Source organism: Hyaena hyaena, unplaced genomic scaffold (assembly GCF_003009895.1).
Source record: "Hyaena hyaena isolate Hyena2069 unplaced genomic scaffold, ASM300989v1 scaffold_29, whole genome shotgun sequence".
NCBI classification, from domain to species: Eukaryota; Metazoa; Chordata; class Mammalia; order Carnivora; family Hyaenidae; genus Hyaena; species Hyaena hyaena.
In genome coordinates this window covers 4,136,033-4,204,395 of record NW_024080661.1, presented here as the reverse complement: position 1 = coordinate 4,204,395, position 68,363 = coordinate 4,136,033, and the positions used below count along the sequence as shown (strand labels likewise).

Genomic DNA, 68,363 nt, shown 5'->3' with positions numbered 1-68,363 from the left:
TAATTCAAATTTTAATAAAGTTTTTAAATGTTTATTTTTAAGAAGGAGAGAGGCAGAATATGAGCAGGGGAGAGGCCAGGAGAGGGAGATCCAAAATCCAAAGCAGGCTCTAGGCTCTGAGATGTCAGCACCAAGCAGGATGTGGAACTTGAACCTATAAACCATGAGATCATGACCTGAGCCAAAATCAGACATTCAACCGACTGAGTCACCCAGGTACCCCCAGACAATTCAATTTTTTTAAATAGAAAAAAGACAACATACTTTTCATAGAAGAAGGTATACACAGAGCTAATAAATATATGAAAAAGCATTCAACAGTTACCAGAGAAATGCAAGTTAATACCACAATGAAATACCACTACACATTCACCAGAATGACTAAAATTTAAAAGACTGACAGTAAAAAGTAGTGACAAGGATGTGGCCACTGGAACTCTCACCTTGCTGGGAGAAGTGTAAATCTGTACGACCACTTAACAAAAATTCTGCCAATAACTACTAAAGCTGAACATCTGCATTCATTATAATTCAACAGTTCTACTCTCAAGTACATATCCAATAGAAGTGCACGTATATATGCACCAAAATGGTATTGCAAGTTTGTTATTAGCCATATTACTCACATTAGAAAGAATCCAAATAGCTGTTGGTAATGGCATGGGTAGATAAATAGTGGTATATTCATTCAATGGAATACCATACAGCAATGCCAAAGCACAATTTACTACCATGTGCAAAAACATGAGCACATCTTATAAACATAGTGTTGCATAGATAAAGTCAGCCGCAAACAAAAGAATATACATGTGTTTCCATTTATGTAAAGTTTAAAAATAAACAAAATTATTCCATAGTAAAAGAAGTTAGTTATTGCCCAATTATTTAGGGCAATAATTGGATGGTGTATGAGGGAGTCTTCTAAGGTGCTGGTAATGTCTACTTTGTAAAGCTTATGAAGCTCTTAAGATTTGCGCACTTTTTTTAAAAAAAAGTTTTTATTTCTTTTGAGAGAGAGAGAGAAAGTGCGAACAGGTGAGGGGCAGAGAGAGATGAGAGAGCGAGAATCCCAAGCAGGCTCTGCAATGTCATCACAGAGCCTGACACGGGGCTCGAACTCAGGAACCATGAGATCATGATCTGAGCTGAAGTCAGACGCTTAACCGACTGAACCACCCAGACACTCAAAGATTTGTGCACTTTAAAGTAAGTAAACCTCAAATTTAAAAATTCCTCTTCCTGTCTCTTTCCCCTTCCATCTTTCCTTTCTTTTCCTTTCCTTTTCTTCCTTTGCTTTCCCTTCTCTTTCCTTTTTTAGTTGAGCAATTCAACCGTAAAGCCATTATGTAGGCCAAACCAAGGTAGGTGCCTGTGATGATGGTGGTGGAAGCCACAGTGGTCCAGAGAAAGGGATCAGAGTGAGAGTAAGGCAATGGGGGCATCCACCCTGGGAAGAGGGTGGAGGTCCATGCATTGGAATGGACCCAGCCAGTTTATTAGAGCCTGACTGAGGAGGGCATCCCTGTGTGGGCACTACCTGGCATGGGAAGCCACAACGGCAGTATGTTTAAGAAGGATTCCGTGCATATGGGGTGGCCAGGTGTGGGGTGTCAGACTGGAAAAGCAAGGAGGGCATCCATGGGGTGTGGTGGGGTTGACCGAGTGTGAAGAGTTAGCCTGGGTGGCATAGAAAGGGCGTCTATGCAGAGAGGTGGCCTGGAATGGGATAAAAGAGCCCAGGCAGAGAGAAGCTGGAATTCACATGAGAAGAAGGTGGCAGCAGAGATGGAGACTGGTTATGAACAGGGGAGTGGATCAAATAAGGATTTACATTAAAGAAAACGGAAACCAAGTTTCTTATTGTTGGAGAAGGACTTTACAGGTAGGAAAAAGGAGAAAATTAGAATGAACCCTGAGGTTTGAGATTAGAATTGGAAATTTCTGTATCATGTTATAGTTTTCAACGTATACCAATAAATGGAGAAAGAGCGCCTGGGTGGCTCAGTCAGGTAAGCGTCTGACTACTGCTCAGGTTGATCTTGTGGTTTGTGAGTTCGAGCCCCATGTCAGGCTCTATACTGACAGCTCAGAGCCTGGAGCCTGCTTCAGATTCTGTGTCTCCCCCTCTCTCTGCCCCTCCCATTCTCATGCTGTCTTTCTCTGTATCTTAATAATAAATAAAAATGTTAAAAAATTAAAAAAAAAAACAAATAAACAGAGAAATAAATGTAGATGTGAATATATGTAGTTCCATGTATTCCCTAGTTCTGTCCTTTGAGAAGCCTTGGGGGCAGTGACATTCCAACAGCAATGAGCACTTAGCATCTGCATCTTGGTTTCTAAGTACCACTTTCCACTAAAAGGAGCCAGAACTCTTCGGAGAGATGGCTGGCACCAGGGCTGGGGCAGGGAAAGTACAAATGAGCCTGGAATATCTTATGCCACAAAGTAAGGAACCGCTGAAAGAATGATAGGAACTATATTAGTTTGCTAGAGCTTCCATAACAAAATACCACAAATTAGGTGGTGTAAACAACAGAAATGTATTTTCTCACAGTTCTGGAGGCTAGAAGTCCAAGATCAAGGTGTTCGTAGGTTTGGTCCCCCCTGAAGCCTTTCTCCTTGGTTTGTAGATGTCAGCTATCTGACTATATCTACACATGGCCTTTCCCGTGGCCCCCTGGTGTCTCTTCCTCCTTTTATATGGACACCCATCCTATTGGATTAGGGTCCCGCCCTTATGACTGCATTTAACCTTAAGTATCTCTTTAAAGGCCTCATCTCCAAATACAGTCATGCTGAAAGCTAGGGCTTCAACAAGAACTCCGTGGGACCATAATTCAGTCCACAACAGGGACAGATCAAAAAGACACAGGTGCCAGCTTGAAGAGGCTCCCACTGGCAGAATCTAGACCACTTGAACCTCAAAATAAATAATATTAATACTGATATAAATAAATCAAGAAAAGATGAAGCTTTTCCATTGAGAACAACAGAAGTGTTGGTGGAGCCACAGTCACCATTTGGCAGCTCTCATAATAACAATATTTCAGCCAAGAGACAGCAGTGGATACTAAAATTAATGTGTCCAAGTTGGATGATGAGTGGGAATTTACAGAGCACTTTACGAAGTACCTCCCCACAAAAACACTTATTAATGAAACTAGGGAAAGGGCTAGCTTTACAATAGATATACCTGGCAGACAACATCTTAAAACATTCAAAGTGAACATCAACAGTGATGGGAGAAATTGAAATCGTGCACCACCCAATAAGTCGCAGTGAGAACACAGCATCACTTCCAGGCTGTTCCTGTCCCAGATGCATCACTGGAATCTAATCACGAAGAAACATCAGACAAACCCAAAGTGGATTTTCTACAAAGCCACCGGGCCAATAATCTTCAAAGTGTACAAAGTCACCATCACCAAGGAAAACACTGAGGAGCCTTTCTGCCTTAAAAGAGACTAAAGGAGGGGTGCCTGGGTGGCTTAATCGGTTAAGCGTCCAACTTCGGCTCAGGTCATGATCTCGCAGTTTGTGAGTTCAAGCCCCGCATCGCATCAGGCTCTGAGCCTGGAGCCTGCTTCGGATTCTGTGTCTCCCTCTTTCTCTGCTCCTCCCCTACTCACACTCTGTCTCTCTCTCAAAAATAAAAATAAACATTTAAAAAAATGTTTTAAAGAGACTAAAGGAGCTTGGCACCTAAATGCCATTCATGATCCCGGATTGGATCTTTTTGCTACAAAGAACATTATGGGGACAATGGGAGAAATATGAATAAATTACAATAATGGATCTATAATTTCTGTGGTTGCCTCGTGGTTATTTAGGAGAGCGTCACTGTTTGTAAGATTTACACTCTTCGGGGGTGATGGGACATCGTGTTGAAAACGTATTCTCAGATGCTTTAGGAAAAAGACATATCTTTGTGCTATTCTTGGAACTTCTCTGTAAATTTGAAATTATTTCCAAACAAGAAGAAAAAAAAATGGTGACAAAAATGCTTAGGAAAGTTACTTGTATGGAAAAAGTATGTGTGTGTATATACGCTACCCAGCCAAAGGGCAGAATGTTTTAAACATCTATTGCTTCTGTCTTCCCTTGCATTCATTCCTCCTTCTTCCAGAAATGGCATCCAGATTTTATGTGGAGGAACTTCCCCTCCCCCACAACTGGTTCATGTGTTGTTGGTGTGGGCAAGTGCCCAGGTCAGCTAGCATATTTAGTTCTCCTGGCCACCGTCATCGGTCTAGGGAAGAGCTCAAGTCAGCCCAATATAGGTCAACGCTGGGATTTTTTTTTCTGACTCTATTGTGAAAGAGGCTCTGTTTTTCTCCTGGAGTTGCTTAACTTTTAGAAAATAAACCTGTAATTGCTTGAGGCCTCTACGTGGAGGTAGACTGTTTCAAGGGTTTGGGTGGGTGGGTGGAGGCATTTCGGAGACAAAGGAAAAGAAGAGATAGAGAAACTGAGTCTTCTTGCTATCATTGTAACCCATAGATCCAGCTGTACTTAAGCTTCTGGGTTAACTAAGCCAAGTATGTTTAATTTTCTGCTTAAGCCACTTTGAGTTAGGCTCTTGGCACTTAGCACTAAAAGAATCATGACTAACGTTAGGAATTCCAGCTGGGCTGGAGTTCAGGGGGAGGAAGGGGGAGAGCTGGAGCTGCCAGCCGGACATGACTGGGCCCCTGGACATCAGGACTCAGTGGGAGTGGGGTCCTCAGGCACACTTGAAGGTAATTTTGGAGAAGTGGTGAGCAGGTGGCAGGGAAACGATGGCCAAGCAGAAGTCCTTGAGTGACTCTGGACAAAGCTTAGGGGCTTAAGACTTTATCCCCAGTCAACCCCAACTCATTAGAGCTTTCTGCCTAACCCACAGCCCGGTGGCCACACCCTTGGCATAGCCCTGACCAGAGCCACTTGCCGATTTGGTTCTGCTTCCCACTTCCAACGCCACGGTAACTGTGGCTTATATTTCTCCGCACTGCCTCCATTTACAAAGCATCCTTTCTCTGGTTTGTACAATTGAGCATCAGGATAACCCTGTAAGGGTGCCAGGGCTGGGATGAGTTCCATTTTACAGGTGTGGAAAGTAAGGCTCAGTGAGAGGAAGCAACCTGCCCAAAGTCACATAGACATTCAGTGGCAGGGCCAGGACCAGGGGACACGGCTCACCTCTCTAAGTCCACAGCTCTTTCTAGAGCTCTTCGAACTTTGGAATTTCAGAACTGGGGCTGAGGGATGGCTCCTTTACCCTGGAATGGGGCATGTGATTGCAGATAGAAGCTCTCCCATTGGATTCTGGGAATGCCCTTGATTGAGTGGGGATGGGGTCAGGCTTTCGTGGGCACATGCGCCTTCAGGAGAGTGCCATGAAGTGGGAATACTCTCAGGGATTGGGATGCTGATTGGAGCAGACCAGGGAGGCTTCCCAGAAACCTCAATTCCAGGGGCAGGACCCAAGAGGTAGCTCTATGCCAGGCATTGGGCAGGGCCCTGACGAGTCAGGAATTGAGAAAGGATTAGGTTGGACCCCACACAAAGAAGCCTGCTGTTTGGTAGGAGAGACACATATAAGAAAAAGCCAACTAACAACACAACTAAGGTTAATAATAATTACATATTTCCTAGTGGATGACACATGCTTACTCATACTAGGTACTGTCTAAGTGCTCCACTTAGCCACTCCCTAGCAAGACAGCTGATGGCCCATTTCTTAACCTCTCTGAGCCTCAGTTTCTTCATCTGGGAAGTGGAGATAATGATCGGTTTATCTCAAAGACTGGGGCAACACAAGCAAAGGGCCTGGCACTCAGTAAGTCCTAAGTAAATCGTAGCCATCGTTAGTCTATAGTTTAGGTTGTTTTGCAGGAAACAGCCTTCTGGGGGGCATGAAAAGTCTCAGGCTGTTGTCCTTGCTTCTCCCCCACAAGCGGGGTGGCTTTGCAGGGGCAGCTCCCTGGGGCTTCTGGGTCCTCTTCTGTAAAATGTAATACCGCCCACACTGGACCCAGAGGGGCCGTTGTGTGAGCGGGAGCTGGTGACCCACCAAGAGGGACTATGAGAGGGTCAGTCCAGCTGGCACGTGGGCCTGCACAGGACAAGCGGGGCCGCCAGGTCTTAGGGGCCTCCCCGGATTCACTGCAGGGATTTCTCTATCTGCGGTGGAATGTGCTGGCCATCGGGGAAGAATGTTTCTCACACTCTGACATCAGCACTGAGTGCACACCCCAGCCACCGAGCTGAAGCGAATTTTAAGAGAAACTTGCATTTCTAAAATAATAAAAATGCCACTCTGTGAAAGTGGGTACCACAGATAATTGTTTTGGATCATGAGAGAGATGATACCTTCTGAACGTTTGCACCGGTGTAGGTCTGCCCAGGGACCATAAGAAGCCATGAGGGTTTTCACATCCTGTCCGTTTCTTTTCTTACTCCTTACTTGTACTCAAGTAGAAAATCCTAAACTACAATACAGGTCATTAGAAATGGCGGCAAATGTTTGGTGGCTGTCAGAGGGTTGTGGATTCAGACCAAAGAAGAATCCAGCAATCACAGAGCTGTCTCTCCCTGTAGACTATTTTCTACTTTTCTGGACCCTAGGTGAACAGGTACAAAGCTTCCAAAATTTAGAAGATTGACTATTTCACCTCGAGAGAAAGTGTGTGTGTGTGGCAAACGAAGTCTTTAATCCTCTCTTTGGTTGAATTTGACTCTGAAGGGAATTCTTTAAGTTCTGAGGTAATATTTGGATGTGGGTTTACATTAATCTTAATAATATGTCATTGATTCCGTTCTCCTGCTCAGAAACGAAAATCGCCAAGTGTTAAGAAAGAGTCAAACTCTCACAATGGAGCAGCCACACTGAGATTTGGTTTTAATTAGCTAAGTTGATACTCAGCAGCAAACATCATGTGACGTTCAGTGACATCTGGGCAATAACAGATAGTGAACATATCTGTTCAATCTGAACGGGACACTTAAGATCTTGGAAGTGGTCTAACGTGGCATTATCAATGACCAAAAAATGGTGTTCTCTCATTGTTCTTTTTCAAAACTTCTTGTGGGAACCTTTTTTTCTCCAAAGCTAGACTACTTCAAGGTGGAAGAGTAGAGTCTTAAACTTGCTGCCCTGATTTTTGCATAGGATGCTGAAAACAGGTACGGTCAGTGCATGAGATTGGACCATGGTCACAAGTTTGACTATTTCCTTCAACTCCTTATTGGAGGACGTTTAGGTTTGGCCATTCATTATGGAGATCCAAAATAGCAATTTCTCTTCCAGATGATAGTCTGGGGATTGAGAGGGTAGAGAGGTGGTTCTGCCCCGTTAGTATGTCCAGGGATTAATATTCTGTTATTGTTCTGCTACCCTTGGGTCTTGCCCTCATTGGCGTGCTCCAACATGGCTCACCATGACATGAGATTCCAAGCAGGAGTTGAAGGAAAGTGGAATGGAAAGGCAGGCCCACTCCCTACAAAGACCTGAAAGTCATACTTCAGCTCACATCCCATTGGCCAGAACACTGTCACATGACCATACCTTGCTGAAAGGGGAGATGGGAAATGTAGTTTTTGTTCTGAGTGGTCATGTAGCCTGCTAAAAATTGAGAGAAGGGGACAAAGAATATTGGAGAGGCCATAGCTGCCATGGCCAAAATATGAAGGAAAGAACAGGAAGCAGGTAGGAATTGGCTTTCAGGCACAGCCTCTTTCTTCCTTGGAGGGGTGCCCTTCCTGATGCTACCCTCAGCAGTGATTGCCACACCACCTTTTCAAGTCATGTCATGGTTCACGAAATAATCACTAGAGCAAAGAATCGTTTATCATGAAGCATGGATTTTTAGTGATAAGACTAAAAGTTATCACATGCTTTTCTCAGATATGTGAACCACACATATGCTAAGTGTGGTTGATTTTATGTTATTAAGTTTATTTGTTTGAGAGGAGGGGAGGGGCAAAGAGAGAGGGAGAGAGAATCCCAAGCAAGCTCTGTGTTGTCAGCATAGAGCCCTATGTGGGGCTCAAACTCATGAACCGTGAGATCATGGCCTGATCGGAGGTCAGAGGCTTAGCCAGCTGAGTCAATAACCCCACATTATTGATTTTAAATGATTTGTATTTGTTTAAGTAATCTCTCCACCCAATGTGGGGCTTGAGCTCATGACCCTGAGATCAAGATCTCCCCACTCTTCTGGCTGAGCCAGCCGAGAGCCCCTGTGCATCATTGATTTAAAGTGACTTCATTGGGGGGGGGGGGTGCCTGGGTGGCTTAGTCAGGTAAGGAACTGACTCTTTTTTTAATATATATATTTATGTATTTATTTATTTTGAGAGAGACAGAGACAAAATGAGCTGGGAAGGGGCAGAAACAGATGGAGAGAGAGAATCCCAAGCAGGGTCTGGGATTCAGCACCAAGCTGGAATGGGGGCCCCAACTCACGAAATCATGAGCTCATGACCTGAGCTGAAACCCAGAGTCAGACGTTTCACCAGCTGAGCCACCCAGGCGCCCAAGGGACCAACTCTTGATTTCAGCTCAGGTCATGATCTCAGTGTTGGTGAGATTGAGCCCCGAGCTGGGCTCTGACAGCGTGGAGCCTTCTTGGGATTCTCTTTCTCTTTCTCTCTGCCCCTCCCCTGCTTGTGCTTGGTCTCTCTAAATAAATAAATAAACATTTTTTTAAAAATGTACACCAATTTCACACACATGGGCCCACGTGAAAAGAGAGATGAGATAAAACTATCTCTTTAAATCACTGATTATGCCGCTTGAGACTAGTTCTAAGATCTTTTGTTTTAATTTTAGAGAAAGAGATTGAACAGGAAAGAGGGACAAAGAAAGAGAGACAGAGAGAGAGAATCTTTTTTTTTTTCTTTCTTTTTTTTTTAGTGTTTATCTATTCTTGAGACAGAGAGACAGAACAAGAGCAGGGGAGGGGCAGAGAGAGAGGGAGACACAGAATCTGAAACAGGCTCCAGACTCTGTGCTGCCGGCACAGAGCCTGACGCGGGGCTTGAACTCATGAACCACGAGATCACGACCTGAGCTGAAATTGGATGCTTAACCAACTGAGCCACCCAGGTGCCCCAAAAGAGAGAGAATCTTAAGCAGGCTCCAAGCCTGCTGTAAAGATCGATTCCACGACTCTGGGATCATGACTTGAGCTGAAATCAAGAGTTGGACACTCAGCCTACTGAGCCACCTAGGTGCCCAAGACCGGTTCCCGATTCTAAGACCTTAAACAGCTTGTTCAGATGATGATAGGCTCCCTTGTGATAGTCCAAACCTAATCTTAAAGCACCAAAAGTGTCTAATTTTGAATGAGGAGCTTAAGATGACTGAATTTATCAAAACCAAATTATTTTCTCATAATGTATGCCTCTGGTACGATGTGATGTCCAACACTGTCTTTCCGTAAAGGAAATTTGCCAAAAGCCAGTTCTGCATTCTCTCAGAGAAAAATGTGTGTCATGAATAAACTGTTCTTTTACAAGCTTCTCAGACAGTAATACTGGTATCTCTGTTTGACTAAGAGGCGTGCAATTTCAAATGCTGCCTGTGTAGTTTTGTTTTTCTTCTTGCCTTTGGTGGGGGAAATCCATCCATTTTGTCCTGGAAAGCTTATTTTACTCTTGTTCTGGAAAAAAAAAAAAAAAGGGCTCTAATGGTTTACCAGAAAGGTCACTGTACTTTGTTTGAAAATGATGTTAAAGTCTTGATGGCTTTATGCCACTATTTGACAAAGTTTCGTAACACACACCACTCTAGGGATTAAGATGGGATGGTTAGCAAGTCTAGTGAGGTCCAGTGTTGGATATTCAATATCATGCTCACTATTTACACTTTTCTTTCTCAGCTGCCTGTGTGAAAGCATCACACGTGTCCCAGTTCTTAGAGATTTACATTTTTTAAAACTAGATTCTTGTTCGCGATTTACTTTTATAACACTGTTCTCTGCCGTAGTATTTGGATTACTATTTTCATCGCTCCTTCTCGAGCTTTAATGAGCCACTTTTGAACCATTGACTTACTTGAGTTAAGGATATTACACATCACAAAACTAATAACCAAAACCCATAAATGACATGAAAATATATCGCCTGAGACCAGCTGCCAAAATGGATCAACCAAATCCAAACCGGGTAGCCCGTGCACGATGTTGAATAATGTGACAGTTGTAAAGGACATAATGGGATTGCTGTGAAAATCTTAAATCAGTTTTGCATTTGCATGTGATGAGTAAGATAATTCCATCCTTTTTTCCTTGGAAATTTCTAACACCTGCACTTGAGGGAACCGCAATGGTCCATGGACCACACTTTAGGAAAATTTCTAGAGCCCACAAGCCTACCTACCGTCTGAGTCATGAGATGAAGGATGAGGGTCTCCTGTTATATTGGTGTCTGGCCACCTCTAACTGGAAGTGAGTGTTTTTGGCTGAGTGACATGTTATGTGGGAGGAACACTGATAGACACATAAGCAGACACCCAAAAGAGATCTAGGACAATGTCATGACCAGAAACCTGGGCAGCTCAGTTTGAAGGAGACTTGTGGAAACATGAAGGGTCTGTCAGAGCCCAGCTCGTCATGGGCAACGTCAGCTGTATGGTCACCTGGTGTCCTTGCTTAGGGACTCTGCCTCAACCAGGGCCCTCTATAGAGCACACAAGAAACTGTTTTTCAAAGAGAGTACAATTCTCCAATGCAGATGGTCTTTCCAGAACCCTAGAGGTCTACATTGTGCTTCTCCAAATGGGGTGTTGAAACTCTTTCTGATGCCCCAGATATGGTACCAGAATACCACAGGGTCTGCGGGTCTTATGGTACAAGTGGCTACACCTAGAACCATTACAGAGCTCTTTCCTGCTCTGGGTCTCACTCAAGACCCTTTCATGCCACCTGTAAATGGGTCAGAGCCATCTTCCCAAGTGTAGAATATGTTTTCGCCAGCACTAGGAAAGTCCTACCAAATGTACTTACTTGTGGTGAGAAGTTCAAGACGTAATCATTTCTCCTTTTCTTTGGAAGGATGTCCACGCATGCCCCAGACCTCTAAACCCCTCAGGACTTCCCTGATGTTATGAGCTTCTACACGTTTGCAGAGTTGTTTTTTTTTTCTTCCCATTCCCTGGAATGCATGTGTCTTCCCAAAGCGCCCACCACGTCTTGCTCTTCTGGTCCACTTAACATGATGTGAATTGTAGATCGTCAAAAACAGTAGGATCAAGCTGATATTCTGTAGAATGTCCTGATGACCCAGGACCCCTCAGGCTATGTTATGACAGAGAGTGGGAGTGAAATATACCCTGAGGCAAGACCTTAGACGTGTACTGCAATCCATCCCAAGTGAACGTGAATTGTTTCTGCTCCTCCTAATAGGGAGGGAAAAGAATGCATTTGCTGGACCAGTGGCCACATACCATGCACCCGCGCTGTGTTCATCTGCTTTAGTAAAGCTATCCCACGTGGCCCGGAAGCTGTAACAGGACTAGTACTTGGTGGCATCCATTGTTGCCATCCAACAGCAACTACCTGGTGACTTTCTGGTTTTACATGACCTATCCATCTTAGCATGCCCACCTCTCTGCGCCTCTTGATCTCTTCTGCCCACTATGACAATTCTAGCATTTTTACTGAACTTAGTGTGAAGTCAGCCCACATGTGATCCAGGTCCCAAATCCTGTTACAAAGTCTGTTTCCCAAGGTGCCTGTAGGGCATGTGACTCTTGATCGCGGGGTTGTGAGTTCGAGCCCCACACTGAGTTTAGAGATTACTTAAAACAATAAGGTCTGCTTCCTTGGACTAGTCCTGGCATCAACTGCCTTAGGACGAGTCCCTGGGAAACAGACTCTGAAATGGAGACTTGGGTGCAGGAATTTGTTGGGCAGTGACTCAATCATGACTCAGCAGAGGGAGACCCTTAACTGCAATGTATTCATCACGGACGCCTCAGCCAACCCCACGAAGAGTTCTGGAGCTCAGATGGCCCTTCAGAGTTGTCCCCTTGGAGACAAGGATTTGGGGGCTTTTGTGCCCAGTCATAGGATGAGTGCCTCCGAGGAGGAAGGTGATCTCTGGCAGAGTAAAGCCCTTTGGTGGCCAGCGATCCTTGGAGAGGGCTGGGGAGCCAGCAGCTCCCACACTGCCAGCAGCTGGGGAAATGGGTATCTCAGTCCTCCAGTGGGTCCCTGGGTGCACATCCCAGGTGTGCGGAAGGGCAGATTTCAAAGGCCTCTCCAGCCATCAGAGTTTCTTTGAAAAAAAAAAAAGTGACAGCCCTGTCACCGGAAGTATGTGAGCCCTAGCGTATAATTACCTGTCCTGGGTTTTACAGAACAAAAGCTTGGCGGGGTGCCTGGGTGGCTCAGTCGGTTAAGCATCCAACTTCGGCTCAGGTCATGATCTCGCGGTTTGTGGGTTCGATCCCCGCGTCCGGCTCTGTGCTGACAGCTAGCTCAGAGCCTGGAGCCTGTCTTCGGATTCGGTATCTCCCTCTCTTTCTGACCCTTCCCTGCTTGCGCTGCCTCTCTCTGACTCTCAAAAATAAATTAAAAACATTAAAAAACAACAACAACCTATAAGAAAGAACAAAACCTTGGACCGAACAGAGCTTGGGCTCAATTAACCTTTTTCAAGGGCACCTGGGCGGCTCAGTCGGGTAAACGTCCAACTCTTGGTTTCAGCTCAGGTCGTGATCTCATGGGTTGGTGAGTTCAAGCCCCACATTGGGCTCTGCGCTGACAGGGCAGAGCCTGCTTGGGATCCTCTCTCTCTTCCTCTGTCTCTGCCCCTCCCCTGTTTGTGAGTGCACACTCTCCAAATAAATAAATAAACTTAAAAAAGACCCAGCTTTCAAACTGGGTTCCATGGCACCTTGAGGGTTTTAAGTTCTCCACATGGGAGATTCAGATTCAGGGTCATTTTGGACCCCTTGCCTTCACTGCTGTGACCAAAACACCTGTGTTTTTATCTGCTTATATACTAGGGTTCTCTGCACCAAGTTCAGTTTGTGGGAAGTCTTTTGCTGTTGAAACATAACTCTAGGAAATTTTGCAGCATACCTAACCAGGACTCCTCAAAACATCAAGGTGATGAAAAGTAAGGAAATACTGAGTAACCATCATAAACCAGTGAAGACAACCAAATACAATGTGACATCTCTGAAGGGACCCTGGAGCAGAAGAGGGACACTAGCAGAAAAACTAGTGAAATCCGGATGAAGTCTAGAGCTTAATTCCTAGAAATGTACCAATGTTGGCTTCTTCGCTCTGGCCAATGTACCGCAGTGACGTAGGCTGTGAACATTAGGAGGAATTGGGTGAGGGATACATGGGAATTTTCTGTTTCCTTAGCAACTTTTCGGTAAATCTAAAATGGTTCCAGAATAAATAGGTTCTTTTTTAAAAATTGCACTCGGAGCCCATCGGACAGATGAGTTCTAAATATTTCCAGAAACGAGAAGACTGATGGGCTTTGCTGATCCAGGAAGGCTTCCAGGAGGAGACCACGCTTGGGTCTTAGGTGGGATTGGGATATCAGGATTGGGTAAGATTCCTGCCCTCGGAATTCTCTGTGGAATGTTGGATATTTATTTTCCTGTCTTTCCTTACCTCCCGCTTCTCCAGGAAAGTAAGGACCCATCTGGAAAAGAGGGAACTGAAGTTGAGCTCACTGGGGTGGACAGAACTATTGAAACAATAAAGTTCTAATGGACTTTGAAGGGAGAGCGAGAGGCTGGTTTGTGCTTCAGTCCCTTCATCCTAAATACTTTCCAAAACAGGGGCCATGCTAAGCCCAGGAGAAGCCAGAGGAAGGAGACACAGGCCCTGCCCCCAGTCTGATGGAAGAAGCCAGATCAAGGAACCCCAGTGTGATGGCAGCAACACAGTCCCTGCTCTCAGAGTTCTCGGTCTAAATGAGGAGACGTAGTTTCTACCTTTGGGAGCCTCCTGTCTGATGGCAGGGACACAGTCTAGGCTGTATCTAGGCTGACTTGCAGATATTGGTATTCAGGGACAGGGAGAGCCTGGGAGGAAGCCTTGCAGAGGACAGAGCTGTGGCTCTTGTGGAAAGAAACCGGTAGGAAGGGTTCTGGGACAGAGCAGATGGGTCCCCTGGAAGTGGGCCCTGCTCAGATATGGATGATCACTGTGATGATGGGGGTCACCAGGCCTCTGATCCATTGTCCTCACAAGGACCGAGAGCAGCTGAGAAGCAGGGAAGAGACAGAGAGGGACAGGTGATGGATGGAAACACACAGAGAGACAGATTGGAGAGACTCAGCTGGAGATGCCCACCAAAGGCCTGAGATGGAGAGATACAGAACAGATGTGAGCATAAGACCCAACACAGGGGGCAGTGGCAGAGAGCCCGTGTCCCCGTCCCTGTCCCTGTCCCCTGTCCAGGGTTCAGCCTCCCGCTGACCCAGCCACGGCCCCCCAGCCAGCCTACCCCATTTGCATCTCCCTGCCTCTGGGCTCTCTCGGGCTCTGGCACTGCTCCCTAGGTGTCAAAAGCAAGCTAGAGCCAAAATCCACATGTCCTAGCTGGCTGGGGTGGAGGCTCCCCGGGGAGGGAGGAGAGTGAGTGTGGGCACAGCCCCGATCCGCTGTGCTGTGCTGGGCAGAGGCAGGTGGAGGAGGCAGCGGGGCCCTGGGCCTTGCTCACCTGGGTGCGCTCAGGGCCTGGCACAGTATGGGGCACGACAGAGCGGTCAGCGCTGGCTCCCGACTGGCAGGATTAGTGCCCGACCATATCAACGAACAGGCTACGGCATGGTGGTGAGAGCCAGGGCTCCAATCTCAGCTTCCCCGGATCTATGGCCTTGCGCATGTTACTGAACCTCTCTGAGCCTCGGTTTCCTCAAGGATAAGGATGTTAACAAAGCCTCTGTGATAGGATCATTGTGGCTGTTCAGTGAGCTCGCCCATCTGTGGCCCTTAGGTCAGTGCCTGGCATAGAGAGAACACCACATACCCCAGCCTGTATCGTGTAGCTGCATCCTGGGTATGGTTTCCCTGCATGTGTCACATGCATATGTGTTCGGTGTGGAGGTGGCGTGCGCAAGGGTGCTTGTGGGCTGGATTGCAGTGAGGGCTGGCGGTGGGGTGGTATGGTGGGAAGAACGCTCGCTCTGTGGCCAGGCCAGGCAGGCATGGGATCTAGTCACAGATTTGCCACTTCCTGGCTGGAGGCAGGGGGTCCCCAGCAAGGGGCTTCTCTCTTCCCCTACAGAAGGGGTATAAGACCTTCCTCCGAGGAGGAGCCGAGCGCCACTTGAGGCCCGGCTGAGGGCTGTAATCCTTCCCACATTGGACGAGGTCTCTTGTACGCGGCCACACGTGTCTGGTGGTTGTCTGGATTTGCAAACGGGGGAGACGTGAGGCAATGGAAAGAAGCCAGAGCCAGCCGTCGGGGCACCTGGGTTCCCTCTCAGCTCTAGGAAGAGCGTGCCAGGGCAATGCCTTGATCCTTCCGGGTCTCGGGCTCTCCATCTGCACAAGAGAGGTGTTAAGACTGACCTCCCAGAGCTGTCGTGAGGATTAGATGAGATGATGTGTGACGTGCCGTCAGCTAACGGCACTTCTCAAGAGCTTTCCGGCTGTCACGGTGCCTGTGGTTAGTTTCGGGCCACACCTGACGCTGTGATCCTTCCCATACGTGCGCACAAATGGAGTGTGCGTGTCTGCGCAAAGAGCCGCTTCCTTAGAAAAGGGAGGAGGCTATCCCTTGGCCTCCATCCTGGGTCTCTTGGACCCGTCCAGTAGCGCTTAAGCCCATGGGCTCTGGAGTCAGGCTGCCTGGGTTTGAATCCCAGCTCGGCCACTTCCTAGCTTTGTGACTCCAGGCAACTGACTTCGCCTCTCTGTGCTTCTCTTTCCTCGTCTGAAAGTGGAGACAATAATAGCACCCTCCCCCACCCCCCAGGAGTACGCAGTTCAAACGTGTAAAGTGCTTACGGCACAGCCTGGTACAGATGTTTGTGGTTATTCCTGAGCCGGACTGGGTCTGTGGGGTGCTCTCTGCCGCCCAATTCCCACATCTTTCCTGGCCAACAGATAGCTCATTCCCTGGAACAGTCCTTTCTGAGCTCTGACCAGTTTCTCTGAGGCAGAAGTTCCTAGAAGGGTGCAGCCTGAGGCAGAGCAGCCAGCACAGGCTGCTAAACTCATCACCCTTAAGGAGGCCCAGGATGTCGGTGGGACAGACACTTTGGAAAGTGAACGTTAGTGAGTTTCACGAAAGAGAAGCGAGGGACTTGCTTCTGAGGTCCCCAGCCGGGTGGACTAGAGCAAGCTCTTCTGTGCTCTACCCGCCCCCTCCCCAGGCCCCTTCCCACCCAGAACCTCACGAAGGCAAGTGACCCGAGGGGGTGGCGGGTGGGGATCGTCTTTGGCAGGGACTGAGGTCTCCCCCTCTGAGGGTCAGATCTCCCTTCCCACTGTTCCTCTCGGTCCTTGCCCTGCCCATGACCTCAGGAGGAGGAGAGCCTGGAGTGGGAAAATGGAAAGGGGTGGGGGTGGGGGGTGAGAGGGATGAGAGAAGAAATGAGGGGCTGCTGGAGGGAGGGGTATAGGATATGCGAGGGGCTGTTGTTCCGAAGCAGGGAGAGGGTCATGCGCACATGTATGCGCGGGAGAGCGTTTGCCAGAGTGGGGAAGTGGATGTGTGTGAGGCGGTGCCTGTGTATGTGCCCAGTGTGTCTGTCTGTCTGTCTGTCTGACCAGTAAGGGACAGAACCATAGACCCACACCACCAGCAGGGACATTTTCTGACCAGACTCCTAGTCTGCAGATGGGCAAACAGGCTGAGGAATGAAACGCCCAGTCACTGGGTAAATCGGGTACTAGACCTTTGATGTCTCCACAGCTAATCTGGGGCTGGGGGGGGGGGGGGATGAGGAGGAAGGGGGCTTCAGGGTGGGGAAGAGGATTGGGAACTCTTCCTAACTCCTGCCCTTGCCCTCTGTCTCCCCTCCAGCCCCCAGTCCTCAGGCTGGAGGAGGGGGAGGAGACCCCCCCAGGGCTCTCCCAGAAGACAGTAGAGGAGGAGGGGCGGGAGGCAGCCTTGCAGGGTGCAGGGCCCGCATGGGAAGGGGCCAGGCCTCCAGCCTCCCACTTTCCTGCAGACGTGGACTCCCCACCCCCGCAGGGACGTGTCATCCTTGGAGCCTGTGACAGCAGCTACAGCCTCTCTCCAGCCCTCCTTCCAGACCCGGCCTCGAACGCACGCGGGGAGGGCTCTTCACAAAGAGCGCTGGGCACGTTCCCAGCCTGGCAAAGCTGAGCCCTAAAGTGGAGGGGGGGAAGGAGCCTGAGCTCGCCAAAGTGCTGGCCCTCCCCTACCTGTCCCTCCTCTGTTTCCCCACCTGGGGAATGGGAGAAAAGGACAGAAAGCTCTAGCCGCCAGGGGCGAGAGGGGCGAAATGGAATCTCCACGTAGGGCCTCCCCCCCAGTCTTGCATATGGCTTCCCTGCTCCTCCTCCTCCTCCTGAGCCCCCTGCCTGGGAGGAGCACCCTCGGCCCTTAGATTGGGGGAGGAGGGGAGAGAGGGTCCACGGGGCGGAGGAGGGGAGCAGCAACCAGAGTAGACATTCCCTTCCTGATGACTCACGGGCCCGGAACGCCTGGTGAGGCGGCTGAACAGCCTCTGTTCAGTGGGGGCAGCCTGAGAAGACCCAGGCCCCAGCCGGGGGTGGGGGGGTGGGGGGGTGGGGGGGTGGGGGGGTGGGAGGGGAGGGAGGGGGCCTGGTGGCCTGGTCCTGGAGAAGACCCACGCCCCAGCAAGGGGTGGGGGAAGACCCACGCCCCAGCAAGGGGTGGGGGTGGGAAGCAAGGGGAAGGCGGAAGCTAGAGAAGCAGAACCCTGCAGAGGCTCAGGGACGGTCGCTGAGAGGTGCCCTTAGGGAAGAGGGGACAATGTGTCTCTCAGCTGCTCCCTCCTCGCCACAAATTGCTCTCCTGGGGCAGCGGGAACAAGGAAGGCTGGGTGCCACAGAAGACACCCGTCCCTGACTTCCCGGGAACGCCCTTTCTGGAGAATGGTTTGAGAAGAGGAAAATGGTCTGCCCCTACCCCTTCCTGGGACTGAAAATCACACCCTCCTGCCCTAAGGAGCCAGGGGGGTGGCTTTGATGGCCTCCGCAGAGCCCCCACTTAGTTCTTACCCACCCCAACTTCCTTCACTGCCATGCCCCACCAGTGACCCCAGCCCCCTCCAAATGCTGGGACTCATCTTTGAGGAGGGGAAACTGAGGCCCAGAGTGGTCTAGCGGGTACGGGGACCACAACTGCTCCCTCCCAGGTCTGCCTGACCTGGCAGAGCTCTGGGCTCAGGGTGCCTGTGTCCGGTTCCTCCTCCCCCCACCCCACCCCCGGCAGAAGAGGCAGTAAAGCCGTCGGTCTATGGGTCTACGTGGCAGGCAGAGGGGGGCCTGCGAGGGAGGGGAGCTGGGAATGAGGTCAGCGGGTTGGATGGGCCAGGCTGTGGCTGTGAAGGCATCTGGGCTGCAGCAGTCTGGAAGGTAGGGGCCTCCGGGCCGGCCACTCCCAGCCCCAACCCGCCATCCACCCGCCCACCATGGCCTGTCTCCCGGCTCCTGCTCCTCCCCTCCCTGCAGCCCACACTCCAGCCAGGCCAGATGGTTCCCATCAAGCGTCTTCCATGTGGCAATTCCACCCTGCCCACCGGGCTCCCTTCCCCCTCTGGCCACACGGCTCAGCTGAGAGTTGGGGAGCAGCTCTCTTGCCCTGTCCCCACAGGTCTGGATGGGTATCACGTGGGATCCTGTGCATGTTGACCTCCCCCTGCCCATTCCCAGTTGCTTCCCTGGCCCCTCCCTCCATCCCTTCAGTGGCCCCCACCACTTAGGATCTTGAGGTCCAGCAAGGGTCTTACCTCTGACCCCTCAGTCTCAGCTGTGTGACCTTAAGCAGGTCAATTCTCTACTCTGAGCCTAGTTTTCTCATCCGTGTAAGGAGGAGAGAGCAGGGCAGAAGGAACTCAGAGGTGGAATGAGTTCATCCCACCTGAACATCTGTTGTATCATATTCCCACTTTCAAAGAATACAAAGCTCTAGAATCTGGTAGGAATGGAACAACTTCGGAGGAGTCATCTGGTCTACCTCTTTGCGCACTCCCAGGCCGTGTTTCCTTAATGATCTGAGACCTGAAATTCCCACCCACTTTCTTCGCATCTCTCCCTCTTCCCCAAGGGCTCCAGACTTCTAACTTGAATTCTGCTGCTACTGAGGTATAGGTTTTCCTGTCAAGTCCCTGGCAAAAGGCTTATGACCATATTCTACTCAAAAGCACTCACTGGCTCTCCAGCCACCAAACAGATTTTAAATTCTTCTGCTAGAACTCCAGGCCTCTAGACATTGGCTGCAGCCTAACTTTTCAGCCTTATCTTCCATGTTTCCTCTGCCCAAGGCCTTTTCCCTACCACCTCTCTCTCTGTTGGGGTCAGGGGAGGCTTCCCAGGATGGTGATGCCCTCCCTCCCATGCCAGCCCTGCATTCAAACCCTGTCACCCACTTCCAAGGCTCAGCTCAAAAGCAGCTCCTCCCTGAAACCTGCCTTATCTCCAGCTGCCATTCTCATCACCTTTGCATCTCTCTGGAATCTTCCGTCTACTGAGCATGACATAGGGCAGGAATGTGGTCTCCTACCACCCCATTTCACACGCTGGGGAAATGAGGATTGAAGAGATGGAGAAACTCATCACACAGCCTGTGCTGCCCTGGGTACGAGACATTTCCTACTTTTATTCCCCAACCTGACTCCCCATTCTCTAAGGACAGGAGCTGCTATTCCCAGGGCCCTCCTGAGCACCGGGCTGGCCCCAGGAGGTCCGCGGTAACCATCCACCGCATGGAAGTGACTGGAGTGTTAGCAACAGGCACTGAACTCGGGATGTCCTTCCCCACACGGGGCCCTTACCCAGTCTCCTCCCTTCCAGGGTATCACACCATCCAGCCTGTCATCAGAAGACCATGAGCCATTGGGATGACTGCTTCTCACCGCCACGCTCCACATCCATCAACCCCAGCACCTATAAACTCTCCCTCCCAAAGGCTCTTGAGTCTGCCATTCTCTTCTCTGTTCCCATTCCCCCTTCAACCAGGTCCAGACCCTCCTCATTTCTCACTTGGGCCACCTTGCACCACAGCCCTCCTGTCCGCACCCATTTCACCGAGTGACTCTGGGGGTCTCCTACGAACTCAGACCTGATGGTGCCCCTCCCTGCTTCAGACCCTCTAAGGGAACCCACAGCTCTATGGACAAGGCTAACCCCCCAGATATGGCCTATTTGGCCTGCCCGGCCTTTGCTTCCTGTGCTCCAGCCACACGGGCCTTCTCTGGGCTCCATGGACATCTAGAACTTGCCATGCTCCCTGCTGCCCCAGAGCCCGCACATATGTGATGACACTTACTGCAACCCCCACGCTGCCACCTACCCCTTACCTCAGGTGTCCCCAATCATCTGCCAACCTATTCAGGGAAGGCTTCCTGGGCCCCCAGCTCCAAGAATGTCTCCCCGGGGTGCCTGCCACTCAGAGCTCTGTCTTCGTTTCATTCAAGAGCTTTCTCGTTGCAATTACATGTTTATGTGAAGGTAGCGTCTGTCTCTACCAGACGTTAAGTTCCATGAGGCCACACACCGGCTGGCCAAGCCCCAGGGCAATTATTGTTGAGTGAATATTCTGGATCCTTTCTGCATCCAAGCCACACTCTGTCCAAAGGGGTGCCCTGCCCAGGGTGGGTACAAGCGAGAAAACTGGGATTCCCCCACCCCCCACTCAACCCCCACCCCGAAAACTCCAGAATTCTGGGTTTGCCAGGAAGAACCAGTGGCAAAAGAGGAAAACACCAGGCACCTGCAGCCAAGACTTCCTTGTCGGGGTGAGGGTGAGGGTGGGGGTGAAAGAAGCAGATGAGCTCTGGACAGGTGCCTCCAGCTCACGGAGGGTCCCCACCCACTTGCTCTTTTTTTTTCCCCCCAAATCCAAGCCTCAAAGGAGCCTTCGCACCCACCTCCTAGGCACTTGGACCAGACATCTGGTTGTGATGAGAGCCTTGGCCCCCTCTGCCCCGCCCCCCAGGCTAGCAGCTCTCCTGGGGTGGAGGCCCACAGGCAGCATCAGGAGACAGCCCCAGGAAGGGGATAGAGGCGCCAGAGACACCGGAAGAGAATAGAAGACAAAGATCGGGAGGGAGGAGGAGAGTGTGGGTGGAGGGGCGGGACCGCGGGCCCGACGCAGAGGAGAGAAAGAACACGGGAAGGAAAAGCTCTAGAAAAGGAAGGAAAAGGGAGAAATGGGCGGGGGGGGCGAAGGAGGGGATAAAAGAACAGGAATCGGGAAGGAAGTAGGGAAAGAGGAAGGGGCTCAATCAAGGACAGAATGGAACCAGACCAGAAAGGAGTAAATAGTCATTCAACCCGGGGCACCTGAGTGGCTCAGTTGGTTAAGCGGCTCAACTGACTTCGGCTCAGGTCATGATCTCATAGTTTGTAGGTTCGAGCCCTGCTTCTCAGGCTGACAGCTCAGAGCCTGGATTCTCCTTGGGATTCTGTGCCTCCCTCTCTCTCCCTGACCTTCCGCTGCTCACTCTCTGTCTCTCTCTCTCAAAAATAAATAAACATTTTTTAAAAAGAGTCATTCAATTCATTCACTCACCCAATCTCCAACAAGAGAGATTGTTCTTCCCCCAGCCCTCACCTGGGCTAGAGCTGCCAGGTCCCTTCCTGGGGAGTGCACCCTCCATCAGGGAAGAGGGGCGTTGACTTTCACTGGAGATCACCAGGGAGCGAAGCCAAGGCCCCTCCAGTACGTCATTCTCAGCGGGGACCTGGTAGGGGTGGTTGGGGTGGGCCTGGGGAGTCCTAATGTCCCTGGTGGATCACGCTCCAGCCCCTTCTCTGGCTCCTCTGCTCCGCTCTCCCCTTGTTGGACTGAGCCCCTCACCCCAAGAATAGTTGCCGGGACTAGCAATCACGCATTCTCTCCAAGAGCCCGGATTGAGGGCACACTCTAGAAGAGAATGGTAGTGCCAGCGGGGCCTGGATGTGGGTATCTGAGGGGAGAGAGGGCCAAGAAGCAAGGGGGATCCAGAAAAAGAGCTCAGAGGAGGGAAGGATGGAGAATAAAAAGCATAGTTCCCTGGAAGAGGAAGAGGAGGGAGGCAAGAGAGAGACAGACAGGGGTGGGGGTGGGGGTGGGAGCGGGGGTGGGGGCAGCAGGCAAAGAAAGAAGGGGAAGGAGGATGGGGCATTTACTCACTCTCCTCCCCTCGCAGCGAAACCCCTCCTCCAAGCTGTGAGCTCCCGACCCCATTCCCTGGCCTCCCACCTGCTCCCCAGCCCCTTTCCCTGTGGCTTCCTCGCCCATCAGTCCACAGAAACTTAGGGCACTAATCAATGGCTGCCATGTTGCCCAACCCAGGAAGCATTTTACCCTCGTGGTACTAATTCTCTCTGCAGCATCTAATTCTCCCTCCTTCTAGAACACTCTTCTCTTGCACCCACCAGCCCTCTCCTCCTTGCCTTCCTACTGCCACTCTTGTCCTGTCTCCTGGGTGGGGGGCTCCTCCGCCCCTTGCCGTCCCTTCAGCCATGAGGGTCCTCAGGCTCATCCCGGTCCCTCATCTCTCCAGCCTCCAGGACGACTCCCTCCACACCATCATTCTGGGGGCCCGTGTTTGTCCTTCCTCTGAGCTCCAGACCCAGACACCCAAGGGTCTCCCGCACCTCACACTCCACGTGGGCAGACTTCATTCCTCACCTTCCCTCTAAGCCGGGAAAGGATGAAGAGCCAGAGGGACATCTGGGAAGGCTGAGGGACTTGGATTGAGGCTGAGCGAGAACAGCGCTTGGCCTGGAAGCTCAAGAACTCAGCTGAGGCCCCAAGGGCCCGGAGGGTGCGATGTTGAGGAAAGGGAGGAAGAGAGGACCCCACACACACGGGGTCTGCCCCAGGCTCTGTCCCCAGGGACCCTCAATGGGACATGAGCAGAGCTCTCTGATGGGGACCCGTGGAGACCAAGCTCTCCACTGCAGTCACGCTCTCAGACTGCCTCCCCTTCTCTCTCTTCAACAGCCTCCTAGGGACCCTCTCTCCATCACCAGCTGGGGCCAGGGTGGGGGTAGAGGGGCATTCTGGAGGGTCAGCCTGGGGAGGGAGAGCAAAGGAACTTCAGAGCAGCTGGAGGGGGCTGATTCCCGACCCCCACTGCCCCCAAGTGCACCCACTACTTCCTTGCCCCTCACGCCAGAATCCAGACTGGGGACCCGGGGGGGGGGCTCCCGAGGGAAGGGGGAACTGGGGCGCAAAGGCCTGCCCACTCTCTCATGGAGGGAGGGCACTGGGGGAAATTTGGAGAAGGAGAGAACTCAGAGCTCAGCACTTTCCTCTTTCTGTTTTTCTTCTTGAGGAATTTTTTTCCCTAAGTGCTGATGACTTTACCATTGCTTGGGGTGCGTGTGCGTGGGGGGGGGGGGATTTTGGCTTTTCCTCCCCCCCCAACTCCAAAGGCCGGACAAAGCCTAACATTCCACAAGAAGCCAGAGCTTCAGAGTTTCCTAAAGATGAGGTGGCGTCTCCTCCCCTCTCCCAGCTCCCTCCCTTGTCCCTCCCCCCCCCACCCCACAACCCAAGTCTCAAGCCCAAGGAGGCCCAGCCAGGCTGGGAGGAGACCCCAAGCACATTCTTCCTCTCACTGTCATGCTGCAGAAATTAAAGACACATCTTCGGGCTGGGTGCCCGCCAAGCGTTTCAAGTCGAAAGTGGCAGAGGAGGCCCTGGGCCTCAGCGCTGTGCCACGTGTAAAGGAGTGTAAAGGATGCTTGGAAAGCCTCCCCCCCACCCCCACTCCCCCCACCGGCTCCCGGGACAGAGGTCTGAAACTGGATGTTGGGGCAGTGGCTGACACACCACACACACACACACACACACACACACACACACACAAGCCCACCCCCCAGCCCCAGGGGTCCCTGAATCCTTCCGAGCCCCAGGCCCAAGATGCAGCAGCTCCTACTTCTCATCTGAGGCTTAATCTCTTCTCTAAGCCACACGTGGGACAGCCTGGACCAGGAGAGCCCGGAAGGGGACTGCGGGCTGGAGTCCTGGCTGGGAAAACTCAGCCAGCCAGGTGGGCAGGAGGCACCGACCCTCACCCCAAGCCTGCAGCACCCTGCCCCAGACAGCCACTGCCAAGGGACAGGACCCTTGTCCCCTGCTGGGGGGGGGGGGGGCGTGCAGGAACTGCCATCTCAGCACCTCAGCCGCTGTCCTGCCCTGCAGTCGCTGGCACTAGGCGGGGGCAGGTCCTGGGCCACAAGTTGCTGCCACATGGTGAGGATAATTGATGAAGGGCCATCCCTCCATGGCTGTCTGCAGCCCTGCCTCTCTGGAAACTCTATATTTTCCCTTTAATTATAGCCCCTGCACTCTCCCTCGGCCGCCCCACCCGCACCGCTCATCCTGGCGGCCCTCAGCCCACGCCGACGTGGCTCCCTCCCCTTCTGTTCCCTCCGTCTTTTTTTTTTTCCTTTGCCTTCGTTGCACAAAACCAGCTGGGGGAGGGCGTGGAGAGGGGCGGGGTGGGGGGAGGCAATGGAATCTTGGATGGTTTGGGGGAGGCGGGACTCCCCGCTTCCACGTTAGCAGCTCTGGAGAGATGGGGGTGGGGGGCAGGAGGGCACTGCAAGGGACCCCAGCGGGCCCACAGACTGTGGTGGGGCAGGCATAGGGTGTCATTGGGTGGTTGAGGCATGGGGAAGGGAGGGCGTTCGCTTTGAGGGGCATCTCCCCCCAGTAGAGCCTGTTGTTCTTGGGGACCCCCCCACCCCATTGCAGGGTAGAGATCTTCTCCTGATGCCAGGGGCAGAGAGCAATGCTCCCGATTTTCAGGAAAGAGGAAGGGCAGTGGGAAACATCCTTTAAAATAAGGTCACTCACCTCCCCTGCAATTCCATCCCAAACCCCCAAAGCCTAGCCCCCCCTCCCAGACACCCAAATTCTCCTCTATTCCCCCAACCTGGAGTCCAGGAACAGCCCATGGGGGGCTTTCTGCAGCTCCAGAAGCAGCACCTTCTCTCTGACCCAGTGCCTTCCACCCAAGTTCTCCCTTCTCCCGATGGCTCAACGCTACTGCGTAGGAGGGTCTCCAACCAGGCCCTGGCTGCAGCCTGGGCCAATGTCCCAGGGGACCCTTTTCTAGGTCACTGGTGACCTTGGCGCTCCCGTGCAAACCCACTCCCCTGGGGTGGAAGAGTCCAGCGACTTCCCATGACCACTCTGCGGCCCTTGTCACTTAACCATCGTGCTTCCTTCTGGAGAAACCACACAGTCAATTTCTCGTCCAGTGCCTCAGCACCCCCACCACCACCCCATCTCTCTCAGTCACACCTTGGGTTTGGGGGAGAACGTTCGAGTCCATCCTAGAGCCTCAAGCATGGCAGAATTGACATCTTCCAAATAAACCCTCTCTTGCCAACATCCTCCCAAGGATCTGATTCTTAATGTGCGCAAAGGGGTCTCTAACTTGTTCCCCAAACATGCCTAAGCGTCATATCCCAGCCACACCAGGGGACACCCCTCAACAGGCACATCTTTCCAATTCTCTGGTCCTCTTGTTTTCGAGGGAGAACCTGGCTTCTTTGTACCCATCGCTTCGCTCTTGACCAACATGTCAGGACGGTGAATGAGGCATGGCCAGGGCTGCCCTCTCCCAATCACCCCCAATCCTTCCACCCCAGGAAGTCTCCCCTCCCAGCCCCTCAGTTCGTTCCTCCAGACGGAGGGGTCCCAGGAAGAAGCCCAAGGGGCACCACTACCCAGTCTTTAGCCCACACTATGCTGAGGACTTAGCCGTCCCACAGCAGTAGCATCTCTGGCCCAGCCTGGGCTGGGGGGCTGGGGAGGCTGAGCTGCGAAGGGGGAAACGTGTGGTGGACTCCCTTCCCGTCCTCCCCCTCCCCCTCTCCCTTCCAACTCCCAAATTGGGGGCCGGGCCAGGCAGCTCTGATTGGCTGGGGGGCGGGCAGCCGGCTCCCCCTCTCCCGGGGACAGGGTTCCTCCCCGCACTCCATCGGGATGGTATAAAAAGGGCCCGGGCCAGTCGTCGGAGCAGACGGGAGTTTCTCCTCGGGGTCGGAGCAGGAGGCACGCGGAGAGTGAGGCCACGCATGAGCGGACGCTAACCCCCCACCCCAGCCGCAAAGAGTCTACATGTCTAGGGTCTAGACATGTTCAGCTTTGTGGACCTCCGGCTCCTGCTCCTCTTAGCGGCCACCGCCCTCCTGACGCACGGCCAAGAGGAGGGCCAAGAAGAAGACAGTAAGTCGCAAACTTTTGGGCAGTCCAAGGCTCCTTGGTATCTCGCCCTGCGCTCAGTCCCGGGGGTTCGAGACTTAAACTACGACTCGGGATGCTCCGGAGACTAGGGGATGGAAGGGAGACGGCGAGGGCTCTTCCTCCGCAGGAGAGAAGGCAGTGTACCCTGGGTGGGGGGTGGGGGGTGTAGATGAACGCCCTCCGGTAGCGAGAGGGGAGGATGGAGCGCCGCCCGAGTTGGCACAGGAGGGAGTCCCGAGCGCGCTCGGTGGAGTACCACGGGGGAAGTGGGGGCCTGGGCGCCGGGCGAGGGGAAAGTACGTCGAAGATGGGATGGGGGCGCCGTGCTGGCAATTTGCAGCCCAAGATGTAAAAGGGATCAGGAAGGCTGTGGGATGATTCATAAGGAAAGATTGTTTGCCCTCTCTGCAGGCTAGACTGTGTTCCTGGGGCTGCGGGGGTGCTGGGCTGAGGGGGGAGGGGGCGCGGAGAGTGGGCGGGTTGGAGGATGAGAAACTTGGGCGCGGACTTGACAGGGCGGGGTCCTTGCGCCCTCTGCCGATCCGCGCCGAGCCCCGCTGCTCCCTGTCCAGCGCTTCCCCGCGCCGGAGCTGCATTGGGTGGACGGGCGCTATCGCCGGTTGTGGACCCCACCTCGAGACCCGGAAAATAAAACTGGGGACCGGGTGGCCTCAGGCTCTTAAGAGAAGTGGCCAGGTCGGAGGAAATTGCTTAGTGTTGCCCGCCACCTAGTGGCTGGCTGGGTAGACGCTCGCGCGGTGGGCGTGGTTAGCTAACTTTATTACTATTTGCGGACTTTTTGGTTCTTTGGCTAAGGAGTGACCCAGAGGTCCTGGCTAGCCTTAGGAGATGGGGTTGGCCCGAGAGAGAGGGCTTTTGAGATGTCTGGCGCTAGAGGGTAGGGTGTATCCTACTTTTGAGGTATAATTCAAGTCTCTGGGCGGGACTTCAGGCCAGTCGGCCCCGCCCCATCCTCCCGGCCCCGCCCACGCCATCCCACCTGCCCCCGGATGGGGCGGGATGGGGGCTGGACCTCCCGTCTCTCCTCCTATCTGTCCCCGCCCCCGTCTCCACCCAAACCACGCCCCACGAGCCTGCCCTCCGGTTGGGGCCCCTCCTGTTCTCCTCCCCAGTCCCCCAACTCCCCTCCCCCACCCAAAGGCTTTTTATTTCACTTGGCTTCAGCGCCGATGGGCTGGGGTTGGGTTTGGAAGCAACTCCGGCCTAAAGCTTTGTTTAAATTCCTGAGAACTGGAAAGAGTTATAGCCGCCCTGGCCAGGCGCCTCGGCGCTGTCACCGGCCCTGATGAGGAGCAGATGAGCTTTTAAGGATTTGGGGAAAGGAGGGGGGGCGGGCGGGGTGAAGGAGGAGGCGGGAAATGGAAAATCTAAATGTGTCCCTAAGACAAACGGGAAAGGACGGAAATAGCTCCAGGGCTGGGGTCCCTGGAGCCCCGAGGCGGGGGGCTCGAGCGCCGCCGACAGCCCCTCCTTTCCCCCTCTTGCCCCAGTCCCACCAGTCACCTGCGTACAGAACGGCCTCAGGTACTATGACCGAGATGTTTGGAAACCCGAGGCCTGCCGGATCTGTGTCTGCGACAACGGCAACGTGTTGTGCGATGACGTAATCTGCGACGAAACCAAGAACTGTCCCGGCGCTCACGTGCCCCCGGGCGAGTGCTGCCCCGTCTGCCCCGACGGCGAGGGTACGGCTCGGCTCGGGGCCTGGGGCTGGGGGAGGGCGGGGCCGCCGGGAGCAGCCCGGGCATCGCGGCCGCTCACCCGCTTGTCTTCTCCTCTAGCGTCACCTACCGGCCAGGAAACCACCGGAGCCGAGGTAATCATCCTCTGCCTTCGACTTTTGCCACCCGCCCGAGAGTCGTCAAGCGCCTCCCTTCTCTAACCCGACTTCTTTTGCTTCTTCTCCCCCTACCCCATAGGGACCCAAAGGAGACACTGGCCCCCGAGGCCCAAGGGTAAGCGTCGCGCGCTCTCTGCCGGCGGGGCTGGAGGTGGGCGTGGCTCCGGGCCTCCGCTCACCGACGCCCCGCCCTCTCCCGCTGCAGGGACCTGCCGGCCCCCCTGGCCGCGACGGCATCCCTGGACAGCCTGGACTTCCTGGACCCCCCGGCCCTCCCGGCCCCCCCGGACCCCCTGGCCTCGGAGGAGTAAGTGAAGATTCAAGACACTCCTGGCAGGCCAGCCCTGTGTGCTTCCCCTCACCTCCTGTTCTTTGGTTTTTTGTGTGTTTTTTGGCAGATGGCATACTTTGTATTTTGAAATGGTTTCAAACTCAGAGAAAAGCTTCGAGAATAGTGCCAAGAACTCTCACATACCCTTCACAGTTTGTCACATTTGCTTTATCAGTCTCTATGTATACATATAATTGTTACTTTTCCTTCTGAGCCGTTCCTTCCAGAGTAAGTTGCTGATGTTATGTGCTTTTGCTCCAAACTACTTTAGTTGAATTTCCTGAGAACAAGAACTTTCTCTTACGTGACCATTGTTACGTAAGTTCAAACCATTGTTTGAACAGTGATTACGTTTCAAAACGTTGACACTGATACATGACTATGATCTACTATACAGTCCCTATCCAAATGTCACCAGTATCCCAACAATACCCTTTATGGCATCTGTTTTCGGGATCCAGGATCATGAATTGCATTTAATTGCCGTAGCTCTTCAGTTTCCTTTACTCCGGAACATTCCTCAGACTCACTGTCCTTCATGGCACCGAAATTTTTTTGGAGAAGCCAGTTTGTAAAGGCCGATTATTTTAGGGGACCTCAGCTCCGGTTGGCCGGATGGGTCCCCGTAATTGGAGCTGAGCCATGCGTTCGGGGCAGGAATATCTCACAAGTGATGCTGTTGACCTTCTTAGTGCATCACGTCAGGAGGCATATGTCAATATCCCATGGTCAGTGACGTTTCGCCTCTCAACTCACCGACTTCTCTCATGCCTTCTCCTCTCTCTTGTTTCCTCTAGAACTTTGCTCCCCAGATGTCTTACGGCTATGATGAGAAGTCAGCTGGAGGAATCTCTGTGCCTGGCCCCATGGTGAGCCACTGGGGTGCAGAGATGACAGAAAAGGAGCCAATGGGAATCCAGACAACATGGGCCAGGGGTGGTTTACGGGGGGTGGCATAGATAACTCTGGAGGTCAAGGAGATTTGGGGAAGCTGAAATTCAAAGAGGCTGCAAGACAAGTGGGTGGTCCCAACGGGAACCACTCGGAGGCAGCAAGATCACACCCACGTTGTACTTTCCTACAGAGGAATCTCTTCTTTCTCCTTCTGTAGGGTCCTTCTGGTCCTCGTGGTCTCCCTGGTCCCCCTGGCGCACCTGTAAGTATCCAGGATGTCATCATATACCACCCTGGGCTTTGGTCTTTTGAAGGGAGGATTGGGATGAGCGCAGGGCAGGTGCTCTGAGAGATCTCTTGGTGAGATGGGGAAAGACTGGCAGGGACCTGTCCTAACCAAATCCCTCTTTCCTTGTCCTCCAGGGTCCCCAAGGTTTCCAAGGCCCCCCTGGTGAGCCTGGCGAGCCTGGAGCCTCAGTAAGTGCCCCCCTCCCTACTTGTACTCTATCCAAATATACCCTCCCTCTACAAATACGTGGATTCTTCGATTGAAGGACCCCTCCACCACTGCCATCTGAGTCTTCTTTGCCTCCTCCTTCCAATCCCAGCCTTCCCCTTCTTTTATCCCCCTTATCCCGGTCATTCTAATATCCCTTCTTCCTGTTTCCTCTAGGGTCCCATGGGTCCCCGTGGTCCCCCTGGCCCTCCTGGCAAGAACGGAGATGATGTAAGTAACCCAGGCGAGAAGATCCCATCTAGCCCCCAGCACTTCCATGGGCTGGGTCCCTCTAATCTCTACCCCAATGCCTCACCACCTTTGAGGGTGATACCCAGAGAAAGGAGGCCATGTTCTCCCTGATGCACGGGACTGCCCTTGAACAATGATCTTCACCCTTTATGGGATATTCCCCATCTCCCCAATGGAGGTCATTGATCCTTCCCCTCACCTCAGCCACCACAAAGCGATCCCCATCCCCTCCCTCGGGATGAATGACTTCCTTAGGCTTAGCTGCTCTGGGCACCTCAGATTTGCTCTCCATACACAGAAATACAGAAATTCCCTTGGAGGGACTCGAAAGTCACCAAGCAAAGATTTCACCATAGATTTAAGCTGACCTCTAAAATCAAAGACAAGATTCTGGGCTCCTAAACCGGACCTTCAACACCACCAAGAAAATTCAGACCTCCCACACTCTTCCAAGGCATGGGCATGATGGCATTTTCTCTCCCTCTCAGGGTGAAGCCGGAAAGCCTGGTCGTCCCGGTGAGCGTGGGCCCCCTGGACCTCAGGTGAGCAGAAGCACGTGGCCGGCCCTGGACTTTGCTGCAGGTGGGCTCCACTTGGGAGCTGGGTCTACAGTGGCATCTTCTAATGGCCCTGCCTTTCTCCTTCTTTTCTCTCCAGGGTGCTCGGGGATTGCCCGGAACAGCTGGCCTTCCTGGAATGAAGGGACACAGAGTAAGTCCTCTTTGTAGCACCCCACCGTCCTAGCTCCTTTTGCCCAAAGGATCCTCCTGTGTGTATCGAGGTCGGTGTCAGCTACATAAATCCCAAGAGATAGAGAGTAGACATCCAAAAGAACTTCCCTTCATTGGGAGAGAAATCTCCATCAAAGGATTGGGTGAGATCTTGGGCCAGTTGGGGTCTAGTCTAGCGCAGAGACAGGGGGATGGCTGTGGTGACCCCCTGAAGCACCTTCCCAGGTCAACATGGGGGTCAAGGGGGCCCACCCCTTCCAGTGGCACTCACCTTGGCCCTTCTTCCCTATCTTAGGGTTTCAGTGGTTTGGACGGTGCCAAGGGTGATGCTGGTCCCGCTGGTCCCAAGGTAAGAGGGTGTCTGAATATCTTGGGCCTCCACAGCCCAGACCCACCATGCACTTTAATTCCTAACTTTATTCTCTATTCTCTAGGGTGAGCCTGGTAGCCCTGGTGAAAATGGAGCTCCTGGTCAGATGGTGAGTGTGTTCAGGTCTAGAAGGAAGAGAGAGAGCAGGGTAGAGGGGCGAGATGGGATTTGGGCGGGAAGGGCTGTCTCCCGTCTCACTTGTTTTTTTCTGGCTTTGGTCGTCAGGGCCCCCGTGGTCTGCCTGGCGAGAGAGGCCGCCCTGGAGCCCCCGGCCCTGCTGTAAGTACACTTGGCCCCTTGGGGGGATCCCGGGGCTCTGGAAGGGGCTCCTGAGGGGTTACGGGGACCAGCCAGTGCTCAGTGCACGTGACTGGAGCTACCCCTCTCTCTCCCGCAGGGTGCTCGTGGAAATGATGGCGCTACTGGTGCTGCTGGCCCCCCTGTGAGTATGGCCTCTGGGCCCCAGTGCCTGGGGCTCCCACTCAGGGGTGGGCGCCCTGGCTCCGAATCCCAGCACCTCTTCTGTCCCAGGGTGTGACGTGCAGCTGTAACGTCTCCATTTCATTCACAGGGTCCCACTGGCCCCGCTGGTCCTCCTGGCTTCCCCGGTGCTGTTGGTGCTAAGGTGAGACCCCTGCCCCCCTCTGAGCACAGCGCTCACGGGCCAAGAGAGGGGCGCCTCCCTGCTCCCCAAACCAGCGCGACCCAGAGAAGCCCAGGCCCCAGCACCTTTGTCCTGAGGTCCCCTTCTCTGATCGAGGAGTCCTAATTCTCGGCCTCCTGTCCTTGCCGTCCGCCCTCACCTCCCAGCGTCCAAAGGCGAGGCTGGCCTCCCACGGTGGCTCCTGACCTGTCCTTGTTTCCTATGCAGGGCGAAGCTGGTCCCCAAGGAGCCCGCGGCTCTGAAGGTCCCCAGGGTGTGCGTGGTGAGCCCGGCCCCCCTGGCCCAGCTGGTGCTGCCGGCCCTGCTGTAAGTGCTCCTCTGTGCCCCTGTGCCACTCCCCAGTCCAGAGTCCTCGCCTGTCACTCACCCCCCTCTCTCTGGGCCACAGGGAAACCCCGGCGCTGATGGACAGCCTGGTGCTAAAGGCGCCAACGTGAGTATCCTGCAGCTCTCCCTGGTGCCCCCTCCCACCTGCCCCGTGCCCTGCACTCCTGGGCTCAACCTGTTCTGCCTCCCACAGGGCGCCCCTGGTATTGCTGGTGCTCCCGGCTTCCCCGGTGCCCGAGGCCCCTCTGGACCCCAGGGCCCCAGCGGCCCTCCCGGTCCCAAGGGTAACAGTGTAAGTATCACTCTCTCACCTGTGCCCCCACCCCCCACGCGCTGGCTCCGGTGTGGCCCCGCCTGACAAGCATGAGGACCCAGGCCAGCCAGGTGCCCCCGACTCTCCGCTCATCTTCTCCTCCCTCCCGCAGGGCGAACCCGGTGCTCCCGGCAACAAAGGAGACACTGGCGCCAAGGGAGAGCCCGTAAGTCCCCCCGCAGCTCAGCCCATCTGCCCCAGGGAACGCCGGGAGGGAGACCCCGGGAGGACGGGAGTTGGCACCGGGTCAGCCCCTCACTGCGGGACGCCCCCCCCCCCCCCCCGTCTCTGCCCTCTCCAGGGCCCCACTGGTATTCAAGGCCCCCCTGGCCCTGCTGGGGAAGAAGGAAAGCGAGGAGCCCGAGGTGAACCCGGACCCACTGGCCTGCCCGGACCCCCTGGCGAGCGTGTAAGTGTCCCTTTCTTCGCCCCCAGTGCCAGCCTGGTGCCCCCGTGTCGGAGCTCACTGGCCTCCTCTCCTCCTGCAGGGCGGACCTGGCAGCCGCGGTTTCCCTGGTGCAGATGGTGTTGCTGGTCCCAAGGTAACTTGTCATCACGGCTGGGACCCGGGCCCTGCTGCTCTGTGGACATTACCCACCCTCCATGTAGTCACCTCCACCCCCCCATCATCAGTGCTCCCGCTGTGGCTGCACACTCTCTTCGCAGTCAGCTTCGCCTTGACCTTCCCCCTGCTACCCCACCCTGCCGCACTAAGAGGCCAGCCCGTGGCAAAGAAGCCTAGACTTAAGCCCCTAATTGTCCCCGTGATGCCCCCAACCAGGGTCCTGCTGGCGAACGTGGTTCTCCTGGCCCTGCTGGCCCCAAAGGCTCTCCTGGTGAAGCTGGTCGCCCCGGTGAGGCTGGTCTGCCCGGTGCCAAGGTGAGTCTCGGCCCCTCTGCCCAGCGGGTCCCCAGACCCTGTCCGCCCTGTGTGGGGTCTGGAGCGGGGCGCCAGGAGCAGCGCTGTGGATCTGCCCTTGGAAGAGAGGGCCTCTCCTGCCGCCCTCACTCACACGTCTCTGCCCCCTCCCCGCTAGGGTCTGACCGGAAGTCCTGGCAGCCCCGGTCCAGACGGCAAGACTGGCCCCCCTGTAAGTACCGCTCCCCCCGGGGCCCCTCCCGCGCTCCCGCCCGCCCGCTCTCTGTCCTCACCTCCAATTCCGTGCCTCCCATCCTTAGGGTCCCGCTGGTCAAGATGGTCGCCCCGGGCCTCCAGGTCCCCCTGGTGCCCGTGGTCAGGCTGGCGTGATGGGATTCCCTGGGCCTAAAGGTGCTGCTGTGAGTATTCCTCGAGGGACATTGCGGAGCCGGGGACAGGCACTCCTGGGAGATGAGAGGCCAGGCCTCCGGTCCCAGCTCTGCCACCTGCTGTGTGGCCTCAGGCCACTCACTGCCCCTCTCTGGGCCTCAGTCTCCCTATCCATAAAAACGAGAGACTGATCCCGGCTCCACTCCCGTTACTGTATCCTTGGAAGCAAGTATTATTGGAGCCCCTCCCCCCCCCCACATATAGGGGTAGAATGGGCCTTTTGTATGAAAGTCACCCCAAAGCTTGGTGGGTCCTTTGAGGTTGAAAAGGAGGTACCAGAGGAGATGGATGAAAGCCCTTTGCAAGCAGGTCACCACAGGCATATGGTGGCGAGAAGGAAGGGAGGGGGTGGGGACGGCAGCCTGAAGGGCATGTGGTCTGGGGGGGGCGGGGGACAGGCCTCAGGGACACACTAAAGGACCAGCAGTGAAAGCCACCAAAGAGTTTCCGCAGGCCCAGAGCTGGGAGAGAAGAAAACCCCTAAAAGAAGCCGCTCGGGGTGACCAGGAAGGACACAGGAGGCCCGTTTTCCCATGTGAGCCCCCCTAACTCTGACTGTCTTTGCCCTTAGGGAGAGCCTGGCAAGGCGGGAGAGCGCGGTGTCCCCGGGCCCCCTGGCGCTGTTGTAAGTATCTCCCTATGGCCTCCTGTCCCCTTCCTGCCCCCGCTCATGACACAGCCTCCCTCCCTGCAGGAGGGGTGCCGAAGGCTGCAGCCGTCACCAGGACATCAGAGGCCCCTCTGCTCTGTCCCCCCGGCCCCAGGCACCTGCCCCTCTTCCTCTAACGGCTGCCCCTGTCACCACCCTGATCCTTTGCTGTCTCCCCACAGGGTCCTGCTGGCAAAGACGGAGAAGCCGGAGCTCAGGGACCCCCCGGCCCTGCCGTAAGTGTCCCTGATAGACAGCCTGGGGAGGCCCCAACTACAGAGACCCCCACCCCCACCCCTTTTCTCCTGGGTCTTCCGGTGACCACGGCCTTCTCTCTGTGACAGGGCCCCGCTGGTGAGAGAGGCGAACAAGGCCCTGCTGGGTCCCCCGGATTCCAGGTGAGGCCTCAAGGCTGGCAGGGGGTTAAGGTATGGGCTCCCCTTTGTTCGTCTTCAGATTCTAATCCCACCCCGTCACCTCCCCCATTTCCCGCCTACAGGGTCTTCCTGGCCCCGCTGGACCTCCTGGTGAAGCAGGCAAACCTGGCGAGCAGGTAAGAGGTAGCCGCGGCCGGAGAGGTGGGCGCCATGGGGCATTTAGAGGGAGAAGCCAGTCCTCCCTGCTGCTCAAATAACCATCAGCCAGAGGAAGCAAGGTCAGACACCCTGCAGGACTTCCCATCACGAAGGGAGCCACACAGAGGGAAGCAGGGCACTAGACAGCTGCATGATATGATCTAGAAGGTGCTAGTCTGCACGATGTTTGTTTGTTTTTTTTAGAGCTGCAGGGATACCTCCGACTTTCCCTCAGCCCCAAGTCTGGGGAGAGGGCCGTCTTTGACACACCCCCAGGGGAAGTAGAGGAAGGATCCCAGATCAGTGCTGAGAAGGGGCTGGTCTCCAATGACAGACCCCAAGGACCAGCCCCCCAGGGGAACAGGGATGCATTGTAGTGCGGAGGGAGGGCCGAGGTGGGGTTGGCTCGCTCACGGGCTGTCCCTCCCTCCCCCTCAGGGTGTTCCTGGAGATCTTGGTGCCCCTGGCCCCTCTGGAGCAAGAGTAAGTAGAGCCTCTTCCTGTCCCCGCCAACATGCCCTACGCCCGGCCCTGTGTCTCGAGCAGCCATCACGCGCCCTGTCCTTCCTTTCCAGGGCGAGCGAGGTTTCCCTGGTGAACGCGGCGTGCAAGGTCCCCCTGGTCCCGCAGGTCCTCGGGGAGCCAATGGTGCCCCTGGCAATGACGGTGCTAAGGTGAGGACAGCATGGGGACGCCTCTGGCCCCTCTTGAGGCTGGGGCGCCTGGCTCTGGCCACAGCCACCAAGTGTGGGCGCAGGATGGGAGGGGGAACAGCACTGGCTGGGGCGGGGTCCACGTGCAGCCTTGAACTTCCGGGCTGGGAGCCTTTGCTCTTAGCCGGTGCTGATCTTTACCCTCGGAAGCAAGCCCGGGAGACCTCAAGAGGCGGCTCAGGGCCGCGACCCACTCCTGGGACCCCACACGTCATGCCAGTCCTCTCGGTTGTCACCTAGGGTGATGCTGGTGCCCCTGGAGCCCCCGGCAGCCAGGGCGCTCCTGGCCTTCAGGGAATGCCTGGTGAACGAGGCGCAGCCGGTCTTCCAGGCCCTAAGGGTGACAGAGTGAGTTCCACACCCCCACCCCTGAGCTGTGCAGGGCTCCCTTCTCTCTCTCCCCCTGCTTTGGATGCTTTAGCCTCTCTCTCCACCTTCCCTGGGAGCTTTCCCTCTTCTCCTTAGTCCTCCCTTCTTCCCTCCTGGCCTCTTCACTGATAAATCCTCTACCAGCCAATCTAGGCCCTTCTTCCCTCCCCATGAGTTACCATGGTAACGGGAAGCAGGGTGGCCCCACGGATGGGGCATCCCTTATTCGTCCCTCTACACAAGCCACGGGCCACTTTCCCTAGGTTCCACTGGGCAGGTGCCTTTTCCTCTGAAAGATCTCGAGCCCCAAGCACAGGCCGGGGCCCCCCGGGCAGAGCTGGGGAGGAGTGGAAGGCAGTGAGTGGCAGGATGCTACGGGTCCCCTCCCTGTCCCCCTCCCCACCGGAAGTCTCAGACTTTCCCTGTGCCTTTAGGGCGATGCTGGTCCCAAAGGTGCTGATGGTTCTCCTGGCAAAGATGGCGTCCGTGGTCTGACTGGCCCCATCGGTCCCCCTGGCCCCGCTGGCGCCCCTGGTGACAAGGTGAGGTGACTCCACCATGGAACACACAGCTTCCCCGGCAAACCCGGGCATGGTTCTGGAGGAGGGGGGGTGGGGAGGCAGGTCCTGCCATTCTGCGCTGGTGACCTGAAGGCGGGAGGGCCAGCAAGGAGGGGAGACTGTCTCGGGGTCATCTGCTGGCAGCTGACCTGAGCCTCCTGGTCCTCCCGCTCAGGGTGAAGCTGGTCCCAGCGGCCCCGCTGGTCCCACAGGAGCCCGCGGCGCCCCCGTAAGTACAGAAGACCCGCACTCCACCCCTCTGCTCCCAACTTCCCCGCCCCCTTTTCTGTGACCCACCTGCTCCGGGCCCTGGGGCCACACTCCTCAGGGCGCCCCTCCCCCTCCTCTCTGCCCCGGCCCACCCCATCTCCCCCATGTGGGAGCCCCTCTCAGTCTGCCTCTGTTTCTTCTAGGGAGACCGTGGTGAGCCTGGTCCCCCCGGCCCTGCTGGCTTCGCTGGTCCCCCTGTGAGTACCAAGACCCCCATCATTTTCTGTCACCAACTGGGACCCGGGACCTCGGGCGACTGCTCGAGGACGGAGGCGTGGAGAGTGGGCCATGTCCCGTTCGAGCATCTTTCTGCCCGGGGTTCCTGCCCTTACCCCAGCCCCGTGCACCCCCCAGCTCCCCATGCCACCGTATCCCCTCCTCCGCTCACCTCACCCCTTCCTCCCCCAGGGTGCTGATGGCCAACCTGGTGCTAAAGGCGAACCCGGTGATGCTGGTGCTAAAGGCGATGCCGGCCCCCCTGGCCCCGCTGGCCCCACTGGCCCCCCCGGCCCCATCGTGAGTATCTCCCCCTCGGAGCCCCGAGCGGCCGGCGGGCCTGGGCCCGGGCCCAGCCCGATCCACATGGCTCCATGCTCTCCCACAGGGTAATGTTGGTGCTCCTGGACCCAAAGGTGCTCGAGGCAGCGCTGGTCCCCCTGTGAGTATGTCACTCGGTGTCCCTGCTGGGGCTCTCGTTCCAGCCCGCGTTCAGAGGTGGGGGGGCCGCGCCCGGTGAGGGGGCCGCGCCCCTCCTGACGCGCTGTCCTCTCTTGCCAGGGTGCTACTGGATTCCCTGGTGCTGCTGGCCGAGTCGGTCCTCCCGGCCCCTCTGTGAGTACCTGCAGGGGATACTCCACCGCTCAGGGGGTGGGGGTGGGGGGCACAGGGTGTCAGGAGGGTGGGGGGCCCATCTGAGGCCGCAGTGGTGCTCCAGAACCCACTGGAATCTTCTCCCCGTCCAGGGAAACGCTGGACCCCCTGGCCCTCCCGGCCCTGTTGGCAAAGAAGGCGGCAAAGGCCCCCGCGGTGAGACTGGCCCCGCCGGCCGTCCCGGTGAAGTCGGTCCCCCTGGCCCCCCTGGCCCCGCTGGCGAGAAAGGATCCCCTGGTGCTGATGGACCTGCCGTAAGCGCGAGCTCCGGAGGGGCCCGAGGCGGGGGGTGTGCTCCCTGCGCCCTGCAGGGCGCCTCACCTTCGTCGCCTCCCCCTGCAGGGTGCTCCCGGCACTCCCGGACCTCAAGGCATTGCTGGACAGCGTGGTGTGGTGGGCCTGCCCGGTCAGCGAGGAGAAAGAGGCTTCCCCGGTCTTCCCGGCCCCTCTGTGAGTGCTCCGCTCGCCTTGGGGGACCCCGAGCAGAGCCATCACGGGGCTCGGAGGCTGCAGGGTGGGGGAGGGCGCCGGGGCCAGACACGACAGCTGTGGCAGGTGAACTTGGGGGCCCGAGGGCCCTCCCCCGCCCCATCTCCGGCCTGACTCTTTCTTCTCCCTCAGGGGGAACCTGGCAAACAAGGTCCTTCTGGCCCGAGCGGTGAACGTGGCCCCCCTGGTCCCATGGGCCCCCCTGGATTGGCCGGACCCCCTGGCGAGTCTGGACGTGAGGTGAGCAGTCGCCGGCCCTGTACCCGTGCCCTCAGCGCAGCCATTTGGGCCTTTGCCCAAGCCGGCCTTCCTCTGGCTGACACTCACCTGGCCCCCTCTCTCCGCAGGGATCTCCCGGTGCCGAAGGCTCCCCCGGACGAGATGGTTCTCCTGGCCCCAAGGTAAGATGGCGGCGCCCCAGGGCCACAGCGCCGCCCGCCACTCCCCTGCTCCAGCCTAGCCCCTCTGGCTGGGGTTGACCCCTGTCTCCCTCCGCTCCCCTCCCAGGGTGACCGCGGTGAGACCGGCCCTTCTGGACCCCCCGGTGCCCCTGGCGCTCCCGGTGCCCCCGGTCCCGTCGGCCCCGCTGGCAAGAATGGCGACCGTGGTGAGACTGTAAGTAGCCAGGCTCCAGGGACTCTCCGGGCCCGCCTACGGGCACGCAGGTGGGCATCTGGCGTCACTGAGGCTGGGGGAGGGGAGGAGGTCTCACACAACGTCCGTCCGGGGCCCGGGCCCTCAGCCACAGCTCGGTCCCCGAGGCCCCTCTCCCAGGCGGCACGTCTCCCATCCCCCGGAGGAATAGGGTTGGTTCCCACGCCGGTGCACCTGGGGCTCAGGAGGAATGGACGCGGTGGGAAAGGATCTGAGAAATGACGGGTGCAGCCGAGGGGTGGCTTCGTCCCGCAGCTCAGGCTGTGGCAGGATCTAACACGCTCCGTGCTCTCTCCAGGGTCCCGCTGGTCCCGCCGGCCCCATCGGCCCTGTCGGCGCTCGCGGTCCCGCCGTAAGTGCCCTGCTCTGTCCCTCGTGCCCTCAGAACCCCACCCGGAGGCGGACTACACCCCACTCGGTGCCAACAGACCTTCCGTCTGACAGCCTGTCCTCTCCTCTCTTCTAGGGACCCCAAGGCCCCCGTGGTGACAAGGGTGAGGCAGGCGAACAGGGTGACAGAGGCATAAAGGGTCATCGTGGCTTCTCTGGTCTCCAGGGTCCCCCTGGCCCTCCCGTGAGTATGCTCAGCACCCCTTTGTCCCCCAGCTGCCATTGAGCCCTGCTGCACAATGAGGGGGAATTTTGCCTCAGTTTCCCCTCTCGATAGTCATTTTCACTCCTCCTTAACGGGGATCAGGGTCTCAAGATCAATAGGCATTTCCAAGAGGCTTCCGAGATGGCGAGCGACACAAAGAGGGGTTGTGAGAGGCATCTTAGCCCGTGGACACCTTGGGACTAGATGTCCAGAATAACGAGGCGGGGCGGGGGGGCAGTTTGCTGGCCGCGTGTGACCCGCACTGAGCCCACGTCGCCTTTGTGTCTGTCCTTCAGGGCTCTCCTGGTGAACAAGGTCCTTCTGGAGCTTCTGGTCCCGCTGGTCCCCGAGTAAGTCACGCCCCTATCTGTCTTCTCGTGCTGGGACCCAAGCCCAGGCTCGCTTCGGGGCCCTCGGCCTGGCATACGGGTGTCCCCGCCTCTCCGCAGAAGGCTGTGGGGGCAGGGGGTGGGAGAAGAGTCCTGGACGGTCCCGCCTGGCCGTGGGAATGGACGATGATGAGGTCATGGCGCCAGAGCCAGGCAGGGAGGGTGCCGGGCTCCTCCAAAGAGCTGGGCATGTGGTCCTGGGCTTTCTGGTGAGCTTTCTCCAACCCCCTTCCCCTTCGCAGGGTCCCCCCGGCGCTGCTGGCTCTCCTGGCAAAGACGGGCTCAACGGTCTCCCAGGCCCCATCGGCCCCCCTGGTCCTCGTGGTCGCACTGGTGACGCTGGCCCTGTCGTACGTAGCCCCTCGGCCCGTCTGCCCATGGCCCTCCAGCCCCACGGGCGCTGGGACCCTGGTGATCCCGGCTCTTCTTCCTCTCTGTGCAGGGTCCCCCCGGCCCTCCTGGACCCCCCGGTCCCCCCGGTCCTCCCAGCGGTGGCTTCGACTTCAGCTTCCTGCCCCAGCCACCTCAAGAGAAGGCTCACGATGGCGGCCGCTACTACCGGGCCGATGACGCCAACGTGGTCCGTGACCGTGACCTCGAGGTGGACACCACCCTCAAGAGCCTGAGCCAGCAGATCGAGAACATCCGGAGCCCCGAAGGAAGCCGCAAGAACCCTGCCCGCACCTGCCGTGACCTCAAGATGTGCCACTCAGACTGGAAGAGCGGTGAGGCCCCGCCCCTGCTGTGCCCTTCCTCCTCCCCCTCGTCCCTTCTCCTCCTGCCGGGACAGGGCTGAGCCCCGAGGGGCCCAGTGTCCCACGTGTGCCCCAGCTGCCACCCATCCCCTGATTCCGTCCTGCTCCGCCCCCCTGCAGGAGAATACTGGATCGATCCCAACCAAGGCTGCAACCTGGATGCCATCAAGGTCTTCTGCAACATGGAAACAGGAGAGACCTGCGTGTACCCCACTCAGCCCCACGTGGCCCAGAAGAACTGGTACATCAGCAAGAACCCCAAGGACAAGAGGCACGTCTGGTACGGCGAGAGCATGACCGACGGATCCCAGGTGCGGAAGCTGGCCCTGGAGCCACGCTCATAGGATGGGGCAGGAGGGATGCTACTTCTGGCTGGGGGAGGGGTGCACTGGGGCGCTGTCAGAGGACCCCAGGGAGGGAGGCCAGGACTAGAGGCTCCAGCATGGTCACTCACTCGCTTCTCCGACGCCCTCCCCCCACCCCTGCAGTTCGAGTATGGCGGCCAGGGCTCCGATCCTGCCGATGTGGCCATCCAGTTGACCTTCCTGCGCCTGATGTCCACCGAGGCCTCCCAGAACATCACCTACCACTGCAAGAACAGCGTGGCCTACATGGACCAGCAGACTGGCAACCTCAAGAAGGCCCTGCTCCTCCAGGGCTCCAACGAGATCGAGATCCGGGCCGAGGGCAACAGCCGCTTCACCTACAGCGTCACCTACGACGGCTGCACGGTAAGTCCCTGGCCTCAGTCCCTGGCCGGGGCCCCTCTCCGGGCTCTGGTACTCCCGGCGCCCGCCGTGGCTCCCCCTGGTGACCCCCATTGTCTCCCCCCCACCCCAGAGTCACACCGGAAACTGGGGCAAGACAGTGATCGAATACAAAACCACCAAGACCTCCCGCTTGCCCATCATCGATGTGGCCCCATTGGACGTTGGCGCCCCAGACCAGGAATTTGGCTTCGACGTTGGCCCTGCCTGCTTCCTGTAAACTCTCTCCCACCCAACCTGGCTCCCTCCCACCCAACCCACTCGCCCCTGACCCTGGAAACAGACAAACGACCCAAACTGAACCCCCCAAAAAGCCAAAAAAACGGGAGACCATTTCACATGGACTTTGGAAAATATTTTTTTTCCTTTGCATTCATCTCTCCAACTTAGTTTTTATCTCTGACCAACCGAACATGGCCAAAAACCAAAAAAGTACATTCAACCTTACCAAAAAAAAAAAAAAAAAAAAAAAAAAAAACCAAAAAAAAAAAAAAAAAAAAAAGAATAAATAAATAACTTTTTAAAAAAGGAAGCTTTGGTCCACTTGCTTGAAGACCCATATGGGGGTAAGTCCTTTTCTGCCCGTTGGGCTTATGATACCCCAACACTGCCCTTTCTGCTCCTTTCTCCATCCCTCCTTGGGGCCTCCCCTCCACTGCTCCCCAAATCTAAGTCTCCCCCAAAAGACACAGGAAACAACGCATTGTCTGCCCAGCAACCAAAGGCAATGCTGAAAACACCCAAGTGACCCCCGCAGTCCCAACCCACTCCCCTCACCCAGCAACCCCCAAATCCTGGGGGGACCGGAGGTGCGCAGACTACCAAAGGAGCCTCACCATCTGACGTCCCCGTGGCTCGTTGGGGCGACACTCCCCTCTTCGTTTTGGAGGGGGCCACGCTGGAGGACCATGGGCCCCTCGCTGCCTGCCGGGTTTGGAGGAAAGTCAGGAGGGGCCGGGACAGAGCAGAAGGAACCATCGGATTCCTGCGGGGACTCGTGTCAATCCCCCACGCGACAGGGCTGGGTGGGAGAAACTGCTCTGTTGCTCATGTAATTGTGTTGCTTAAGGACTACCTCTTCTTGTCTTTGTGTCACCGGGCAACTGCGTGGGGGCGGGGATGGGGGCAGGGTGGGAAGGGCTCCCCATTTTATATCAAAGGTGCTACATCTCTGTGATGGGGTGGGGTGGGGAAGGGGAAGGAATCACTGGTGCTATGGAAGTCGAGACGCCCCACCCCCAGGCCAGCAAATGTTCCTTTTTGTTCAAAGTCTTTTTTTATTCTTTGGGGTTTTTTTTTTTCCCTTGCGGATGGGGACTCGTGAATTTTCTAAAGGTGCTATTTAACTTGGGGGGAGAGAGTGTCGCAGCTCTGCAAGCGCGCTCCTTCCCACCCCCTCTCCACCCCCCTGGCCGCCTCTGTCTCTCTCCACCTCTCTCTTCTCTCTCTCTCTCTGAAACCCCCTCCTCCTCAGCTGCACCCCATCCTCACAGCCTCTCTGTCCTGTGTCCTCTCTCTGGGTTCCAGAGCACAACTTCCCAAAGCACAAAGCAGTTTTTCCCCCTAGGGGTGGGAGGAAGCAGGACTCTGTACCTATTTTGTATGTGTATAATAATTTGAGATGTTTTTAATTATTTTGATTGCTGGAATAAAGCATGTGGAAATTACCCAAATCTATCGGTAGTGGCCTCCTAATTTTCTGCCCTGGAGTCTGGGGAGGGGAAATCTGGGGAAGGAGGGGCTTTGGGGGGGTGGGGGGGTGGGGGTGGGCTCCCCTGTTTCTTACCCCTTCCCTCCTCCTCCTCACCTAGCACCCTCCACAGGCTCCCCCTGCCTCTCACCTCTCTTACGCCTTATCCCTTCCCCTACCTCAAGCGGCCTTCGTGTCTCCCAAATGCCCTTCTTCCTTACAGAGCTGTACAGGCAACTGACACGTGTGGTAACACGCGGGCGTGCAAACACGCGCCTCCCTTCAGATCCCGGGCCGACCGAACCCCAGGCCCACCCTCCCTCAACGCCGCCACCGTCTCCGCTCCCGGCAGGCAGCCTGCAGGCTTGCGGGGACTGCGGCCCACGCGTAGCTGAGGGAGGTGGGACCGCCGTGGGGAGTACCTGGGAGCCCCTCATCCGGCCTCTCCTCCCTCCTGCTCACTCTGAGCCCCCTCCCCCCGCACCCCCAAGGAGCAACAAGCAGGCCAGCTGAGGGGAGTCCTGAGCCCACCCTGAGGGCCTGTGAGGAGAGAGAGGAAGGCCTCCCGCTCCAGGGTTCCTGGGGAAGGAGGCAGGGAGCCTCCCTGGGGCCCTTGGAGAGCTGCCATCAAGGCACTGACAAGGTGCTGTCATGGAGGCGACAGGTGCCGACCCTGCTGAGCATGGGTCCCTCTTGGCCTTCTAAGTCCCTGTCACACTTGCGTGCGGGGAGGCCTGACAGGTCGTTTGGCCCAGGCCCCTGCCTCCTGCCCATTCCTTATCCTTTAAAAAACAAAACAAAACAAAACAAAACAAAACAAAACTTGCTTCCGCTTCTTCCTCCTTCTCCCTCCTTTCCCTTTTCTCTCACCCCCTGCCTGCCTGTGAGCCTGAGGCCCCTGGAAGGAGGGTGACTGGTCAGCTCCCCAGTCGTAGGGAAGGGGGACAGCCGAGAGCAGTCACGGGGACACAGGGGTAGCCAGGGAGTCAGAATGCTGGAGCAGACTAGGCACCCAGAGATGTGGAGACAGGGAGGAGGCGAAGCTGTGTCCCCGCCCCACGCAGGGTCTGGGGGCCAACCTTCAAAGGCCAGAACGGCCCACGTCCCTCCCTCGGGTCTCAGAGAAATGGACAAGTCTACGGAGGCCATCGTCTGCAATACTAATGCCATCACCGTCATTAAGTGGCCATGATGATTAATTGCGCCTTTTAATAATTCATCGTTAGCACTTCTACCACAGTCTGGGCAGCGTAGAAAGGGAATTAGTCTAAAGTGGTTAAGAAAGTATGACATGCAAATGAAGGTTTCTTCATAGGCAAACTACCCGACCTTCCATGCTGATTGATGATGGGTGACTGCTTGATAACCCTCATCCACCGGGTGGGGTTGCATCCTGGCTGGCTCAGCCCCTGTCCCCTCCCCCCATAAGGCAACCAGGGTCCCCTCCCTTGTCCACACTTGTCACACTAGCCAAAAAGGGTGACACCAAACTCCCACATATGCACCCCACTTTCCACTTCCAGGCCTCTCTTTATGCCTCTTCCTCTGCCTGAGCTGATTGCCGTCATCTATGCCTGCTTTGTCCCCCAGCCTCCAGGCCACGCTCAAACATCTCATGTGTCTCATGTCCCCTCATTCTCCTGAACGACCCAAGCCCGAGCCACCCCCCTCTGAGTTTCCAAAGCTCTCCGCACCGGCAAAAAATTTATCTCAGCCTTACCAGCAGGCACGGCCCCGGGGGGGCTGACCGAGGCCGGACGTCAGGTGTGCCCTGCAGGGCTGGGCACTGGGGCCTAGGCCACGACTTTCTGCAACCACGAAGTGCACTCTGCACCATCCACTACCACAGCCACTAGCCACACATGGCTAGGGAGCCCCTGACATGTGGGTAAGGGCCCCCGAGGAACTCAGGTTTAAATTGTGTTGAACCGTAACGAATTTTAACAGCTGCAGGTGGCCAGCGGCCACGACATCTCTGGACGAATAGAGTGAACATGCCTCTTGCTTTGCGTGCACAAATCGACACATGGGGACTTGGGTGCGTGTGTCTGCGGGCACATGAGGGGACAGCGACTGGCAGGGCCGTGGTGGCAGGTCTTGTGTGGCTGCGTTGTGCCGGGCAGCTCTGTGCCCGTCACGTGGTGTGAGGAGGCCAGGACAGGAGGGAAGGGGGACAAAGAGGCCATTGTACCACATTCCCAAACTCAAGCCCTCCTTTCTGCTGACATCACAGCCCCCTCCGAAGAGCTTCCAGACCCGGGCTGCCCCCTGTGTCGTGGCACAGCACCGGCTGTCCCGAGGGCCGCTCCACGGGACTCACGTTTGTCCTCCCTGTGACAAGATGGGCCACATTCCGATGGCTGATTTCTCAGTCAACATCAGGTGGAAAATTCTAGAAAAATTCGCGTGGATTTTTTACTGTTGCTGCTCTCTCCGAATCCCGGGTGCTTTTGGTGGTGTGAGCCCATCTCCTGGCAGGATATTTTTATGACCGAAATATGGCGGATTCCCCCTCCTTTGGGGGGGGTCAGCTCTTTACTCCTCAGCTGCCCAGGTGCCTACTTTCCTGGATGGACGTGAGTGAGCTTGAGGAGGGAAGAGGCTGGGAGAGGGGGGTGCTGAGCTGAAGCGTGGGAGCCTTGGGCAAGGGGACACATGTGTAGAATGGGAGTGGGGGAGGGGGCTGCACGGGGGCCGTGAGCGTGGGAGGCTATGTGAGTGAGTGAGGCGGGTGCCACCCAGCCAACCCGGCATGGATGAGAATGTGTCTCTCTCTGATGCCCACCCGCCCATGAACACATGGGTCCGTGCTCCAAGGGGCCCTACGCACGTGTGGGTGTGTTGGGGGTGGATGGGAGGGGTCTGTATATGTGGGAACCGCTTCCCCACACATGGCAACGGAAGAGACGCCATTTGAACTGAGAACGTAAGGGTCTAGCCTTGGGGACGTGTGTGTGCATAGGCATGACAGAGGGCAGAGGAGGGCCTGTGGGTGAATGGGGACAGCTGAGCAGGGAGGAGCAGGCAGAAACCAGGAAAGCCTGGGTATGGGGGAGACCATTGTCCTAAAGTCCCAGGGCCAGTGGCGCCCCGGCGCTGGGGAACAGCTGTGTCCCTGTTCTCTTCCTGCTGTGCTGCCAGCGGGCACCAGGTAGAGCTGAGAGATGTCCGCGGACCGGGAGGCAAGACCCCGGAAGAAGGATGGCCCTTATCTGGCAGAGCGAGCAGACCCTTACACGCCCGGAGGTGTGATGCCTTTTCAGAGCATGCGCATGGTCTGGAGGGAGGGGAGTCTGGTGCGAGCAGATGCTGGCGAGAGTGGGGTTTTCTCTGCACAAGAAAGGGGGAGGCAGGGGAGGATGGGGTGGGATGGGGACCAAAGTGCATTTTAGAATAAGGAGGCCCCGTGTTCAAGTTCTAGGTGACTTTACTGCTGTGGGGCAGACCCTCCCCCACCCCCGACCAACTCCTCAAGACTCTGGAATACTCAGGCCTGCACAGAGGTCTGGTATAAGGTGTTCTAGAAGGAGCAAGGGAAGGGGCCGAGTTCTGGGTGTGGGTCAGTCTGGAGTGGAGATAAAGGAAGAGCCAAGAAACCAGCGCCACCCAGTAAAAGCACAACAGGGAGCCACATCTGTAATTTTCTTTTTTTTTTGCTGCCATATGAAGACCATCAAAAGAAATGGGTGAAGTTAATTTTAATAATGTATTTGATTTAACCCACTGTACCCCCGAATATCATTTCATTGGGCAGCAGATCGGTGCCAGGAAGCGTGGGAATTGCAGCCTCTGCCCCAAACTTGCAAGCAGAGTGGGAACCCTTCATGGGGCACAGAATTTAGATTGAGCTCATGTAACCTGGGCCTTGGGGGGTCAGGGGACCCCACAGGCCCCTGGTTTGGGGGTGATCATGCGAATGCTTGTGTGGAATGGTGTCTCCCCATCCCTGGGCGCCTCCCAGATGCCAGGCACTCATCTCATTTTCACAAATCCTTACAACAGCCCAAGGCGCTTATGATTAATGTCTTATGAGTAAACTAACCGTCAGAGCCGACATCCGAGTCCTGCTCACTCTGACCCCACATCCCAACAACACACCCTGCAAATTGCATGTGTGTGTGTGTGTGTGTGTGTGTGTGTGTGTGTGAAGAGTAAGGGAGACACACGCCATGTGGGGACTGAGGCCGGCTGTAGGCAGGACACTGTGGCCCCCGCTCTGACAGAGCTCCTCCTCACGGATTGAGAGGTGGTGAAGAAACATCTAGAGACAAGCCAGGTGGGGCTCTGTTGAGGGTGAAGGTACGTCATGGGGCACTGCTGGCCGTGGGACTGGCGGAGCCCAGCATGGAGCAGGCTGTGAGGCAGGGTCTCAGGGTGGGGGGGGGACACTGGGGCTACTTTCCCTTGGCTCTGGAGGGTGAGGCATGACCCCCGCTGGGATCTTGCCCCTCCGTGAGAAGAGAGGGCTGAGTACGTCCATGCCCTCCCCATGTGCCGCTGGAGGGGGGGGGTGCACGCGCACACACGCGTGTGCCCAGGCACGGTTCAGTGTCCTCTGCAGTCACGCCATCCTCCCAGCTACTTGTCTGGGCCACTTCCTCCCAGGCCGGCAGCCAGGTTCCCGTGTGCTCCTTGGAGCCAAGATCGCAAGGCAAAGCCGGGGAGCACAGGGAAGCGAGGGGCTGGCCTGGAGCTCCCCGTCGCTGGCGGGTGCGCAGGAAGGGCACGGAGGCCAGAGCTGGCCTGGCTGCGAGGGCGGGCGCACGGGCACCTGGAGGGGAGGATGGCCCCTTCCTCCAGGGGGCGGGGCCCGAGGAGGAGCACCCCAGAAACCAGGCTGGCAGCTCAGAGCCTCCCACCTGAGCGGATGCTGTGCGACTTCAGGTTTCTGCCAGACGAGGTGCCTCAGGGGAATGACGCATGAGGAGGCAGAAGCACTGTCTTATCAGCGGACCCTCGTGGTTGGGAGATGGCCACCCCAACAGGCATTCATTCAGTCAACAAACATCTACTGAGAACCTCCCAGGTGCCCGCACTGCGCCTCTGCCTGCCTCCGCAGGTGCTTGCGGGGATAACTAACCAGCTAACTAACCAGCTAACTAACTAATCGACTAACCAACGGGTGTGGGATGCCCGGCAGGCAGGGGAACCGAAACATAACTGTAGAAACACGCGCAATGGCCTTGCTCACCAGCTTTGCCCCGAGAGGAGGAGTGACTTCCCTAAGGGCTCTGAGCACGCCCAGACCTGAGCATTCCCTCGGAACATCTGCCCCCCGCCCCAGCACCTACTGTGTGCAGCTCTGCCCCCGTCCCCAGTGGGCACACAGAATCCTGCCCTCCCGGCGCGTATGTCTGCGGTGGGAAGCCGGCCTGGGACAAGGACCCAGACACACACAGCATAGGCTCTCAGAGCACAGGGAGGGGGCTGGGTGCCCTAGAGGCAGGGGAGGGGGGGACGGAGGGGTTTCTCTGAGGTGCTGCCATTTGAGCAAAAACCAAAACAAGCGCGGTGAGGGGGCAGTTCCGTGGATGGGGGCGGGGGCGCTGGGAGATCCAGGCCAAGGCCTTGAACAGGAGCGAGCTGTGAGGGAGTGTGGCTGCGGTGGGCGTGGGAAGAGTGGGGATGAGGTCAGAGGGCTGGGCCGGGCCAGCACGGCCGGTCAAGAGCGTGGATCTTATTCTCAGTGTGACCGGCCGGCGCCGGAAAGTCCAAAGCAGGGGGCGAGATTCCAGATCTGATCTTTCTCCTGCTGGAGCCCAGATTACAGAGGCAGGAGGGGCAGGGAGCCAGGGGAGGCTGTGCGGGGGGTCCAGGAGCCGGATCCTGTTGCCACACCGGGAAGGTCAGAGCACCGGGAAGGTCAGAGCCAAGGCCGCTGGAAGTGGACGGATTCAGGACACGCTTGAAGGTGCGGATTCCGGGGAATGAGAGAAAGCGCGCGGGGGGTCCAAGGGCACCCTCACCACCCCCTTGCCTATACATTTCGGACCATGTGGACGCAGTATTCACAGACCCAGCCGTCCTTGGGGATCCCTGGCCCAGGAGGCACCTCCGTTTAGACTGGGGGCTGCCCTCCCCATTGGCCCCCAAGCTCTCCCCACCGACTCCCACTATCCCCCCCCCATCTCTGGGGAAGGGAAAACCCCAAGTGAGGCCCACGGGTTGGTTGAGAATCAGCTCCAGGACAGTGGGTAGATCCCAGGCTGAGTGGGATTTAGAGGCCACCGTGGCCCATGTCTTGCCCTTGTTTGCATTTTCTTGGAGACGCCATCTAGAGCCAGGGGCAGTAGGCAGGGGCCTGGTGGCCTGATGTGGTTGTAGCCAGCCACCTGGGAAAAACGAGCTCGGGCCTCTTCCCAACTAGCCGAGCTCTCCAGAGCCAAGCCGGTGAAACTCAGCTCAAGGGTTCCAGGTCGTGCAGCATCCTCTGGACCTTGGCCCCTGGAAAAGCCCACTAGGAAGGGGATCATTGAGCCCGGGCTCAGGGTCCTGTGTGCCAACCCCTCTCTCCATGAACAGGCTGGTTTCCCTCGCAACATGAGTTACAAAGGGGCTCTTCCCCTAGGGGATCTCGACAGGTAAGAGCCTTTTGCTTCCAGAACCCTTCAGCCCTCCAGAAGGCAGGGTGGAGGTGGACATACCAGGTTCTAATCCAAAGTGCCACTTGCCTGCTCTGTGAGCTTGGGTAAGTTGCTTACTCTCCCTGGGCCTCCGTTTCCTCATCTATAAAATGGGGATAATGATGCATCACTGTCAGGTTCACGTGAGGATTAAGACCAGGGCCACGGGGAGCAGGTCCCTCCCTCTTCCTTCCAGAGAGGTTGAGAAAACAGCAAAATGCCAAGAGTCCGAAGGGCAGGCTGGCAGCCCCCGGCTGACTCCGCGGGCTCCCAGGAGGCAGAAAGGGAAACCAAGGAAGCAACTGCTGGTGGGAGGCTGCTGAGAAGAAGGTGCTGGTAGCAATAGGTGAGCAGCGCAGCAGCTCTTTATTTCAGGGAGGTTGTGACCTAAGACGCCCTCACCTCCCCGCTGCCGTCTCTCTGCTCATTCCAAGCCTGGGAGCTGTGAGGCCAGGAGCCGGAATCAGGAGGAAGGATGTGGCCGTGGGCCAGCTGCTCTGTGCATCGGGAGAGAAAGGATGACGCCTGGTCTGGACCGGGAACCGCAGAGGGAAGGGGTGAGGGGCTGTGAGGCTCAGGCCCTGGTCCTCTGCCCTCCTTGCCACCCCGGACCTCTGACCCCGAGGGTTTGGCATTGGGGGGCATAGCCCCGGCCCTGCTGAGCACCCCCACCACCGGTGCCCAGAGGAGCGGGCAGGCCTGTGTGCCCCTCCCCTGGCCCTCGCCCTCCCCACCCTCTGCCCCAGCCTTGAGACGGAAGCCTTGTTCCCAGAGATGAGGCCGGCACTGCGCGGCCAGACGCACCTGGGTGTGCCCTCAGCGCTGGTCCAGGATGAGGGGCACCTGGGCGCTGTCCACCTGGGGCGGCAGCCGCTCGCCCGTGCGCACGTTGAACATGGGCAGCGTGGAAAGCGGCCGGGGCACCTCTCGGCTGGAGGCCATCTGCCGGAGCTCCTCCGTGTTCCCGCGGATTGTGCAGTGGTGGACCATCTGGATGCTGGGGGCGCAGGGCCAGAAGAATCGTCGGCTCTGGGACTCAGCCCTTCTGGGGTGCAGCGTGCCACTGCCTCTGAGCCACCCTGCCGTCTCCCCCCCCACCCCGGGGTGTAGGGGGAAACTCACACACACAATGGGTGAGGAGAGGGGACAAACGGGAAGGTCTTTGGTGACAGCTCGGTGTCCAGTAATGGAGGCATAGGTCGTGGGTATAGACAGCCTGGGTTCAAAGCTGTGTGGCCCTGGCAAGTTGCTTCACCACCCTGTGCCTCAGTTTCCTCAACTGTAAAATGGGGATACTGATAGAACTACCTCCTAGCGCTGGAGTAGGAATTAGAGGAGAAAAGCATTTAGAAAAGCGCCTGGAGTGTGGTAAGCGCTTCTGAGATGCTAAGACAGGAAGAGATACCCACAGTGGATGTGTATTCCCAGAGGATGGTGTTTGCTGGGCTTTATGTTCTGAGGACCCTGTAGGACCCTTCTAGCACTCAGCTCCCTCCCCAAATAGTCTCTCCTACCACTGACCATCCAGTGCTCCCCGCCTCATCCCTGTCTTAGTCTGGCGAACCCACCCCCTCCATCTCTTCCCCCTCCCCCTTTTGCTCCAGCTGTCTCCTGCCTGGCCTTGACATTCTTCTGGCTCCTCCCATATAGCCTCCCCTGCCTTTGTACCTTGACCCCTCCCAACCGGCAGGCTCCTTGAGGCCTGCACCAGGCTCCGAGCTCAGTGGGCCTGAAATCCCCGCAGCCATCGGGAAGTTCTCTCTGAACTCTAGCCCCAGTTTCTTGTCAGAAGGCTCAGCCTTATTCCCACTTGGCGGTCTCAGGAACTTTCTGCTGTCTGGGGCAAGCTTCAGTTCATTCTGAGAAGGAGGGTAGCACCATGTAACCAGGCACGAAGACCGGCTTTGGGCTTGGGTGTGACTTCTACTACTTAGTGGCCGTGTGACCTTACGCCACTCACTTAACTCCTCTGTGCCACGATGGCCTCGATTGTAATGCAGTTGCTGAACTAATTAAATGAGTCAATACAGGGAAAACAGATACCTCCTGGTCAGCATCACCCAAGTGGTAGCTAATATTACGGAGAGCCTGCCATTGTTATCTTCATCATCAGCGCCGTGTTATTACAGTAGGGCACACTATTGTCCTCAGCCCCCCACCCCCACCCCGTAAAGGGACGTTTCCTAGCCCCTTTCCACGAACCCACCCGCATTTGTGAGTCCAGCCTGGAGGTCTTTTCCCAGGTGACTGGTCGACTGGTCACCAGGTGAAACAGCAAGAACCTTTCATCACAAACAATAAAGGGGTGGGGGCCCTAGACAGGGCAGAAGCTACCCTACTTACCTCTGGGTGACAGATCAAATGGGGGAGAGGCAGTGATGCCCACCCCTGTCCAAGCCTCAGCTAACGGACACCAACACCCACTAGAACCTGAGAGAATAGCCTACAGGGCAGGCTCTCGAGCTTTATGCTGAATGGGCCACACTCCTCCTTGGGGGCGAGGGAGTAGGACCGAGTCCTGTCTGGTTGGCGGGAGGAGGTGGAGCCACCCTAGCAGGCCAGGGGCGGATCGAGATGAGCTCTTGAGTCTGGAATTTGGCAAGCAGAGCCGTCCAAAACACAATTTTCCATTCCCAGGCAAAGGGGAGGCTGAGGGGGGAAAGGAAGCTAGAAGCGTGTGGCTGCTTCGGGCTGGAGGCAGCTGGGCAGGTACTGCCCTGGATAGGGAAAGAGCCTTGGTTAACGGGTCCCCTCCCCGCCCCCAGCCCCACATCTGGGTCTCATTACTTTGGCAACACACACAGGTGGAAAATGTTCCGGGGAATGTTTTTCCAGAGCAGGAACGGAAGCCAGACCCGCGCTGCCTTCCCCCACAGCCCTTCCACATCAGCACCTGGACAGACGGGCGAAGGGGCAGGGAGTCCTACGCACATGCACACGCACACACACGCACACACACTCCACCACCAACACACAACGCTCAAGCCCTGTCTCCGGGACACACAGACCACATGAGAGGCTCAGGCTTGAGGACTTTGGGGCCAGCAAAATCTGATACAGACAGCAGAACCCACAATTTGTGGGTGCGTTTGAAAAAATGGGAGACACTGAATGAGCACAACTACCAGTTGAATTTGTAGAAATGGATCAACACAAAATCCAAGCCAACAAGGTCTGATAAGGCGTGTAGTTACACCTGGTTATTGATTCCAGACTGATGAAGGTTTTCCTGATACACGGACCCAGGAAAGCTGGCCGTTGGTAAAAATAACTGGTCGGAAAGAGAATTTCTGTGATGGCAGAAGATGTAATTGGTCAAATTTGGCACCAGCCCCAAAAAATTGAGGAATGAAATCTTCCTTGAAAAACTTACATGGAAAATCCCCCATCTCTATGGGAAGAAATTCTATCAAATAAAAATGAGAATAAGGGAGGACAAAAGAGTCTTTCCATTGCTTTGTGATCAAAGACGATCAAGGAATCAAATCCACCTAGGTGAATTGAGGAATTACATTTCTGTTCACTCGGGAAAATATTTTCCCCATAAAAATCCACCAGTGTTGATGGGGCGCCTGGTGGCTCAGTCGGTTAAGCGTCTGACTCTTGATTTCAACTTGGGCCATGATCTCATGGTTTGTGAGTTCAAGCCCTGCTGACAGCACAGAGACTGCTTGGGATTCTCTCTCCCTCTCTCTCGGCCCCTCCCCTCCTCTCAAAATAAATAAACTTTAAAAAATTCACAAATGTTGGTGTGATTCTGATTCTAAAAATGTTTGTACTCCTCAGCCCAATGGGTTGAGATGGTGGGGTCAAAATGGTGGGTTTGGAACGGGGCGGGGGGGCATTCGTTTAGAAACACGCATACAGTGCACGGCCCCACCATGTGGGAGCCACCCATCCGCTCACATCACCTCAGCCCTTTCTTCCCAGGGCACCTGGCTGTTGGATGCCCACACTCTCTGGCAGCTCCCTCTTTGCCTCCCAGGAGGGAACAGTGGGGCCATTGTGACCCTCCCAGGATTCTGGTGGCCTCACAATGTCCCCCTGAGGTCACCACAGAGGTAACCTTGCTACCGCCTGTACCTGAGTCACAAGTCCGTGAGGCCAGCCGGGGGTGATAATCCTTGGTCCCTCCTTCTGGCCACCCAGGGAAAGGCTTGGGCTGGAGCCCCCAGGAGCGGAGACTCCCCTCACCCACCGAGGAGGAACCCAGGGGAGACTTCCAGCCGCCACCCTGGAGGTCCTTGCGTCTAGCTCCCTTCACCCGCCCCAGGGAGAGATACAGAAAGACACTTCGCTGCCTCCCCCATCTGCACCCTTGGCCTCGAACCCTGGGCAGGGTGTGGACAGGCAGGCCAGCCCATCCAGAGCCCCTGGCCAGAGGGAGACTGGGCGCCGGGCCAGCCCCAATGTCCACCGGAAGCCTAACATGTCCAAGGTGATCCTGGGCGTTGTGGCGGACAAGGGGGCGCACGGCCGCGTGAGTCTGGCCACCCTGAAGAAGGCCATCGCCACCACCGGCTACAACATGACCCGAAGCGGCTGGCGCTTAAAGCGAGTGCTCAAGGGGCTGGTGGACAAGGGCATGCTCAAGCAGGTGACCGGCAAGGGGGCCTTGGGCTCCTTCCGCATTGGCAATAAGGATGCCTCCAAGGTCAAGTTCAGGTCCCAGAGCCGGGGCCGGTCTGGGCAGCGCCAGTCTGGGCGGCGCCGGCCTGGACAGCGCCGACCTGGCCTGCGCCGGCCTGCACAGCGCCAGTCAGGGCAGTGCCGGCCTGGACAGCGCCGGCCTGGGCAGCGCAGGTTGCTAGCAGGCTCCCAGAAGGGATACAAGCAGCTAAACAAGGGGATTCGCAGGGTGGCCAGAGGCCAACGCAATTAACGAGGCAGGCCAGGCGAGCAGGCAGGGGTGCCCGGCCTGCCAAAGGCTCAGTGCCGTGGGAATAAAAGGAGCCTAACTTACTTCACATCTGCCTCCTGGAATCTTTGGGGCTCGGGGCTGCGAAGGGAAAGAAGGCTGGGAACGGGGGATGGGTAAGGCTGTGGGGAGTGGGAACATGGGCAAAATAAGGGTGAGATGGGTTTGGGAAGGGCTGGGGGAACTGAAAGCATCCACAGACATTAGCTAGTTCAAGGACAACGTCAAGTGGCAGGTGGAGAAACCAGGGCCCAGAGAGTACCATGGTAATTGTGTGGCGAACCCAGCCCAGAACCATACAGTGTGAGTGTGAGTGTGTGTGTGTGTGTGTGTGTGTGTGTGTGTGTGCAGCCTCTTAAGTGGCTTCTCAAACCCTTTCTCCCAGGGTGGCGACAAGCCCCCAGACCTGGCTGGGTCCCCTCCCTTCTCGCATCCCAGGTTAAAGTCTTCCATGGAGACCAGAAAATGAGAAGGCCGGGCCAGGATAAGTCAAACCCACCAACCAGCCAGCCCAGCGTTGGAGCTCAGGGGCCAGGGCGGACCCCCTCATCCCAGAGCAGTCTGGCTTGTCTGAGCTGCTCACAGAGGTTGGAGGGTCCAGCCTAACAGTCTGGGGGGGCTCCCACCCAGCCCCCAGCTTTCCCCTACTCACTCAGAAGTGGCCAGGTCTCTCTTCAGCCTGTGGACAAGCAAGGGAGGGGATTAGCTATTATCCTCAAGCCCCTCCTGATTCCAGGCCAAGCAAGAGGTCCCCCATGCCTTTCCTGGCGGAGGACCCCACTCTCCAAGGGGTCTGTGTCCCCAGGCAAGCCACAAGGACATGGGGTGGCAGCCCCAGTGCCCTCCCTGGCCTCTGTCTCCCACACTCACCGTCCCTCCCGCCGGCAGCACATGATGTAGGCCAGCAGCACCGTGAGCAGCAGAGCCACCAGCAGTGGCACCAGGAGGGTGACCAGCGCATCAGTGAGGAAGTCTCGGGCCGTGGCCTCAGTGGGTGGGCAGAAGAACGGGTCATGCTCCAGGATCCCATCGCCGGGGGTGGGCACCTCGTCTGCAGGCTCCGGGACTGACTTATCCACCTGCTCAGAGAGCCCAGTTGGCTAGACACAAAGACCCCAGGGGGACAGGCAGGGGTGCCCCATGCAATGACAGGACTTCCTCCTGCTTGCCTCCCCCAGTTTGGGTGACCTAGCAGGGCAAGCCCAGGGATAAGAACCAAGAGGGAAAATCTGGGAGAGGCAGGTGCACGCTGTGGTTCGAGCACACCTCTAGGGTCCTATCTCTGGGGCGGTGGTGAGGGTCAACCGTGTGGATTCGATACTGTCTAGCACACAGCAAGTGCTCAGAGCTGTTGATTATCAGTCTTTGGCTGCACTGTTGGTCCATTCACAGGGACAGAGTGTTCCAGGGGTTCCAGCCTGGGGAGTCAGGGTCTCCAGGAACCCTAGATAATTCTGGTCGATAGCCCAAAGAGCAGTAGCGAGCATCTCTGGTTTCTAACTTGGAGGTGGAAACTATCTGGAAACGATCACAGGCAGATTTGCCAGGTGACATGTTAGAAGGAAGCAGACAGAGCTGTCCTCAAGAGTCTCCTGGTGGAGAAAGGGTTCTAGAACTGCCCCTACCGGAGTGAACGTGAACGTGAACGTTGTCCCTAACGTTGGGACTACTGGAGGCGGGAGATCCCTCTCCTGGATTATGGACTCTGTCGCCCTCTTGTGGGACGAGGTGGAACTTCAGAGCGCGCGCATTCGAGCATGGAGGGGGCGGGGACAGGGGCGGGGCGGGGGGCGGAGTGTATACTCAGAAACGGGAACAGAGAGATGGGGTGAGAGGAGGGGTAGCGGGGAGACTGTCCTGGGGGGCATGCCCCATCCCCATCCCCAGAGCCAGGGTCCCTCCTCACCAGGGACACATTGCACCAGTCTACGCGAAAGTGAGGTGCCAAGGTGTCGTAGCAGGACAGAAGCGGAGGCTGGCCCTGGGCACAGCGAGCGTGACTGTCGGGAGATGCCACCATCTTCAGGCAGGTGGAGAAGGGTGAGGCAGAGCCCACCTTGATGTAAACCCTGGGCCCAGACAGAAGCCACGGTTAACCAATTGGGGGTGTCACTGGGCACTGGAGATCCGGGGGTTGGCAGGGCCACCTTGAGACCTAGGTTACGGTGAGAGGACATAGCACCACGGCCTTCTAGGGGGCCTTACACTGCCAGGAATGTCTTTTGACAGCTGGATCTTTCACGTCCTCATGGGGTACCAGGGAGTGCAGAGTTTGGGGTCACTAAGGTTTGGGCCCGGGGAAGGCAAGAAGATGAAGAAGGGGTGGCTAGAAGGAAGTGGACAGTGATATGATACTAGGCGGTACACGTGGGTGTGGTGAGGGTGCACGAAGGTGCTCCACGCCCACCACCTGGAAGACGCAGCTGCCGCCTCCTCCAGGAGGCCCTCCTGGATTGCACCCTTACCCTTCCTTGCGACCCTCGATGGGAAGGGGGACGCGACCCCCACGGTCCAAGGCAGAAGTGATGTTGAGAAGCTGGAGCTCCCCTGACTCCCAGAGCCCTCTCAAGGCTGTGAGGAAGCGACTGGCGGGCGTCGAGGGCAGCACCTCCTCCACATCGTGGCTGCGGACTAGGAACTCCGCCTGGTAAGGCAGCAGGGGTCCTGGAAATGCCAGGTGGGCGCCCAGTTCTGCACGGATTCTTCCCAAGCCTCCTCCCCCTTACCCTCCCCCACCCGGCTCAAGCTCCTCCCAGGTCCCCGGACTTCTCCCTTCCTCTCTAAAATCCCACGCATCACAGGCCCCAAACGCCCTTCCCTGCCCTTCCCTTCCCGTGGCCTCAACAACTTGCCCGAGGCCCCACACACTGTCAGCAGAGCAGCCAATTATCTAACTCCAGCGCCCGCCTCCCACTACTGCCCCAAGTGTCCCCTTCACACCCCCTCCCTCCTCCCCAGGGAAATCCCCCCAGAGGGGTGTGGCGAGTGGGGGGCGGCAGGGGGATGTCTGGTGTTACCTTCTGGGTCCCCAATCAACAGCACCAGCCTCTGCCGGGTGGTGTCAAAGGTGTCCCGATTGTAGGCTACGACCTGGCAGGGGAGGGGAGGGGGAAGAGGGCCGAGGGATGGGGTTAGGGGAGAAGACGCGTGGAGCGGCCAGAGCCGCCCTCCAATAAGAGGCATCTAAATTGTGTAAACGAACATGAACGCATGCCCACGTGGGACCCAGCCACTGGGGTCCCTGCTGGTACCTCGATGACCTGGCGCCCACGATCTTCTGGGGTGGGGGTGCCGTAGAGGAAGCCAGGGTGGTGGGGGCTGCGCTGGGTGTAGCGGAGCCACCGAGGCAGGTCTGGGTGTCCCTGGAGGTGGGCGTGGTAGGTGATAGGGACGGTGGGCGGGACATCTGGCGGAAGGGAGGAGATTGGAGAAACGACAGGAGCCTTCAGGAGACCAAGCCCCTGGCCAGTCACCAGCAGCCCACCCGCCGCCCTTGGGGCCCCTCTCACCGAAGTGCTCAGGCAGACTCGGGAAGGCTTCCTGGTTCAAGGTGTGTACAAAGACGCGGCCCACCAGAGGCTGAAGGGTGGTCTGCTGGGTGTCTGTGTCCCCCAGCCCTGCCAAGAAACCCGTGGGGACCCCACAACCCCAAACACACATGTCAGCCTTCCTCTAAGGCAGGGGATAAGCTGCTGGTGCCCCTATGAGACTGGAGAAGGGGGGTGGGTGCCTCCCAGGAAAGGACAGAGTGCAGCCCTGGCTGTGCCAAGTCCTAGAGCTTTGTTGGTTTGGGTCCATGGGAGCCCCCCTCCCCCACTCATTTTAGGCTTCCTTTGAGGAGTCACAGTCAGCGAGGGCTGCTATCTGACTGAGGGGTGTGAGTGGGGGTGGGGGGGGATGTGTGTTAAAGGCACTTGGAAGAGAACCCTTAAGAATGCTGAGCGTCTGGCAGGCTGGAGGGGAGGGGCAGAGGGAAGGAACTTTTGGAGGAGGTGGGTAGCCATTCTGGAACTCTCTCTCCTTTCCCCTAATACACAGGGGGAAGGGGGACCCACAGAGGCCAGGAAAAGCTGAGCAAATGAGATCCTGTGCCCCAGGGAGAGTATCTGCCCCAGCGGGTCCCCACACCCTCACTGGGCCCCCACACCCACGGCCAAATTTAGCCTGGGCCTAGAAAGAAGGCAGACCAGCCGGCCCATTAAAGGGCTGACAACGCCCCGGGCTTGGGCTTGTGCCGTCAGGCCCACCTGGGCCAAGGGTGCCCCACCCTTCAGAGCTCCCAGCCCCCCACTTCCCGGAGCCCTGTCCCCAGCCCCATTTCCCTGGACCTTCCACCAGACACAGCATTAACACCCCAAAGTCCTTCTGGCTCCTGACCCCAGACTCCTCCCCCAGGGGACCTCTGTACTTCCACCTCTTCACCCCTAAATCCTGTCCCTTCATCCTGGGCCTCCTCCCAGAAGGCCCCAACTTGCCCACAAGGAGAAGAATCCAGATTAGTGCTGCTGCCATGGCTGCCCTGGCCTGCCCGTTCCTGTGAGTGACAGAGACAGGAGCAGGGGGGAGGAGAGAGGGAGGAGGGAGGGAAGGGAGGGAAGGAGAGAGGAGGAACCACGGGGGAGGTGTCCCAGAGCAGCTGGCCCCAGCTTCTGCCAGTGGGTCCCTCCCCAACCCCACCCAGAGCAGGCGCTGAATCTGGGGTGGACATTCTTCCCATGACAAGGTCCTCCGATGATCCCCCCCACCCTGGGGGCCAGAGAGTGTTTTCTAAGCCACCAACCTGAATACCTCAGTCCCCCCTGAAAACACTAAGGGCTCCCCTTGCCCCGAGTCTCCGGCTATCAGTGGCTTTCAGACCCTGCCTGTACCTGGCCATCGTGTCCAGAATCCTCTCCTCTCTCCCCACCACCAATGACACACACACGACCCCAGGCTTCTGCGCAGCCTCACTCCACCCCCCCAATCCCCCATCCCTAACCCCCACCCCCAGACCAACATGCTCTCATAAGCCTCCTAAGTGCTTTGCACAAGCTTGGAGCTCCCTTTCTGCCCTCATCCAGGAGGCAAAACCGACTCACCAGCAAAGGACTCACCCTGAAGTCCCTCCTTCCGCTAGGCTGAGCTGGGTGTCCCCTCGGCCCCTGTGCAATCCTCGAGGGGTGGGCTAGAGTCTTATTATCTTCTTATCCCTGGACCTGGCACAGGCAGGTGTAGGGGACTAGGTGACAGCCTCCTTAATGGTACGCTTAATAGCTGGGGGCCCGTTCACCCAGCCCTTATCCCCAGACCAAGGACCCTCAGCGTGTACCCCAGGTCTGGGAAGACAGAGAGCCCCGGACAGGGACAGGGAGTGGAAGAGGTAGCGCAGGCGTGGATGCCTGCAGGCCTGGAGCAAATCCCACCTTGACCGCCGCTCAGCCAGAGACGGTGGCCTTGAAAAACTCAATAGCCCTCTCTAGGCTCTGTTCCCACCGCTACAGCCTGGCCAGAATAGTGCTTACTTCCCGAAGCCTCAGCATCAGGAACTCGGTGCCTACTTACAGAGCACCTGCTGTGTGCCAGGCACGAAGGAAGCCGAGATGGGCAGAACCCTGCCTCCCATGGAGCTTGCACGTCCCCTCCCCACCCACCCCCCTCACCCTCCTCGGGTAATGACAGGTAACCCCTGCCTGCTACTCCGCTCTGGGCTTTACACAGATTTCCGGACAGTAAGTCATTCCATTCCCCTAGCGGTTCCGTGAGGCCAGGGTTACTTTCATCCCCATTTCCAGATGAGACAAGTGAGGCAGGAGGGCTGCACGGCTTCCCCAAGGTCAATAGACCAGCTGGAGGCGCGTGAACCGCTTAGTCCAGTGTGGTCCACTGGACCCGGCTGATGTGCTTGCTGGTGGGGTGCCCCTCCCCTTCCTTCTAGCCTCTGCCCAAGGATCTCGGTCCAGGTGTGAAGGGGGCAGATGCCCTTCTCTTTGGGGGCTTCCTGGAGCAGGCAGACGGGGACTCTCCCTAGATGCCCTGAGGAGGAGGCAGAGAACCACAGGTGCCAGGGCTCCAACATTCTCGGTGTGGGGGTGAGCGTCCCTCCTGCGCCCTTAGATGAAGGGCACTGTCATCTCACCGCCATACCTAACACCCCAAGCAAGGACGCCTGGACCAGTTCCCGTGGGGATGGGGGGCGGGGTGTTGGCCTGCCCACGGGAATGACCAGTGAGCGCAGGATACTTAGTGCTCATCATTTTGCTCCCTCCCCACCTGACCATCCCACCCCTCCCTGGAGAGCCACCAAATTCCAGAGTCAGCGTCCACTCAGGCTCTCGGGCCAGGCAGGCACTGTCCCGGAATTACCTTGGCACCACTCTGCCTTCTCAGAGATGGGGGGCATGAGGGAGGAAGGTTCTGGAGACAGAGCGAGAGTCACAGGGCTCTGGGGGAGCAGGCAGAGGTGGCAGAGACTGGCCAGCAGCCCAGGCCTCAGCCCCTCCGTGGCTCCATGTGACTCGTCTGCTATATTTGGAGCCATTCATGCACACCCTCAGCTGTTTTGAGGTAGAAGTGCCCGAACCCAGTGCCGCCGGGCCCTCAGAGGCCAGCTTCCTTACAGATCCTTCTCCCCCCTCCTCCAAACCAGGGGAGCCAGGGACTGTGCCAGGAGCCAGGTGGAAGCCCCCCATGGCCCACCAGAGGACCTCTCCAACTCAGGGCTGTTTGGATTGCAATCTGCCTCTGTAACTCTCAACATCTGTGTTCATTGGGACCTGGGTGGGGAGGGGAGCAGGTACTGGGTCACAGCATCCTTCGACTTCTTAGTCTGCAAATGTTACATAAAACCAAAGCCTACAGGGGAGCCTGGGTGGCTCTGTCATTGGTTAAGCGTCCAGCTTCGGCTCAGGTCATGATCTCATGGTTCACGAGTTCGAGCCCCTTGTCGGGCTCTGTGCTGACAGCTCAGAGCCTGAAGCCTGCTTCGGATTCTGTGCCTCCCTCTCTCTCTGACCCTCCCCAGCTCATGCTCTCTCTCTCTTTCTCTCTCTCAAAAATAAGTAAACATTTAAAAAAATTAAACAACAAAAACAAAATGAAAGACTACAGAATAAAAGAATGAGCCTTCACCCGACTTCAACAGCAACTCGTGACCAGTCTTCTTCACATACACCGCACCTGACTCTCCCTCCTGTTTGATTTCCTCTGTCAACACTTTGGCATGTATCTCTGAAAGATAATGACTCTTTTCTAAACAATCACAATTGTTACACCTGGTGCCTTAGTATTCTTTAAAGTTAATAATAATTCCTTAAATCAGATCTATAGTGTTCAGATTTCCAGCTCTCAAAAATGTCTTTTTTTTTTTTTTTTACAATGCATTTGTTTGAACCAGGATCCAAATAAGGTACACGCACTGCAACTGATTCATGTGTCTCCTTTATATCTCTTTAAATTCATGGGTTTTCTATCCAATCCTCTCTCTCTCTCTCTCACTGTCTCTCTCTCTCTCTGTGTCTCTTTCCTTGAAGGAACCAGGTCATTTGTGGTGCAGTTTTCCAGTCTGGGTTTTGCTGATTGTATTTCTAGGGTGTTCTTTAACATGTCTCTCTGACCTCTGTACTTCCTGTAAATTGTATTTCCCGTACATTGTTATTTCCTGCAGATTGTGGTTGGATTGAGGGTCCTGATCAGGTGTGGGTTCTATTTTCTTTGGCAGGACCACTTCACAGGTGGTGGTATCGCTTCCATCCAGAAGCACGGGCAGCCGCTGGTGCTCTGTGCCTCGTCCATCAGCGCTTTCCCCCCTCCCCAACACGGTGATATTCACATTCAGTCACTCCTTCCTTTATTAGCTGGAATAATTCTAGGTACAGCAACTGCCCCTCACTCACTTCCTGTTTGGTTACTAAATGGTATAGCTCATATAGGAAAGATGGGATAAATACTTGATTCTGTTCTTATATTTGCCAGTTTTGAAATAATGAATTGATTCTCCAGCATCCCTTGAACTTCAGCCAGGTAGCTGTTTAAAAAAACATTAGTAGCATAATTATGATTTTCTGGCTTTAAACATATTTGATCTTCAGTCATCGTGACTAGTATCGCTCCTGACCCTCATATTGCCCCTTCATGAGCTCCCGATGTGGCTCCCTTCCATCTGGGGCGACCGATGGGTCAAGTCTCTGCATCTCAGTGTCGCAGATGCCCTCCACCCCTGTCTCCCCAGCTTTCTACCTGATGTCCGCCTGTAAGTGTCTCAGTTTAATTCCTCTGGTCCTTTGTCCCCGACTCTCCCCATCTCAGTGACTATTTCCTGAATGAATGAATGAATGAATGAATGCATCATCTCCCCAACTCTCAGTCTACTCTGTCTCTATGAACCTCTTGATTTCTGAAGGCCACATTTTCTTCATCTGTATCTGCAACGGGATTATTTGTTGTCACGAGGGACAAAGGATCATCATTGTGATCTGATTGTCGCATCTGCCTCCCAGACTCCACCCACGGCTTTCCTCCCCTCCTCTTCGCCGCCCCCAGCCAACAACAAAGGATGCGATCTGTCAGGCTGCCACGAGAGGGCGCGTTCGCGGCTGCAACCCGGACCTGCGCCTGCGCAATGTTGGGGCCGGGCCGAGCCGGGCCGAGTAGGGGCGGGGGGAGGGGTCGGTGCGGGGGGAGGGGCGAGAGCGCCCCGCCCCGGGTTGGGGATGCGCGTCACTCGTGTGTGTTGAGAGCTGCAGCTGGAGGAGGCGACGCAGGAGGAGGCCGACGGCCTCGAGCCTTACCTCGTCCTCCCCTTCCGGGTCCGGAGGATGTTCTTCCCAGCGGGGAGGAGAATCCGCGCGGAGGCAGGGGGCTGGACGCAATGCCGTCTTCCCCGCCATCCTCAGCGTTTGTATCCACCCTCTGACTTCCAAGGACATGTCCATATTTCCCCACGACATGGGGGGCACCAGTCTGAGGACCCGAGTGTACCCAGAATCCTCCCCTTTTTATCGTTGAACTTCAGCCCTCAAAGAGGTTCCTTGAAGCCTTGTGACCGCCCAGAGCAATCAATCAGGAGTCTGAGAATACCGGAGACCATCCCTGCCCAAACTTTTTAGCTTACAGGAGAAACAGAGAAGGGGAGGGTCAGTCAGAGGCCTCCGGGCACAGTGTTCCTCCCAGCTAGATCTGCGGACACTCCCTCGCTGTCAAGTGGGGGTAATAAGAATCAATGAGATAATGGAAGCCAAAGTGCTTTGTAAACTGTAAAGCTCTGGAGAAAGGGGTGAGGGGTCTTTCATTTATTTATAGCTGACAGTGCAAGACAATAGCTGCTCAGGGCCAGCCCACTGGCAAGGCCGGAGAGCTGGGAGAAGTCAGATTTAGAAGCTACCACTCTGTGATGGAAGGATTAGGAAAATAAAAGAAACGAAATCTCTGACATTTTTGGCAGATGGTATGATTATTTATACGGAACCTCCGAGAGATATCACAGGCATGTTCTGAGGGTTGTTAAGAGAGATCAGCAAGGTTGCTGGACCAAAAAAAATTAACATCCAAATACAAGTAAAATACAAAATGCAACAGCATTCTAATAACTAGCAATGTTATTAGAAACTGTAGTATATTTTTAAAAATAAATCATTAACAATCCAATTCAAATTGGACAGCGTCCCGAAAAAACTCACAGATACTTCTGAGGAAAAACTATAAGCTATAAAACTATAAAAGCTATAGGCTACAAAAGGAATACGTGGAGAGATGTATTAAATTTAGGGATGAGAAGCCTCAATGTCATGAAAACAATTCTCTCCATATTAATCTGATTCGATGCAAGTCTAATAAATATCCCAATAGAATTTTTCGGAGTTAGGCAAGTCTATTCTAAAATTCATATAGAAGAGCCAAGGACCCAGAAGAGACTAGATAGTTCTGAAAAGGAATAAGCCCCTAGCAGATACCAAGACTTACTTGAAAGCGATATTAATTAAAACAATGTGGTATCGGCGCTGGGCTGGACAAAGAGATCAATAGAATAGAGTGCTCAGAAACAGGTCCAAGCGTATGTGGGAATGTGATTTATGATGTCAGTGGCATTGCGACTCAGTGAGAGGGAATAGACTATTTAATAAAAAGTGTGGTGGCAATTGGCTTTTCGAATGAAAAATCTTCACACCATCCATAAATATGAATTCCAGATGGATTAAAGACCTAAGAGTGAAAAAATACAACTTTAAAATACTTAGAAGAAAATGTGTGAAATCTCAGGGTAGGAAGAGGTTTCTCAAACTAGGGACACGATTCACAAAAGACAGATCAATTTTACTACATTACCAAAAAAAAGCTTTCTGCTATGAAAATGACATGATAAATTTAAAAGTCAAATAACAGCCTCAACAACAATGTTGGCAGCATGTGAAACAGATAAAAAGGACCTGAAAATAATGTGATATGTGTCAACTGTACTAAAAAAATATATTAGAATTTTAAAAATAATAATAAACAAACAAAAGGTTAGTATCCAAGGGGCTCCTGGGTGGCTGGGTCGGTTGGGTGTCCGACTTCGGCTCAGGTCACGATCTCGCAGTTCGTGAGTTTGAGCCCTGTGTCGGGCTCTTTGCTGACAGCTCAGAGCCGGAAGCCTGTCTTCAGATTCTGTGTCTCCCTCTCTCTCTGCTCTTCCCCTACTTATTCTCCCTCCCTCTCTCTCTCTCTCTCTCTCTCTCTCTCTCTCAAATAAACATTTAAAAAAATTAAAAGGTTAGTATCCAAGATATATAAAGAACTCCTACAAAGCAATAAGGAAAACACAGATGTTTTGAGTGCCATCCCAAATGGCATTCTTTGCCTTCTTTTTTTTTTTAATGTTTTTATTTATTTCTAGGAGAGAGAGAGAGACAGTGTGAGCAGGGGAGGGTCAGAGAGAGAGGGAATCACAGACTCTGAAACAGTCTCCAGGCCCTGAGCTGGCAGTTAGCACAGAGCCCGACCCGGGGCTCGAACCCACGAACCGCGAGATCATGACCCAAGCGAAAGTTGGACGCTTAACCGACTAAGCCACCCAGGCACCCCAGCCTTCTTCCCTGCTAATGGAACCCTGGTCTGATTCAGGAATCAGGAGTCTAGGCTTTTGGGGAGGCTGGGCCTTCCCCAGCTGCATCAGGTGAATGGTGATCAGTCTACATATAGCATGAAATTCAGTTCCTCCAGTCAGTGGTTGGTTTAGGTGTGGACGGGTATGCGATTCTGGCCGCCAAGACCAGAAGGGAGATCTTCTGTGGAGCCTCCAGGAAAGAGACACTTGAGAAGAAAATGGCCACTGTCTTCTACTTCTGGACATTTGTCTGCACAAGACACCTGAAGCTATGGGCACCATTGTGGACCGTGAGGGTCTAGTCTAAGGGGCAAGCCGACATGATGGGGAGGATATTGTCGGAAGATGGAAAGAACCTGATCCTTGGTCGTCGCAGCTGTGATTCTGAATTAACCAACCCTAGGCCTTCTTGTTATAGGAGATAACAAAATTCCTTTTCCACTTAAGCCACCTCTAGTTGGGCTTTCTATAACTTGTATCAAAAGGTGCGACGGGGGTGGAGGGTGCGCCTAGGTGGCTCTGTCAGTTGAGCTTCTGACTTCGGCTCAGGTCATGATCTCACAGTTCATGAGTTCGAGCCCAGCATCGGGCTCTGTGCTGTTAGTGTGGAGCCTGCTTCAGATCCTCTGTAACACACACACACACCTCTCTTCACCTCCCTCACTTGCATGTGTGTGCGCTTTCTCAAAAATAAAATAAAACATTTTAAAAAAAGTGCAAAGGGTAGCAAAGGAGATGGTCATAAGCAATTCCAGGGGAGGAAACCCGATGGCCGGCGAGCATGATAGGAAGCTTGATCTCATAGGCAGGGAATGCAGGCTTAGCTGAGATACCACTTCACACCCATGAGACTGACAAAAATAAAAAGTCTCACAAGAGCAGATGTTGGCAAGGATGTGGTCAGACAGGACATCTTGTCCAAATGCTGGCGGCGAGGGCATGTAGTGGAGCTGTCGCTGGAGAGGGCGGTTGGGCGGTACCCGACTTGTAGAAGGGGTGCCTTCCTTCGACTCCGGCTCTCTGCTCCGAGGTATATGCTCTCCAGAAGGGTTCACACAAGTATGCGGGTGTTCACTGAAGCCCTGTTTATACCAGTGAAACACAGAAACACCTCAAATGCCCTTCACGAGAGGAACTGATAAATAAATTGTGGCTTATTCCCATGCCGAAATAACAAACAGAAGTCAGAGCGAAGGAATCAAAGCCACATGTATCATTGTGGCTCCGTTGTGAAAATCAAGCCAGATGAAAAAAGACACAAAATGATTCGCACAATCAGATGGCTGTTGTATCCATGCTCATAATACAGAGAGCATTACTGTCTGATGTTTTATGAATACTTCAATGTGTAGGGAAAAAATCAAATTATGGGCTGGATTTATCAAGGAAGGAAATTCTGATAACATGCTACAACACAGAGGAGCCTCAAAAATGTTGTGCCAAGCGAAATGAACCAGGCACAGAAGAACAAATACTAGACGACTCCACTTGCATGGAGTGCCCAGAGGTGTCACATTCAGAGAGACAGGAAGTAGAACGGTGGCAGCCAGTGGCTGGGGGTGTGGAAGACTTGGGGGTGTTTAATGAGTCCAGAGTTCCAGCTGGGAAGACTAGAAGGTTCTGGCCACGGATGGTGGTGGTGGTGTAGGACCGTGTGGAGGTACTGAATGGCACTGAACTGAACCCTTCAAAGGATTAAAAAAGCAAAGTTTATGTTATTTTCTCTATTTCACAATTAAAACAATGATTATTTATGGGCCATGAAGGGCACATCCAAAATCTGTGATGGCGGGTAGGGTGCGCAACGGGACCAGGGAAAAACAGAAAGCGCCGACTCTACTGTTCTTTTCTATGAAGGAACCTGAAGCAAAAATGATGCAATGCTGGCATCTGCAAATTCTGTTTGTTCTGTGATTCTCTGAACGTTTCTTATTTCTAAAACTTTCCAAACTAAAATTATGTATATCATATATATATATAAAATCATACTTTTTTTTTTTTTTAGAAAGAAGAGTTTTCTGAAATAGAACTGCTCTGAAGTGGCAGGATGTGTCCCCTCAAGGTCACCTGAAGTGCAAGGGGTTGAACTTGGGCCATGGGAGAGCTGGCCTACGGAGGGTGCACCAGTGCCAGGTGCCGCACCAGGCTAAGCCTGGCAGAACCAGGCGGGAAAGGAGCTGGCATGGGCAACATTTTCTTCTCCCCTGACCCAGAGCAGGTGAGGCCAAAGGAACTCCGGGAGCCAGTGTCCTCCTCAGGCACCCACTCCACAAGATGCAGAGAGCAGCTGAACAATACAAGCCACCCTCCGGACACAGGAATGCATACTATTAGCAGTGGGAGCCGGCACCAGAGTCCTTCGATGACCAAGTACATTGCCCAATCTTTCCGGTTCATTTTTTTTTTCTTTGACCTCCCTGCACATCTCTGGAGCTCCCACAGCTATGGCTGTCTGCATTGCAAAATACATATTTACAGGCCCTCTAAGCTTGGCTAA

General features: G+C 55.7%; 2 protein-coding genes and 2 long non-coding RNA genes across 6 annotated transcripts; 3 read left to right on the top strand and 1 right to left on the bottom strand.

Annotated features, from left to right (window-relative positions):
• Positions 1-26,145: 26,145 nt before the first annotated feature.
• COL1A1 (collagen type I alpha 1 chain) lies at positions 26,146-43,249 on the top strand. Its single transcript, XM_039227823.1, has 51 exons — positions 26,146-26,355; positions 27,885-28,079; positions 28,176-28,210; positions 28,314-28,349; positions 28,440-28,541; positions 29,363-29,434; positions 29,677-29,721; positions 29,883-29,936; positions 30,133-30,186; positions 30,696-30,749; positions 30,865-30,918; positions 31,234-31,287; positions 31,373-31,417; positions 31,534-31,587; positions 31,706-31,750; positions 31,880-31,933; positions 32,180-32,278; positions 32,361-32,405; positions 32,493-32,591; positions 32,725-32,778; positions 32,914-33,021; positions 33,101-33,154; positions 33,394-33,492; positions 33,650-33,703; positions 33,792-33,890; positions 34,493-34,546; positions 34,753-34,806; positions 34,915-34,968; positions 35,070-35,123; positions 35,584-35,628; positions 35,721-35,819; positions 36,099-36,206; positions 36,662-36,769; positions 36,963-37,016; positions 37,201-37,254; positions 37,466-37,573; positions 37,662-37,715; positions 37,835-37,888; positions 38,020-38,181; positions 38,270-38,377; positions 38,549-38,656; positions 38,764-38,817; positions 38,924-39,031; positions 39,369-39,422; positions 39,537-39,644; positions 39,962-40,015; positions 40,297-40,404; positions 40,497-40,779; positions 40,930-41,120; positions 41,298-41,540; positions 41,650-43,249. The coding sequence occupies exons 1-51, from the start codon at positions 26,265-26,267 to the stop codon at positions 41,794-41,796; spliced, it is 4,383 nt and encodes a 1,460-aa protein (XP_039083754.1). The 5' UTR covers positions 26,146-26,264; the 3' UTR covers positions 41,797-43,249.
• Positions 43,250-45,566: 2,317 nt separating this feature from the next.
• LOC120229123 lies at positions 45,567-48,680 on the top strand. The gene is made up of 3 exons (XR_005527671.1): positions 45,567-45,842; positions 46,408-46,512; positions 48,151-48,680. It is a non-coding gene; the product is annotated as an uncharacterized LOC120229123 (long non-coding RNA).
• A 110-nt stretch (positions 48,681-48,790) lies between these two features.
• Positions 48,791-50,788, top strand: LOC120229122. Its single transcript, XR_005527670.1, has 3 exons — positions 48,791-49,177; positions 49,789-50,235; positions 50,324-50,788. It is a non-coding gene; the product is annotated as an uncharacterized LOC120229122 (long non-coding RNA).
• SGCA (sarcoglycan alpha) lies at positions 50,233-59,332 on the bottom strand. 3 transcript variants are annotated; one of them, XM_039227916.1, is made up of 10 exons: positions 59,283-59,332; positions 58,317-58,424; positions 58,059-58,213; positions 57,825-57,897; positions 57,273-57,471; positions 56,714-56,876; positions 55,678-55,886; positions 55,460-55,486; positions 50,694-50,886; positions 50,233-50,419 (listed from the first exon to the last, which is right to left on the bottom strand). In XM_039227916.1, exons 1-9 carry the CDS (start codon positions 59,317-59,319, stop codon positions 50,706-50,708), a joined length of 1,152 nt encoding a protein of 383 aa, XP_039083847.1. In that variant the 5' UTR covers positions 59,320-59,332; the 3' UTR covers positions 50,233-50,419; positions 50,694-50,705. The 3 variants fall into 3 exon arrangements, with proteins under 3 accessions (XP_039083847.1, XP_039083848.1, XP_039083849.1); XM_039227917.1 differs by having other exon boundaries at positions 50,233-50,386; XM_039227918.1 differs by having other exon boundaries at positions 50,233-50,381.
• Between the last annotated feature and the right edge of the window lie 9,031 nt (positions 59,333-68,363).

Coding starts and splice junctions, on each gene's coding strand:
- SGCA (XM_039227916.1), bottom strand. CDS start 59,319: ATGGCAGCAGCACTAATCTGGATTCTTCTCCTTGTGG. Junction 58,214..58,316: donor GAGTCTGCCTGAGCACTTCG/GTGAGAGGGGCC, acceptor CCCTTCCGCCAG/ATGTCCCGCCCACCGTCCCT. Junction 55,487..55,677: donor TGCTGCCGGCGGGAGGGACG/GTGAGTGTGGGA, acceptor GCTTGTCCACAG/GCTGAAGAGAGACCTGGCCA.
- COL1A1 (XM_039227823.1), top strand. CDS start 26,265: ATGTTCAGCTTTGTGGACCTCCGGCTCCTGCTCCTCTTAGCGGCCACC. Junction 28,542..29,362: donor GACCCCCTGGCCTCGGAGGA/GTAAGTGAAGAT, acceptor TGTTTCCTCTAG/AACTTTGCTCCCCAGATGTC. Junction 36,207..36,661: donor CAGGCCCTAAGGGTGACAGA/GTGAGTTCCACA, acceptor CTGTGCCTTTAG/GGCGATGCTGGTCCCAAAGG.